We start from the raw sequence: 72,089 nt of genomic DNA, 5'->3' as shown, positions 1-72,089 counted from the left end.
AGGGGGTGACAAAAACAATATTGGCAGCTATAGACCAGTTTCTGTTTTTCCTATATTGTCGAAGGGCCTCCAAAAATTATCACCGTCTGTATTGATAATTTTCCGCAGAAACATAACTTGCTAACAGAGTGTCAGCACAGTTTTCAAAGAAAACGGTCTACGGAAAGCGCCTTATATATAGAAAAGGATCTGATTATTCCGAACATTGAAAAAAAGCTTCTAACGTTAGGGTTATACTCTGACATTAGCAAAGCATTTGATTGAGTCAATCACCTACTGATGCGTACCAAACTAGAAAAATGCGGCTTCCGAGGAATAACACTTGAACTTATCCAATCTTATTGTCACGTGGTTTATTCACGTACAAACGTGAAGGAACGACGAGGAACGTCGAGGGTCCAAAATCCAAGCAAGCGCAAGCTCGGGTCGCGTGGTTACCACTAACAATGTGGCTTGCTTTCTTGGCTGCTTCGTCGTCTGTATTGTTCACTACATTATTTAAAAAGACGACACTAGTTTCTGAAATACCTTGGCCCGATATTTTTATTACATTAATCACATTGTAGAAATTAGTGATATGTCTACGTTTGTCGCATATGCAGATGACTGCTCTATTTCTTTACAGGAAAAGACTTAAAAGATATAACGCCCGTATCTAGCACTGCCTCTAACAAAATTCAACACTGGTCAAAGACAAACTGCTTGATTTTCAATGAAGCCAAAACAAAATGTGTCGATTTTCGTGCCCAAGGAAGTTCTATTACATTTCCAGATAACGTTGTTCTAGGTCCATATACGATTACCATTACATCCTCTATGAAAACACAGCGCAGTTGTCCTGGAATGATCATTTTTGGCAATGTTTGTGCGAAAGTACGAAAAGTCGTTGGTTTTTTAATTCGCTATCGAAATACATTACCCTTCAAAATTAGGCGCCTCAATTATCATGATCTCTTCCATTCACACCTCACTTATTGCTCACTCATATGTGATAACACCACCGCACAAGATATTCAGATGCTGGAAATACTAGAAAGAAAGCAGTTCGAGTCATTTCAAACGTTTCTTTCTCCAAACATATGGAAGAGCTTTTCCGGCAAATTAAAATAATGAAAGCTGGTGAGATTTGCAAACTGAAAACTTTACAATGCTACAAGAGTGCTATGCTAGCAAAACTAGTTCATTTCTAAATCTCGCTGATCTACAAGAAAATAAAAGTACATATTCATATCGCCGTCAGGCCCCATGGCAAATCGCTTTTTCGAGTACAAATTATGGAAAACAGCGCCTTTGTAATACACTGCCTTCCCTACTTAACCATTTCAACAAACAAGTGTTGAAGTGTTACCGCTAAACAAAACTAAAATATTGGACAGGTTCCTGTAGCGGTTCATTAACAACATGAGATAAAAAACTCACAGCTCTTTAGATAGCAAGCTGCTGTTATTGTACTTTTCTTTCTATGTTATAAAAAAGTGTTTTTGGTTTGTACTTTGCAGTTGCTGTATAGCTGTTTTTAATTTATACACTTCCGTTCCTTTCATCCCAATGTTTCTTTTATATTCGGCTGAAATGTTAATATTTCTCTAATGCTTTATGCTTTGTAACATGGTTTCTACTATTGTTTCGAAGCCAACTTCAGCACTCTCTGCCAGGGGGAACGGAGCTTTGTTAAGCCGGAGAACTTTCGGCTTTTTCTTCAGTTCTCCCTTTTACGCCTCAATGTATGAAATGGTGAAAATAAAAGATTTTTATTGATTGATTGATTGATTGATTGATTGATTGATTGATTGATTGATTGATTGATTGATTGATTGATTGATTGATTGATTGATTGATTGATTGATTGATTGATTGATTGATTGATTGATTGATTGATTGATTGATTGACATCTGCACATGCCATCTCTGCCAGGTGAACAAAGTGAAGTTCAAGCAATCGACAGATTGATTTATTTATTTACTGGATACCTGCGTTGCCTCCAAGGCGTTATCGCAGGGGAAACATCTGTAGGATCTTATGTTATATAGTTTACAGTGAAAAGCAACAAAAATATATGAAACAAGGTTAACATCAAGATAAACAAGGTGAAAGGACAATAGGTTAGCATGTTCAAAGGTAACAGATAGTTGAAACAAAAACTAGCACAAATATACATTATTGTAAACACAATCGAGAATAAAAATTATGATTATCAGGTACAGAAACGTAGCCTTCCGGTAATAAGTTCCAATCTCGTACAGTTTGTGGAAAAAAAGACCTGTAAAAGTGATTTGTGTTGCAACTGTATGCGTGTACTTTTTGGAGTGGTCGTGCCCAGTCGAAACATAGATGGTTCCGACAGGTAGGTGCGGCTGTTAATGCCTGTTTGTTTATAAAAAATGCGGTGCAAAAACGTTGAGCCATAAGCTTTTTCTTCTAGCTGTTAAAGTTTCCCAGCCCAGCAATGCTTTTGATTAACAGACACTTTGAAAAGGGTTGTAGTTACTGGAGACGAATCGTGCAGCCTGATTTTGAAGCTTTTCTATTGCTTTTATCAAGTAGTCCTGGTAAGGGTCCCAGATCATAGAGGCGTAATCTAGGATAGATGTAACATGCAAGAAGTGTAGTGTTTCTTTGACATCTTTGGATGCTGATTTGAAATTTCTGCGAATAAAAAACAACATTTTACTTGCTTTAGATATTGTGTGTTGGATATGTTCGTTCCATCTAGGTTTCGGCGTAAAGTACACCCCTAGGTGTTTGCACTGTGGAACTGTGTTTATCGCTGTGCCTTCAATCGGCGTATTTTGTTTGATGTTACAATTTCTTATTTGAAAAGCGGGTATGATTACATTTACTAATATTCAAGCTCATCTGCCACCGCTGACACCAATTTACTATTTTGTCAAGGTCGGTATGCAGGATTATTGTATCTGATATAGAATTGATTTCTCTGTAGACGACGCAGTCGTCTGCAAAAAGTTTAATGGGGGACTGTATGTCATCTACAATATCATTCATGTATTGATGAACAACAGCCCTAGAACGCTGCCCTGGGGCACTCCCTGATGATACTGTTATGTATGATGAGCTACAATCTATTAAGGACTGCACACCTGTTTACGACCGTTCAGATAGTTACAAATCGAGTTTTCGGTTTTATTCTGTATGTTTAAGCCCCTTAATTTAGTATTTAGCAGGCGATGACATACTGTGTCGAACGCCTTCCTGAAATCAAGGAATAGTGCGTCGACGTGTTTATTATTGTCAAGAGATTTACCTATATAGTGTTGAAATTCAACTAAGTGAGTATTGCATGAGTTGCCGTTACGAGATCCGTGCGGTGACGCAGTGAAAAAGCTGATTGATTTGAGGTATTAAAATAACTGCCTGTATATAATGTGCTCAAAAATCTTGCAAGATACTGACGTTAAGGAAATGGTTCTGTAGTTTTCCACCAGTTTTCTGTCTCCTCATTTAAAGATAGGATTAACAGCCACAATTTTCCAGTCCTGTGGAACCAACCCAGTCTTATAAGACATTTTAAATACAATACATAGATACTGTACGATAATACCATGACATTTCTTTAGCATATGTGATAGAATTCTATCAGATGTTATGACAAACCCGGAATGCTCAAGAATTCCCTTCGAAGTTGTTCACTTAGACTTTGCAGAGCTCAAATAGAATGGGGAAGTCGTCAGGCAAAGGCAAGCGTTTCTGCTCAAAATCGACGAATGCACAAGGATGATTACGGCTAAAGCTGAAAGAGAAGATGAAAACAGCGTCATCAATCTACTCAAAGATTAGTGTTTCAAGCACACAAAGACGCTAGTCTGCGACAACGGCCATGCTTTCCGTAGTGCCAAGGTAGTAAGGTGGACTAACGAACGAGGAACGATCAATTAATATTATTCTCCCTCTCAACCTGCAGTCAACAGATTGGCAGAACTGGCCATAAGGGGCATCAAGCAGTTGCTGAACATGTATCCGGACTTTGCAGGCCGCTGGAAGCGATGCCTTGAAGCCGCTGTGAAGCATCTTAATCGGTCGCACATGACGAGTTTAGGCAGTAGTCCTCATTTAGTCCTCATTTTTTTTCAATTTAGGGACAGCGCCCATGCTTCCTGCGGATCGGCAACTCCACCTCCAAGAAAATCTTGGACTTACGGAAGTCATCAAAAGTGTCGATAAACAAGGTCTACAAACGCCGGATGAAGCGAAACTTCGATAAAAGGTACAACAGCCAGATACCACACACACAACCTGGAGATTACGTCATTTTACGAAGAGGAGTTCCACCTACGAATGCCAAATATTATGGACCCTTCCAAGTGGCTGAGACAGTCTCTCAACACGGACTATTGAAGAACGTGCGGTGCACTGGAGCCCCGGGTCAGACATGTATGCTGCCACTGGGAACGTATTCAAGTATTACACCTACAGGTGTAATCAAAGAAGTCCGGAGGAGTGAAGCGGTCTGCGTTCAGAGCATGAAAGAAGAGGAAGGGGGGAAATTGGGAAGGAAGAAGTGAAGAAGAAGTAAGAATAAAATGGCGGATGACACCCGTCTATTTGAGCTTACGTCTTTTAATGTGTTAGTTCCCAGTAGAACGTTACATTTACAGAAATAAATGCTTAAAGAGAAAGAAAGAGAGAAAGACAGAGAGTGAGACAAAGATAGGAAAGAAAGAGAAAGAAAGAAAATGACACAAATAGGCAGCGAGAGAAAAAGGAATAAGCAAATAGAAATAAACATTCATGACGGCGAAGCGCTAGAAGAACAGGATACTTTAGAAGAACACGTGACAAAGCGCTCTAGCGCTTCACTATCATGAACGTACACCAACATGCCCAACTGGCAGTTATTCTAGAAATAAACAGCGACCAATAAATACAGAAAAAAACAGACAGAAGACAGAAAAAGAAAGAGAGGGAGGAAGAAAGAGAAAACTAAGAGAAACAAAGAAGGCCGCTCAGCTGTATAAAGAAATATACAGAAATAGAGAAAATAGGTTGCTCAGCGAGCGGCTGACAGGCCCGTGCTTGGCTATTGCCAAGCCTTTTGCAACTTAGTGCTAACTTTCCGCATTTTTTCTTTGTTGTTTTATGGTATTTATTACAAACGTCCTTAATTTGTGCAAAAAGCGGTCAAAATAGCCAACGCCGCATCTAGAAGCGCGCAACAATCGTTCCATGTAAAAGTTTTTAAACACTGTTCTTTAGAAAGATGTCCAAGCAGTACATCTCATGGGGAGTGGATACCAATCCGGCTGCAGCTGTGGTTGGTCATCAAAGTCATTTAGCTGTGAAGCTGTTTGTTTTTCACCGCAATGTTCGAAACATCTACGCAAGACCCTATACAGGTGTCATGCCACGACATGCTTTTCATGTCGCCTAATGCCACGAATGACATAGAGGCATCACTAAATGCGCTTGACCTCGTGTAGAAATTAACGTGTATACGAGAACACGTGTCGCTGCAGAGGTTCCTGTTTGTAATGCTGTATGTCAATATTTCTATTCTGTTCAGCTGTCAGCTCGATAACGAGCTCTCCGCGACACACACTCACGCAAGTACACACGGAGAAACGTCATGCTGATATCGCGACACTGCACGTAGAGCCGGTCAACGAACCTTCGCGTTGGGCAGATATCATCGGAAACCGACATTCCCTAAGACTTCCTGACGGTGCCAGCCTATGTGTGTCCTTCCCTAGTGTCGGCGCAGCACTCGACCTCTCTCAAATGTCCTCTCCATTTCAAAGGTAAGTTTACGCATTTATTTTACTCAATTATAGTTTCAGTATAATATGAAGATGACCAGCCGTGAGGGCTTAATAGTTGTGTAGAGTTGCGCCGATGAGCACGTGGTCGAGGTATCAAGTTGCGTATTTCTATGGAGAGAAAACGCGGAAATGTCCGTGTATACTGCCTTCCATGAATTTAAGAGAAGCCCAAATTTTAGAAAAGCTGTAGGCTAGATGTTTGTATACCATCAATTTAGTGACTGCGGCAAAAAGAGGATGCAAAACAAACGCGAACTCGTGGTCCTTATGTTCAACTTAAGAAGGGGAATGGATCGGTAGGTTAAGTTGACTTGGCGTGTTTTGTTCGCGTCATCTGTAGTGCCCTGTTTTTAGGGCTGTTATTGCACGTGTCAAGTTTACTGCGGCGTATGTCACTGCGATATGCATCATAGCCAAGTACTGCTTTTTGGCGCGTGACACCTCATAACAAGATAACTTAATCGGGAAGAATGAATGTTGCTTCAGCATCCGCGTACGTGGTGACACTCAAGTTGAGAAAGTTCGTCCGAGTTTTAGAATCGGTAGGGAGGCTACCAGGATGTTGTTATTGCACGCTGCGATAATTTTTTTACAGCGAGGTTGTTTACCGCTAACTCACGCGCTCCTAGGGGCGGGGACTGGATCACGTTCTACGAGCGCGAAACAATCCATTGAACGTGCAAATATTGACCAAAATAATGGAGATGGCGCAGCTGGCGAAACGCGCTCGCACGGGAACGTTCGCCTCGTTGTAATGTGGTGGTGGTTGTGCGTTCTGACTCTCAAAGTCCATCTTTAATGTGGAAAGAAAGTGAACCTGACAACCACCCCTTTGTAGCACGAAGCCACAAGGAAATCCATACGGATTTCTCAGAAAGAAAGCTTCTTTTGAGAAATTTCGTCCTGGTCCGGGGATCGAACTCGGGACCAATGCCTTTCTCTGTTAATGTCGTTGACCACTGCGAGAAACCGAAGACGGTGGGACACCGAGTAGGTCCCGTGCGTTGACACTTAGCAGGGCAGCGCGAAAACACACGGACGAAGTAAGGTAGTAAACAGGACAGGCGCCCTACTTGCGTACTACCTTTATTTGTTCGTGTATTTTCGCGCTGACCTGCTAAGAGCTCCAGAATGCAGCAAATGGCCCAAATAAAATCTTTATCGCGTTGATGCCGGAGAAAACAAACTAACAAACCGGAGAGGCGTCGACAGCAGCAACGCAGATAGCGCCACCGAAAGCGACACCGTGGAAAAACGGAGAATGCGTCGAATGAACATGACCAAGGGGAAGATTGTCACCGCCTGCTGTCACTCACGCTGGAGAAAGAGCGGACAGCTAAGGGAGCAACGACTGTCGTTGTTTCCTGTAGCAAGTGAAATGTTGCGCTGTTAAGCACGCGGATGAAGGTCCGGTTCCCGTCTAGAGCAGAAATGCGAATGCAACTTCGTTTTTAATTAGTCGCCATGTGATAATGTTGGGGCCCCGCGAAATTTTTCAAGCGAAGTTTGTTACGAGTTGCGAATGTACTGAAATGCAGCCCCCAAGATGCGCCGGTCACATGCGTGTTTCCAGCTGCCGTTTTCCAATGATTGATGTTTTGTGAATCGTGGGTATGTCGGTGATTAGCCGTTTCTAATATGTCAATCCGATCTTTGATCTACGTGACTTGTCGTTTCACGTTGCCGCATATCATTTTGCCTTAATTAGAACACACGACTCTCGTTCTTTGCTATAGCAACTGAAGGGCTGCGCTGCTAAGCACGTGCATGAAGGTCCGATTCCCGGCACGAAGGAAGGAAAACGTTAGGAGGAAGCATCTGTTGAATAATTACAAAACACCACAGCAGCAGAGGAAATAGGTCGGAGGATAATTTGGTGCGATGAAACAGTGTGAGAGGTCGTTGACCTGGTGTATCAGGCAAAAGCGTATGAATTACGCCTACCAGACATACTGACGATGAATTCCTGTTTTGGTAAGTTCCTAACCGCGCGACTCATTACGCAACAATCCGCCTGTGGTTCAGGGGGACGCATGATCAGGGGGACGCATGATGGGAGCCCGGAAATTCGTAGAGTGCCAGAAGAGCCCAAGTCGCAGATTTAAATCTTTATGAGTATTCTGATCCCTGAACATATAAAACTCAAAATCTAGGTGTTTTCATTTTCATCATGGCACAATTCATCAGCCATTATGGAAGTATTAACAGCTCGACACCTTTAAGAAAAAACACCACTGAATCAAGAGCTATTCAGGCGAAAGACTCATATTCATCGTCAAACGCGAAAAGTGACCGTCAGCGTCAACACGAATGAGCCAAAATTCATCATCATCCGATGGCGTGAACCTTTGACGTCACAGGTCGCCAAAATTCGTGACGTCATCGGGACGTCGTTGTGACGTCTTCACATCACATCGCTGCTTGCCAACAGGTGGGACGATCCCGGAGGCACTGCAAAACTACGTGAGGTGCAGGGCACAAAGCTTCCAATGGCATCGATCGCGCAGTCCGTGCATTTCCACGTCTGGAGCAGAAAGCATTGGGGAGGGGCGGGGGTGGGGGTGGTGGGAAGGTAATTGTAATCCAGTGAGAACAAGAAGATAATGGCTTTCACCGTCGAGTCGTCTTAAGCAAATGCCTAAGCACTGTGCGACTTTCTTTTGCCAATAGCACACAGTGATGATGCCGGCTCTATTGCAGCCATAATTGGGCGTCTCGCTAGTGGATATTTAGTAAGCGGGCAGTGCACTACAATAAAACCGACTGGTGCGCTAGTTGGTACTGCATATCTTTTGTTTTAGCGCACGGAAACGCAAGGTCAAGAAGAAGGCCCTAGGACACAGCACATCAGCCTTTCGCTCGGCTAAAATTTTCACAAAAGCACCCGCAGCTTTTGGAATGCTGCAATATGTTACAGCAAAATCTGTTTATATCTGTCTCAGTAACCGGTACATAAACAAATATATCATCATCCGCCAGGCCACTAGGCAGTACTGATATAGCCGCATCATATTAGTGATTGAAGTTTCCTTTGTCTACGTCACGGAATGCGCCTGATCCCGTATACGAACACGAGCACTTGTCGCTGCGGGGGTTTCTGTTTGCGATACTTTATTTCAAAACCTCTATTTTGCGCAGCCGTCAGCTCGATAACGAGCTCTCTCTGATGGACACCCACGCAAGTGCACACAGAGAAACGCAATACTGATATCTCGACAAAGCGCGTGGAGTTGGTCTACGAACCTTCTCGGTGGGCAGATATCTTCGGAAACCGACATTCCGTAAGACTTCCTGACGGTGCCAGCCTATGTGTGTCATTGCCTAGCGTCGACGCAGCACTCGACCTCTCTCAAATGTCCTCTCTGTTTCAAAGGTTAGTTTACGCATTTTCTTTTACTCAATCATGGCTTCAGTATAGTATGAAGACGACCGGTCGTGAGGGCTTGATAGTTGTGTAGAGTTGTGCTATAAGCACGCGGTCGAGGTAGCAAATCGCGTATTTCGATTGGGACAAAATGCGCAAGCCCCATGTATACCGCGCGTTGGACGGTATTAAGGGATCCCCAAATGGTCGATATCAAATGGCCGGTTATAGGCTAGGTGCTTATTTATGATCAATGTAGTAAGAACGCCAGAAAGAGAGTACACAACTAACACGAACTCGTGGCCTTTAGGTTCGGCTAAATGAGGTGAATGGATAGATAAGTAAAGTTCAGTAGTCGTATTTTGTTCCTGTCATCTGCAGTGCCCTGTTTTTAGGGCTGTTATTGCTCTGAACGTCAAGTTTACTGCGGTGTACTTCGCCACGACGTGCGTCGTAGCTATAGGTTGTCGTTTTGAGGCATAAAACCTCATAATATGATCATTCAGTTCACACGAACGAATTGTTGCTGCAGCATCCGTGTGCGTGGTGACTGATACTCCAGTTGAGACAGTTTGCCCCACTTTTACGATCAGTAAAGGGGCACCAAGGCGTTTTTCTTGCGCGCTGCGATAATTATGTTACAGTGAAGTTGTTTACCTCTAGCCTATGTGTTTCTCCAAGCGGGGGTAAAGGGGGGGGAGGTGCTACATTGTGTTCTACGTAGATAAAATCAACGTGCAAATATAGACAATGATGGTACGCGTTGAGCCCGTGACGCGTTTATTAGAGAAATAGCAGAGGTAAAGCGATCAGCGGTGAAAGCGGAGCGAGCGCGAGCACCAACAACCACCGTCCTCGTGTTCGCCTTCCCTATTCATGCTACAAATCACTCCCCCGCGAAAAAGGAGCCACCATGGCCACCTAAGGAGTAGATACGAGTGGCAGGTCATAGTGCGTCTTCAGTCGGTCGACGTAAACCGTCTCACGGCCGCGACGGCGGCGGTCCGTAGATAATTGAACAGGCTCACTAATATAGTTTACAGGGAAAGCTTGACGTGGGCCGTGGTAGGGGCCTTCGTACTTAGACAGTAGCGTTCTGGAAAGGCCTGAAGCAGAGGAGGGAACACGAAGCCCCGCCAACATTCCAGGCGAATATGACTGAGGTGCCAGGGTTTCGTCATGGGGGTCCTTTTGGCGCACTTGATCTTGTGCGGTAAAGGAACGTGCGAGTTGCCTGCAATCCTCGCTATAAGTGGCCACTTCAGACAGAGTGATGGATTCTGAAGCGTCCAGGCGATACAGAATAGTATCCATAAACGGCCAAGGTTGGGGGCCGTAATGGAGAAAGAAGGGAGAGAATCCTGTCGTATACTGAGTGGCGCTACTGTAAGCGTACGTAGCGAACAGTAGTATGCGGTCCCAGTTGGTGTGGTCAGCGGACACGGATATCGTAATCTTGGAGACGTAATGCCCAACGAGCTAGACGACCAGATGGGTCTTTTAGTGATGATAACCAGCAGAGAGCGTGGTGATCCCTCACGACAATGTGGGAGTGCTAGGGGAAAGACGCGTTTTTCGAGGGCTCCGGAACGACAGCGACAGAGTAGTGTTTCTGCATGCTTTGAGCTTGCCTCTATCCGTAGCTTTATGAGTACGTAAGCCGTTAGCGTAAAGCTTCATCGGGATTTTACACTGTTCTTGGCGTCAGTTGTTTGGGTTTTTTTTCCTTGCCACCACGTGGCTAAGGTGTGTGTCACATGTACCACGTGTACGCAAATGTGCTTTGAAGTGCAGCGTTTACATACGTTCTTGTGGCACCTTTTGGCTTATGGCACTCTATCTAGCACGCCGTGTCTTGTGGTTATCTGATGTCACAATTTCCTTACACGTGGTCACCGGCGATCTGATCTAGCATTGTCAAAATGACCGTAGAGTGTTCACGGTGCGGGATAGGTTGGAAAATGGTAGTTTGTGCTGATGAGAAAGCAGAAGTTGACGCCAAGTGTAGGCAATGCGAGCTCGAGACGAAAATGGAAAAAGTGGTGGCTGTCCAAAGTGGGCTCGTGACGAGAATCGCTCAGCTGGAGAATGCTTTGGCGACAGAGCGAGAGGAAACGCAGGCTCTGGCAGAAAGGCTTAGGTCAGCCGAGGACGTGCTATCGAAGGTCGTCAAAATGAACAAGGAAGACGCAGGTGACGACGGAAACATTAGGGTGTCGACCCCCATGGGGGAGAGGCGAAGGGAACATCAGGCATGACAAAGGCAGGTACAATGATCACAGGGCCCAGCTTCCGGGAAGTAGTCTTGAGGGAGGGAGGGAACTAAGCGGCAGCCGTGACTCACGCTAGTCACCTAGTCAGCAGCCAGGTGCAGGTCGCTTCAACAGGAATATCTGAGCAGATCATTGTCGCCGGTGACTTGAATTTAGTTCGATGCGCAGAGGCAATCAAGCAGAGGGTGAAAGGTGATAAAAGAGTTTCCATAGCGACGTTCCCAAGGCGTAAGCTGAGGTCAGTCATGAGGCAAGCGAGTGGAAATGTCGCAGGTGAAGCTGGTAATCTCAGGAAGGCTAAATGACGTCTTGAACGAAGAATCATCAGGAATGGCGACGACCTTGGCGAAATGGGTCTATGACATGCGCGCTGTGTCCCCGCAGGCGCAGATTGTAGTATGCACGGTACCGGAGGTACCGTGTTTACTACAACCTGCAAAGAGCGGCTGTCGACGCAAACAGAGGTATGGCGAATGAGTCGAGAGAAAGGTTTCGAAGTAGTGAAAATAAACAGGGAGGTGCACAGGTGGAGTGGTTCCCAAAGATACAGAATTCACTTCTATAAGAGGCTTATTCATGGGGTGGGCTGGCGACTGCCAGGACGCGCCATGGCTTTTTGGGGGGCACGCGGGCCCTTCGGAGTCCGAGGTAGCAAGTAACAAAGAAAACAACCAGGGGGACACTTTGAGAGGTAGTATTGCGTAAAACCAGAAAAAAAGTAAACGAAGAAAGCAGAAGCGCGTGTTGCAATTAGTTACATTAGCATGCAGGGTGGCAGAAAAAAGACAATGGGGTTAGAGATTGAAGAGAAGCTAAACAAAGAACAGATAGGCGTTTATGCGGTTACAGAAACACACCTTAGAGACTTCGAAGAGCCACCACATAATGACGATTATGTTTGGGAATGGTGCAACAGGATCATTTAAGAAAGGAAAGGTAGGGGTGTAGAAATGCTAATTCACCGCGGAGCCAAGTGGGATAGAGTGAAACACAGGTGTTCAGAACAACTCTGTGTTTTGGGCACTGTAGGTGGAAAGGAAGCGTGGCTAGGAGTAACCTATTTGTGGACGGGGAATAACTGCAGAGAAAAGAATCAGGAGGTAGTGTATTGCATAAGTACGGATATTAGGAATTTGGTAATGGCGCCGAAATCATCCTTCTAGAAGACATGAATGCCCATATACATGACTTTCACGGATATTCAGACACCAATGGGCAGTTGTTGCTAGATCTCTGCGAGCGACATAGTCTGGAGATATTTAACACGGGGCCTAAATGTGATGCGCAGATCTCGTGGGACGTCGGAAACAAGCAATCGGGTATTGATAATTGTCTCATGACTGAAGGAATTTTTCACAAACTGAAAGAAATGAGAATAGACGAGGAAGGAATTACATGCTTGGGTAGTGATCATAAACGCATAATATTACAAATGGGATATAAAACTGGAAATGAGAGCATAGAATCAATCTCTGGCAGCTCGTATTTAAATGACAAACAAATAACAAATATAGACGCAAGAGTCGAGGAAGAAGTAGGCAAGATGCGAAGCAAGGACTATAATGCGCTGTTACATCTAATGAAAAAGGAGATAGAGAAAGAGAAGAAAATTATTTGCTAGAAAGAAAAGAGTTTAGAAGGACTGAACGCTGGGCGAGTTGACACTCCATTACTGTGTGTGTCTTCCCTGTCCCTGTTTATTTTGCGCAGTTTTTTGTAGTAAAAGAAAGCGGAAGCCAAAAAGTTGTGCAACAAGGCAATCCCGGAAGCGATCGAGAAGCGACGTGAAGCATCACGGGAGCATAGACAGGCGAAAAGGAGAAGCGGCCGCAGGACGAAGCCAACAAAATATGGGAAATATATCTGGACAAAGAATCCATTGTACAGAAATTGGTCGAGGCAAAAATTAGAGGTGACAGTGAGCGCGGTGTGACAAAAGGCCGCGCCTAGGGTGTTTTGGAGTCACATAAAAGCGCTAGGTAGAAAGTCTGTCACAATGCAACAACATATTGTACATGAAGGAGGAAACAACTGAAGCGCTAGGCTCAATCCAAAATGTAACAGCCGATTCGTTTGAAAAAATATCCAGGAGATTTCCCCGATGAGTACAAGCATGACGGGGCGCCCAACTGGAACGCTGCAAATTTCAACTGAAAAGAGGCCGAAGGAAAACATTCAAACCGCAATGCCCCGGGTTTAGATGGAATTCCCGTTAGTCTAATTAACGAACTAGGACATAACACTAAAGAGGCACTGTTTAAAGCCGTAGAAAAATGCTTACAGGACAGGCAAATATCGCACAGTTGACGAAAAAGTAGAACGAACCTAATTCACAAAGGCAAGGGAGAAAAACATAACATTCGCTTGTATAGACCACTAACCATTACATCGGTACTACACAGGTTGGCCATGCAGGCAGTAAAATTAAAAATTTAAACGTGGGCAGAACATAACGATATTTTGGGAGACCTTCAGAATGGATCTCGAGTCTACAGGCGGTTAGACTATAACTTATTTGTTCTTATTCAGTGAATAGAAATATCTAAAATAGAAAACAGGCCCTTCTACGTGGCTTTTCTAGATATCACTGGGGCATATGGCGACGTTAATCAGGATATATTGTGGGGTATATTAAAAGGAATGAGCATAGGCGACGACTGTATACAGCGTTTGAGGGAGATATACCGAGAAAATAAGTTTGCATAGAATGGGAAAGAATAAGTAGCAGTGGATAGCGTGCCCGGCATCTGTTGTTGCTGACCGAGCAAAGATAACGTTCAGAGTAGCAAGGGGCTGAGACAACGATATCCTTTGTCCCCGCTGCTATTCAAGCTGTACATGGTGAGGATGGAAAGAGAGCTAGAAGTTAGCCACAAACGTTTTAATCTGTCACACAAACACGGCGGCGTGATTGAGCAGAAGCTTACAGGATTATTTTATGCTGACGATATTGTCTTACTTGCGGACAGTCGAGATGATATACAGCAGCTAGCGGATATATGTGGAAGGGAAGGTGAAGCTGTAGGACTGAGATTTTGTGTGACAAAATGTGGATTGATGTATTCAATGATCCCAATGATCGGGCGGTGTCAATACAAGGTCAAGAAATACCGAGGATAAGCGAATACATGTACCTCAGAGTATGGGTAAATGAGAGTGATGGATACATGGAGGTACAAGAAAAAGCCTCGGCAGCAAAAGGAAAGAGGAATGCTGCAATAATGAAGCACAGAACGTTATGGGGATACAATAGATAAAAGGTGTTTCGAGGTCTGTAGAAGGTGTCATGGTTCCAGGGCTTACGTTTGGGAATTCCGTCGTGTGCATGAGGTCAGAGGTGCAATCAAGAATGGATGTGACTCAAAGGACTGCGAGACGCCTCTCGTCGGGTGTTCACGGGAAGACTACAAATGAGGCTGAAAGGGCGATATGGGATGGGCAAGTTTTAAGGTGAGGAAAGCTCAGAGCAAAATGACGTTCGCAGAGACGCTAAGGAATATGAAAGGGAGTAGATGGGCAGAGAAGGTGTTCCGGTATTTGTATAGGAAGAGTGTTGGCACACACTAGAGAAAAAGAACTAGGAGGCTCACCGGTAAATATACGGCTGGCAGTGTTAGCGATGTGGCAACAAAGAGCGCTAAACGAAAAGTCAGAGAGGCCGAGAGGACTTACTGGATGGCAGCGATGAAAAAAAACGGCTCCGGGTAACTACCGAAAGGGCAAATAGGAAATAAGGAGGGAGGCATTTTACGATAATTCGAGGGGAAGCGCTTTACTGTTTCAAGCGAGGTCGGGTTATCTTAGAACGCGTAGTTATAAAGCGAGATTCAGTAAAGAAGAAGAACAATGCACATGGAAACCACGGATTATTTTCTGATTAAATATGGAGATATCCACCCAGGTGTATGTTTGGGCACGAGCCCACATGAAGCACATGGTTTTGGTGACAACAATGGACAGCTGAACACGTCTGTGATTGAAATAAGTAAGAGAGGGTTACAGTATTGGTGGCAGATAATAGAGAGAAAGGACAGAAATAAATAGTGGGAAAAGTAAGGAAATTCTGCCGTAAAGGGCAGAGAACAGGGATGTGAATTTGTTTTTTGTTTTTCTCTGTAGCAAGATTGATTTAATCGTAGTAGACAAGGCGTTACGCCAACTTCAAGAAAAGGGAAAAAAACTTTTTTTTTTCGAGCCTCGTGGCCCACATGTCACCGACCCGCTATTAAATGGACGCTTATAGCATCCATCATCGAACCATCCGCATCAAATGAGCGGCCATATACGTATGGTCTATATTTTGTGATTGCCCAAACGATGGCTAGACAATCTTTTTCTGGGACCGAATAATTCTTTTCAGCTCTGGTAAGACTGCGACTTGCGTAAGAAACGACGTACTCGTGGAAGCCAGTCTTTAGTTGAGCAAGAATAGCGCCAAGGCCGACTCCACTAGCATCCGTGTGGATTTCGGTAGGGGCGTGTCATGAGTAAAGGGCACGGGGCGCGTGCCGGACGGCGGAATGCGTCGATGATGTTCGGTGAATGGAAAAGTACCCGATGGTGTGCACTCCCGCCACGTCCACGCGCGCCATTGGCCGGAGAAAGGCGCGTGCCACGCGACCCGATCTGATGTGAGAGACCCCAGAAGAAGAGATTGTCATGGTTCGGTGGAGTTGGCCAAGAGGAAGGTGGTGTAAGCCAGCGTCGCGCCCGCGACTGGAACAGTAGGGCCCTGTTCTGGAGGCAGCGTTGCGTGAGTCCCGGGAGGGTGGCCGTCGACCTTGGTGTCTACCGAGCGAGGCTTCCCGGGCTTGCGGCAGCCTCATCACGCAGTTCTCGTGGCACCTGCGGCTCTAGCGCAGCTCGACGAGACGGCAACCCACCGACAATCACCGGAGAGCCACGTCAACAGTTCGAGCCAGTGGAACTGAGAATAGGCAGAGGGTTAGGCCTAACCGGACGAGACCAACGTTCTCGACGAAAGACCGGAGGGTCAGCGACGAGGACGGCCAGCGAGGCGGTGGATCGACAACGACGGCTCTAAGACGTCGACAGGAGCTGCGACAACGGCACAGGGCATCGACTTGGAACGTGTCAGCGGACACCACGAACCGTAAGAGCATTCGATTGGGATCGCGACTGACTGAGAGGCCATAGTTGCCAGACTTTCGAGTCCGGAAGAGCTAAGCGTAGCTTGTATGTTAGTTAGTGAGTGCGCACTAACTTTGCATTTCTGCACTTGTTGATTTTGATTGTAAATTTTGAGTGTGTTAAGTTTAGTTTGCCGTGGTGTGTGATATAAAGGGTGTTTGCCGTGCCACCACGGTCTCCCGCCTCTCTCCCTCTCCCAACTCCACTCCGCATTGCAAGCGCTCCCGAGATACGTGACAGGGCGTGTGGGTCAAAGCGGCGGAGAATCGGTGGGGATGTCAGTAGATGACGTAATTTCGCGAATGCGTCGTCGCTAGCGGAAGACCACGCCTCAAAGGGGATATGACGGATGCCAAATTATGGTCAAATCGACGAAAGTATGAGCATAGGCCTATAAGGTTCCAGAGTACTTTCAGTGTCGACGGTTCGGGAAACTCGGCAACGCGCTGAGCTTTACAGGGTCGGGTAGAACACCATCCTTGCTGCCAACACGCCAAAGGATGGTGAGCTTCTGAGTGGCAAAATGACACTTCTTCAAATTCAGCTGTAGCCCACCATGCGTGAGGTATTCCAGGACACTTGCAAGGCGCAGGAGATCGGTATCGAAGTCATTTGACAAAAATACGACATCGAAGGCATGTGTGCCACTTGAGACCTCGAAGTATGTTGTCCATAAGACGCTCGAAGGTGACGGGTGCGTTGCGAAGGGCAAACGGCATCACGTTGAACTCATACAAGTCCAACGTTGCCAATGGTGGCTACTGGCGAATTTGGCGAATTTGAGAGGCCCGTGGCGACCTAAAATTGTGAATGGCGACAGGGCGAATTTTTGGCGATTTTCGGCTTAGGTCTCCACTGAGTTATGCATCCTAAGCTCAGTGTTTTCCTAGCGAATGAGCGGCAACATTCTCTGTATTTTCCTTGGTTTTAGACCCATGCGTAGAATGTGAACATTACGCGTCATTCGGTATGTCCGTGCTGTAACTCTTGTGTATCTCCTCAATTCATCTAGATGCAGGAGGTACTGGAACGTCCCCCAACGACATTCTAGCAAAATGTAAGTCTGCGGGCTGCCTTGCAAACCGCGACGGGTTAGTGCTTGACTATAAGTTTATGGCTTTAGGTGCTTTAGGCTTCTCTAAAGTTTCGCTTCTTAAGGGGCCAGACGACGGGTTGGCCGCGTGTTGCGACCATTTGTTCTGCCAAAGCTCCAACTGTTCTGAATAGCTTGGCGACTTATTCACTGTTGCAGTACCCCCAATTCAGCTCGCAAAGACTGTTTTGGAATACCGAAGAGAGGCGGATGCGCGGCTATTTGTGCAATAAAAAATATTTATTGAGACATTTTCCACTGTTCTCGGTCAGCGTGTGCAATGAAAACAATTGCTATATAACATTTTACATTCTGTACCTGTTCCATAATAACGCATCGCATTGACACGTGTAGCTATAAGTGACTATAAGAAATGGTTGGTGACGTCCTTTATCACATTAGTTCACATTTAAAAGGTGTACGACTCACTAATGATCGGTTCCTGCAAGAATTCTGTCGTGTTACCTTCAATAAACCTTCTAATACTTTTCATTCATATAAGGGTATGTAAAGCTATTCACAAAAAACGATTTCACGGTTTTCGCCGAAGGGTTACCACACTTTTACCTTTGGAATGAGCGGACAGGGATGGAAGCCTATCATGAGCGTTTCATTCATTCACCCTTCTGCCACCACGCACATCTTGCGGCTAGTCGGAGAAGCAGCACCATGCAATCTCATGATGAAGCGGGCGATACGACTGGCATTGAGAAACATCAATATAATCTAAGGGTCTTGGATGGTACTGTGTTCTACGGGGCTATACGTGAGTAGAAAGTTTTATTACTAGGTATGCCGCAATATCTAGAATGGCGACTTTTTTGGCGAAATTTGTAAAAAATAGCGACTTTTGGCGACTTTTTGCTGGTCGTTTGGCGACATTTACTTGAAAGTCAGTGGCAGCCCTGTACAAGTCGTCAGGAGTTACGAACGCAGTTTTGGGGTGGTCAGATTCATCCACAGGTACCTGCCAGTAGCCCGATTGAAGATCCAGCGAAGAAAAGAACGCCGCTCCTTGTAAACAGTCGAGCGCCTCGACGATTCTGGGGAGTGAATAAACATCTTTGCCTGTGATCTTGTTAAGGCGCCTATAGCCAGCACAGAATAAACTTCTACCGTCCTTCTTTGTCACAAGTGCCACCGGGGAGGCCCAAGGACTGTGGGACGGCTGTATGACGCCCCGATTAAGCATATCAGTCACCTGGCCGTCAGTAACTCGGCGTTCAGCGTGAAAGGCTCGATAGGGTCGCTGGCGAAGGGGTCCATGGGTGGCGGTGTCAATATGATGAATGACTGCAGATGTTCAGCCCAAACTTTTTTGCTTGTAGTCGAAAGACGTCTGAAAGCAGTCGAGAAGCTTCAAGAGTTGCGTTCGTTGAACACGTCCACTATTTGATGGTAGGCGCTTAGCGTTGAGCCCGCGACACGTTTATGAGAGAATTAGCAGAGGTAAAGCGATCAGCGGTGAGAGCTGAGCAATTGCGACCGTCAACAACAAGCGTTCCCGTCTTCGTCTTTCGCTGGCGCTCCTGTGTCTGCGCCCTATTCCTGCTACAACAAAAATAGTGGACTCGATGCAGCTGGCGAAACGCGCTCACGCAGTGGCGCTTGCCTAGTCGTAATGTGGCGTTGTGGCGGTTGTGTGTTCTGATGTTTAAAGTCCCTCCGTAATGTAGTTGACACCTGCGAGAACCGCAAACGGTGCGACACCGAGAAGGTGCCGCGCGTTCACGCTTAGCAGGGCGGCGCGAAAAGACGTGTACGAAGTAAGGCAGTAAACAGGACGGGCGCCATACTTGTGTACTATACTTTTCTTTGTTGGTGTCTTTTCGCGCTGCCCTGCTGAGTGTTCTAGAATGCACCAACTGGCCCAAACAAAAGCGTTATCGCGTTCACGCCGGAGAAAACAAGCTAACAAAGCCGAGAGGCGTGGACAGCAGCAACGTTGACAGAGACAGCGAAACCGAGGCCGTCGAAAAGCGGAGAATGCGTCGAGAGAGTGTGAGCCAGAGGAAGATCGTCACTGTCCGCTCGTAACAGCTCGTGACAGCCAGGCTGTTAATACAACCTGGCTCTTAATCCGTCCCCATGTGATAATCTTGCGGCCCAACGACATTTTTCAAGGAAAGCTTGTTATGAGTTATGAAAATCGCGGGTGAAAGCAGTGACGGAGTGGCAAAAGCGCGGCACCGGAGAGGGTACAGATATGCGGCCCTCGAAGGTGCGCCGGTCACATGCATTTTGCATGCGCCGTTTTCCAATAACCGATGCTCCCTCGATCGTGGGATTGTCGGTAATCAGCGGTTTCTGGTATAACAATCTCATCTTTTATCGAGGTCACTTATTATGCGTTGCCACATTTGATTATTGCCTGGATATGAACTGATATCTGTTGTTGTTGCCTTTAGCAAATGAAGTGGTGCGCTTCCAAGCACGTAGACAAGGGTCCGATTCCTGGCATGGAGGAAGGACTAAGATAGGTGGCAGCATTGCGCAATGCGATAGAAAGAAAGAAAGAAAGAAAGAAAGAAAGAAAGAAAGAAAGAAAGAAAGAAAGAAAGAAAGAAAGAAAGAAAGAAAGAAAGAAAGAAAGAAAGAAAGAAAGAAAGAAAGAAAGAAAGAAAGTGTGGCATCGGAGATTACCATCATCATCACTAGCAAGCATCACGGCTCGCCGGCTGCGTGTTCGGCTCGTGACGCTCGCGCTACGAGTGAACTCGGGTGTGATTTGTTCCATGCGGATGTGGAATAAAGTGCCACAGATGCTTCGTTAATTGAGTGGCGTGCTTCATAACAGTGGCGACGAAGACAACGAGGACTTCAACGAGTCCTGGACCCGCAGAGCCATGAGCGTGGGCCGTAAGAACCATGAGCGGGCCGTAAGAACGTTGAAGGAAGGCTTGAAGAAAAACTATGAAATTCCGCTGCAAACTCGAATATCTAGACTTCTGTTCCGTTATCGCCGTACGCCAGTGAAGGAGGGCAAGTCACCAGCGGAGCTCTTGCTGGGACATCAAATAAGAACAAAACTCGACTGCATTATGCCGACCACCGAGGCCGTGAAAGCAAAGCCGTGCAATGAACGTGAACAGCGATGGCAGGCTGGACAGCGTGTTTGGACTCGAACTTTTCAGCCACGCAAAAAGTGGATACCAGGTATCGTGCGTGACCAGCAGGGAAAGCGCATGGTCACAGTGGACACGACTCAGGGAACGGAACGGCGGCATTTTGACCAAGTGCGACGGCGGGACGTTTCGGTCGACGAATCGTGCGACACCGACACGCTATCGCCCCGTCAAGAGCTTTCGGGCGAAAGCGCAAGCGATTCGCTGACTCCGGCAACTCAACCTTTGCGGCGCTCAACGCGACAGCGCCGTCCTCCAGATCGTTTGAACTATTAAGAAGGGAAGAAGCTGTGGCATCGGAGACTACCATCATCATCACTAGCAAGCATCACGGCTCGCCGGCTGCGTGTTCGGCTCGTGACGCTCGCGCTACGAGTGAACTCGGGTGTGCTTTGTTCCATGCGGATGTGGAATAAAGTGCCACAGATGTTTCGTTAATTGAGTGGCGTGCTTCATAACAGAAAGAAAGAAAGAAAGAAAGAAAGAAAGAAAGAAAGAAAGAAAGAAAGAAAGAAAGAAAGAAAGAAAGAAAGAAAGAAAGAAAGAAAGAAAGAAAGAAAGAAAGAAAGAAAGAAAGAAAGAAAGAAAGAAAGAAAGAAAGAAAGAAAGAAAGAAAACGAAAGAATAAAGAACTAAAATGTCGTAGCTCAAGCAGGCACACGCCAAGCTTCGTTTGCCCATATTTTCCGAGTGGAGAGACGGCTCCTGAATTCTTTTCTTGCACCTTGCAATGTACATTGTTTTAGAGTTCTTTCTGATTCCGAAGAGCATTTCTGGGCTACGAATCCGGCAAACCCAGTTGCTTCACAAAATTCTGTGATCGACTCGGAGAACTTCATTGAGTGTCTGGCAGAAGTTGGAGGTATTGGCAACATCCCACCTAGGTGATGGACACGTGTTCTTGAAACATGGCGGCTTCCTGGCCCGCTGGAGAGTTCAGAGTTGATCTTCGAGTGATGCTCGCGTAAGTCGCCAAAGTAACGGTTATCACCTATAAAGAAAGGATCGCCTAGATCACGAACTCCCTCTAATTACGGGGAAAATGCGATCTTGTTTCTCTTTTTGTTCGTTTGTTTGGTTTGCTTGTTTGTTTGGAAGTAATGCGCCAATTTCTATAAGAATTTCTGTGTTTAAGACAAAGTGATAATCAGTGACTGAAATAAGTATCCCTCATAATTGTGCAATATATTTATATACTTAATTAAACCTAATAATCAAGAATGCAACTTTTGCACTGAAGTAAACATGACAACGAGGAGATGCTAACAAACAATGGGATATAAGTTGAACGAGACTCGGACAGGCCGGCACACGTTTCCATAGTTGGAAGTACCGCGCACAAAAGGGGCTTTGTCATATCAGGCTGTTTCATCATTCGATTGTGCTGCCAGCGGTAAACACTGCAGCTCAGTGTCTCAGCGCCACCTTTTCCCACCACTGGAAAAAGCGCCGCCGTCGGAGTGGCGTGCTTTGAGGATCATATGGTCGCAGCGGCTGCGCCGTCTGCTTCGGGAACACCGATGCGAGCGGAAAACGTAATTTTGCAATGCTGCGGTTCTAGTTAAGTAGGGAGGTTTTCCCGCTGCGGGTGTGCGCTTGGCAACAGTTGAAAGCAGTGCAATATGCAGTCGCTGTCTTTCAAGTCGTCTTATATGTTAGGTTAGTGCTAAGTGCCGCAGTTAGGGATCTACACAGAGGCGTGTGCAATCAGCACGTCTGCGAGGTAGATTTCTGTTTGGGTGTAGGGCTACGATGTCCAGCAGAAAGCGCTCACTGTGACGCCCGTCCGTGCATGCTTCCCGCCTAACGACACTTTTCTCTCTCAAGCTTGTTCACATTTTGCCTACTCTCTATCACCCCCAAAATTGCGTTGATTCACTCCAAAATTCAAATTGGCCCATCTCGACCACATTCGTTTTCTACAGAACCGCATGAATTATCGGAAAGGTAAAACGCCTTTTACGTTATAGACATGATTTTATTTATTTATATGCGCTGTCAATCCCACAGGGATTATAACTGGTCACTAAAATTGATTAAAAATTTATCATCATTTGGTTATCGTCAATGTTGATCACCAAAATCGATTACAAATGGCAAAAAAATTGCTGGACCACACGCCAAAATGTGCTGCCCGTTAAAAATTTTCATTCGTGCTGTCGCTAAAGCTTGTTTTAGCCCGTTTTGCAGCTACAAGCTATAGCTGTGGCTGATGACAATGAATATGGCTTAGCCTTTTGTAACGCGAAAGAAGGTTTTGACCATATCCTCGTTACTCAATTCGCATTCTGCGACGCATGGTGGTATTTTACTCGTCTACCACGCTAATTAATCTGTAAAAGTGAGTCCTTGTCCGAAATGACGCTTATACAGGTTCTTCTCGCGAGCGAGTTTGAAGCACCGGCGTGGCTCCGCTGTCACGGCGGGTGCCTGGGTTCAATTATACCTCGAACCCTGGTTTTCGTTTTTCGCATTGTGCGTGATAGCTGTTACCGACACCAGAGGCCGCGGCGGTGGACAACTACGTCACCAAAATCAACTGTTGTTGCGATATCCTAACAGCTTTCGTTGTAAAAAAAAGCAAATCAGCAGATATAGGTAATCACAATAGCAAGAAGAAACAATCTACAGTTCCGTGGTCCGTAAACAAACGTTCACGGACCACGGAAGCGCGTGCCAAGCAGAAGTCCTTGAAAAACGTAAAGTAGCGCCAACTGTGTCCCTTCACCTGTGCCTCCTCTCGTGGCCGTTGATGCCACGCCTCTAGGGTTGACACTTGCGACGCGCTGCTCGAACAAAGAGACAGACGCACAAAAAGAACACACGTATGTATATACACAAGACGAGCATGAACGAACAACTGTTTATTTGGTGAAAAATTACAAATATGTAGACGGTGAGAGAAAGAAAGACACAAGTAGCATGCGCAATGCACACAGCTCGTCTTGTGTACTTACGTGTGCTATTTTTGCGCACATACCTTTGTGATCGAGCAGCGCGTCGCAAGTACCAACGATACACAAACTAGCCCCTACACTGGCTCTTCTAGCCCCTAGGGTGTCCACCAGGAAACTACGGATTTTTTTCCGCTGTAGTTCAAACAGCTCTTCAAGCTGTTCTATCTGTTTTGCTACCACTGGGATAGCAGGTCGGCACACCGAAGCATGCAGAACCACTCTACAAACACACTCAAGCGCTGTTGACCACACCCTGCGCACCTATGAAGTAAACAAACCAGAAGCGTACAAACAAGATGGCGCTTGCACGACTTTCTAAATTTCTTCATTTCTAGCGATGCTGAGTTTGCATTGGCGCTGCCATCAAGAGCGAGCCCTTTCGTGTACACACTGATTACGTACAATACATTTTTACACTGTCGGACAGAGCGTAAATACCCCACTTTTTTCTGTATAGTATGTTACATTGTCGTATTTATCACTATTTTTTAACATTCTTTATTTCGCGGACCTTTCCCACTGCGCCGCTTAGAGCCGCAGCGCCCTGGGGCGCTCTAGCGGAAGAATTGGACAAGCCCCACTTTCCGGACCAGAGCCATGTTTGGCGAGCTTCTCACTTAAGTAACTTCATTTGCAATATACAAAGTGCATTAGAGAGGAAGTAGGTGCACACTGACACGAATACCGCTACTTTGGTTATTTTTCAGGGGCCTTATGGATGGGTGGATGTATGGATGGATGCTACGAGTGACGCCATTATAAAGGGGCTGTGACATGTGTACCACCAGACTCGCACCAAAAAAAAAACCGTTTTTATGTTAGCCTCATGCCTCGTCTACTCCGAATAAATCGCTCTTACTATAGAAAAAAAATATAAATTCGCAGCTCATTTCGTCCCCCTTGCAGCAGAAGGTCCTCATTTTTTCCCGCTCTTATTTTTTTTTAACATTTCTATCTAGTTTTTTTTTTCCACCAATTCTCTAACCATATCCTACTTATTTCTATCGCAGGCGTGTTCAGCTGTCCATTGTCTCTAAAACGTAAGGCTTCATGTAGGCTCACGTGCAGACGTACACCTGGGTGGATATCTCCACATTCAGTCAGAACATGATCCGTGGTTTCCTTAGCTTCCCCACAGCATGTGCATCGCTCTTCTTCTTTACTGAATCTCGCTTTATAACTACGTGTTCTAAGGCAACCCCACCTCGCTTCATATACCAAGCTGCCCACCGCGCCATCTAGCGATGCGCCATCTACCGTCAACCGCAGCGTTAGGCCAAGAAATTGGTCTTCTTGTTTCTTCACTAGCATATAACTTTTCTACTCTTGAGCAGCGCATTGTTAGTTCATGGTCTTTCTCAGGCATAGCGCTCACTTGCTGTCAGGACGTCCCATATCTATTTTGATAGCAGAATGACGACGTGCCTAGGGTGGTGTGCCACTAGTTCGATAACGCTTCGTGTAAAAGGTCACAACTGATATACTGATCTTGAGACAGAAGCACTTAGCCATGGCTGCCGAAGGTCACGTCGTGCTATGTGGAGAAAGATAGGAAATATTTGTGCCCCGTGGGAAAACAGATAGGTTATCCCATAAGACAAAAATTCCTCTTAGTCGTATCGCAGATGCCGATCCCTGCTGACGTAGCGAAAGTGTCGCGAAGAGCCACGCGCTCGCATGGCCCGTAAATTATGGCCTTTGACTACACTTTCGAAATGAAGTGCATTGAAATATTGAGCAAGAATAGAGGCAAAAACAAAAGAATGTATAATCAACACTGTTACTGCACTTCGACATATTTGTTAAAAACTTGTTTTTTGCAGGGAGACTGAGAAGGGGAAGGCAGGGAGGTTAACCAGATGGTAGTATCCGGTATGCTAACCTGCACTGGGATGGGGAAATATGGGATTGAAAACAGAGGTTGAGAGAGATAAAAAAAAAAACATGGTTGATCACTCCGTCATAGGAATCGGTATGACACGAAAGTGAACCGTGTCCTCCCAGACGCAGTTGAAAGTGTATTATAAATTGATATACGAGAGCTTGCACAATCTCTATTGGTGTTTGGCAGCTATTGCACCCCTTTATATAGACTCACCCACTTTGGCGCCTGGTGGCACATCTCCATCCGGACGACTAATGCCCATGAACATGATTAACCCATTGTGGTAGCTGTAGTAGGTAACATATACCTGGAAACAGCATGTGGTGAATCCCGGGCAAAGATGGCTTCAACGTGCACATAATGAACACTGTATCGACATGCACTTTCTCAAAGCGTCGTCATTTGAGGAGAGAAGCGGCAAAGGCGTGCGCTCCCTAGTAGTCTGTTCCAGTGCACTCGAAGCAGTAGGCGGCTGAGAAACACCGTTAGTCCATTTGGAAGCGGCCCTACGCTGACGAGGAGGCGTCACACGCTGAAGCGAAACGCGAATCGCGTAACTGCGTCGTGACCGAATGGAATCACTGTGGACGCCGTATTTCACCGCAAGTATAGTTTTCTGCAATATTGCAGCGAAAGCCTCCACCGCGCTGAGACTACCGAAACGCTCGCATTTGGTGCCCCTTAGTTTCATGATATCATTACTCGTGGCCTGCGAGACTGGCTCGGGTCACGCGCCGTTGCTTGTGTTGGACAGATTACGGTGACTTTAAACAGCTTTCCTTTTGATAAGAAGAAAAAACACAAGTACACAATTTTCTTGTCCCGGTGGTGGTTCACTGCTTATGGGGCTCGCCTGCTGACCCGAATGTCGTGCGTTCACTCCAGGTCGCGGCGGTCCCATTTCGATGGAAGCAAAATGCTCGGGGCCCGTGTATGAGATTTAAGTGCAAATTAAAGAATCTCAGTTGGTCGAAATTTCCGGAGACCTCCACTACGGCGAACCTCATGTCGTAGTTTTGGCACGTAACATTCCACATATTAAGATTTCTGATTAAGGCCTAAAATGTTAGCAGATTTTTTAGGAGACTGGTTATTTGGTATTCAATATGCTGATGACCATTGATGCTTCCGTGTAAGCAGGAAGTGCTGAACAGATAGACGATCTATACATGAAACTTATTCCGTAGGAATGAGGGCACGAGAAGAAAACATGGAGATGAAGAACAGCACGAGTGTCAACGAGCAAGTTTTAGTCGACTATATGAAATTTACTTTATTATCTTCAAAATACAAAGAAGCTTGAGATAATAGATATGGGTATCTTAGATGACAGATTTAGTCAGCTTCCATTATGGAATGCTTCCGGAATACCGGACGTGTGCTGCTAACTTGCGGGCGACCAAAATATTCCTCAAATATTCGTTGTACCATGTTTAGCTATGTCGGTAATGTGGTATTATTCTGAGCAGTCGCTGTATCCCAGATCAAATCACAGTAACTGAGCTGCGAATAGAATACAGTGTAATATAAAACTTTCTTAAGCCGAAGTGGTAATCAGGATCATCATTTTTACATACACCTAGCACTTTTACTGAACTCTATTGCCAATGTTCTTGTGTCTTCAATTCAGCGCAGATCCTCATGTCACCACACACTCAGAAATTTCTCAAACCGAACTTGCTCCACCATCTGACCCTCAAAGGAAACATTTCCGCTTATATTCCGTGGCTTATTGTTAGGTGCTCCCAAAGGTGCTCCAGAAATGGCCCTAAAAAATGAGAAATTCAGATATTGCAAGTATATGCTAAAGTGCTACTTCAGCGCATCAGATAATGCGTAGCGGAACTCCACCATGCCGCGCCCTCTACATTTTACCCATTAAAGCTGAAGCGATGAATTGTAACAGATGTAGGAAGGTGTTCTCATTTCACGAAGAGATAGTCAAATCCGTAGCATACTTTAAAATAGATGAACACATATTGAGCATATACTGCGGGATTGCGAAAAGTTCGGAAGAAAATTTCAGCGCCCCCGGATGAAAACATCAGTTTCGAGTGCGCTTCTGAAATTCCGTTATACACTCTTTTTAAAAGTCAGTCATCGCGGCGTTAATGCTATCATAATCGCCTTTATTATAACAACTTTTTTGCTCATGGGTAGCTTACAAGTCAGTTCAGCGTGCAATACGGATTGTTACATAATCCTGGCAAATGTGCTACGGTGTGAGATGTTAAAAAAGGTCAAGTATGCTGGAACATTGCCCATTTGTTCGCGTTGGGTTCGATGTACTTTCAGGGTTATTCTTACGTCAGGGTGGACTGAGACTATGATATATCAGGGAAGGTAAAGTTCCCGAAGATGAGTAATGGCGCACGACAAAGTGATGTAATAGATTGCAATGCTCCGTGAAAATGAAGGGGGAAAGAAGTATCTGCATCGAGGGGTCCGATGACGTACACTAATGAGGGCTTGAGCGCATAGGTTGTAATAATAAGCGTACTGATATAATAAGTGTAGTGGTAATAATAAGTTGTAGTGTGAATGAAGCCGACCGCCCCAAGACTGCGTTTGTAACTCCTGGCGGATTGTAAGAGTTCAACGTGATGCTGTTCGGCCACGGTAATGCGCCTGCCACCTTCGAACATCTGATGGACAGCATCCTTAGACGCCTAAAATGGAACACGTGCCTGTGCTATCTGGATGACGTCGTCGTTTTCTCGAAGGATTTCGACTCCCACCTCAGTCGCCTCGCAAGGGTCCCCACTTGCCTTGCGGGCGTGGGACTGCAGCTGAAATTGAAGAAGTGCCATTTTGCCGCACGCCTGCTTACCAACTTAGGACACGTTGTCAGCAAGGATGGTGTTCGTCCCGCTACTGCACAGCTTCGCGCTGTCGCCGACTTCTCCGGGCCGTCTACACTAAAAGAACTTCGTAGCTTCATAGGCCTCTGTTCATGTTTTCGCAGATTTGTGCGTAAGTTCAATACCCCAACCGCACTCTCACTAAAGCCGAAAAGAACTACTCAGCCACTGAAAAAGACTGTCTTGCCATGGATTTGGGCAATCACGAAATCTCGGCCTTACGTATATGGCCACCCATTCGACGTCGTGACTGACCACCACGCTTTGTGTTGGTTGTCGTCATTAAAAGACCAATCCGGTCGCCTAGCTCGTCGGGCGCTACGTCTTCAAGATTGTGGCATCCGTGTCGTCTATCGGTCAGACCGTAGGCATTCGGATGCCGGTGCTCTTTCTCGTTCGCCACTTCCCCATGAGTATGGTGCTGCGTCTGTTTCCAGCTGCGATTGTTCATCTCTTGAACATGCCGACATGTCATCTGAGCAACGCCAGCGTCCATGGATAGCCTCTCTCCTAGAGTACCTGTCTCAGGCGCCTCCACGTACAATCAACCGCTCGCTTCGACGCAGTTCAACCGCTCGCTTCGACGCACTGCACCCTGGAGTAGCATGTCGGGCGAATAGCCAGGCAAACATCTCCAGCTTTTCATTAAAACATTTCTCTCTCTCTCTCTTGGACGCATTGCTCACCGCTTTGAAATCCGTGACGGCTTTCTGTACCACCGAAACTACCTATCTGATGGCCGCAAATGGCTGCTGGTAATCCCTCTTCCTCTATGTTCCAAGGTCTGTGCCTCTTTTCACGCAGATCTACAAGGCACCCATGCTGGCGTGGTGATGACATATACACGCCTCCGGATTTGATACTACTGGCGCGGAATGTACCGCTTTTGTTCGGCAGTACGTCCGTTCATGCTGCAAGTGCCAACGCCGGAAGAACTCTCTTCACATGACCACAGCGCCACTCCAGCCACTGCCTTGTCTCTCTCGGCCGTGCGACCACATCGGGATCGATTTGTACAGTCCCCTACCGTACACACCAGATGGCAACCGCGGGGTGATCGTCGCTGTGGACCACCTCACGCGCTACGCTGAAACTTCGGCGCTTCCAGAGGCCACAGCGCGTGAGGTCGGCTTGTTCATCCTTCGGAAGCCCATTTTTCGGCATGGTGCTCCTCGCGAGCTACTCACTTACCACGGACGTTCCTTGTTATCAGAAGCCGTAGAAGCCCTCCTCCGCGAATGCAACGTTGTCCATCGAACTACTACCCCATATCACCCGCAAACCAACGGCATGACCGAGCGCTTCAATCGCAGGCTCGGCGACATGCTCTCCATGTATGTTTCCAATGACCACACAAATTGGGACCGCATACTGCCGTTTGTTACGTATGCTTACAGCAGCGACATTCACTCTACTACGGAATTCTCTCCGTTCTTCCTTCTTTGTGGTCGGGAACCTTCCTCGTTCTTGGACACTACTCTTCTGTATCGTACGGACCCTTCATAATCTACGACTCTAGCCGAAGCCGCCACTTATGCCGAAGAATGTCAGCAGCTCACACGCTCGCTTACCACGCACGACCAGGCTCGCCAGAAACACTCTCATGACCGAAGCTTATCTTATTCTTCATATTCACCTGGAAAAATCGTGTGGCTCCGCGTGCCCTCATCTGGCCCCGGCCTTCCCGCAAAAGCTCGTGCCTAAGTACGACGCTCCTTAGTGGGTCCTACGACAGACTTCGGCGGTCAACTACGTTATTGAGCCTATTCAGCCATCCACGGATCAACGGCGGCGCGGGCGCGAGGCTGTTCGCGTCGACCAATTGAAACCTCACTGAGACCCACCAGTATTAGCTGCGCCATAGGTCGCCAGGATGGCTCCTTTTCCACCGGGGAGTGATTGTAGTGATAAATACGGTTACGCTTAGAGAAGTGACGAAGAGGATTGTTGTTTTGGTTAGTGCTCGTGCCGACTCCGTTTTGGGAACTGACTGCTGTCCCGTCTATAGACCAGAACACAGCGAATTCCATGCGCATCGCCGATTTGCATCGCGTGTCGCGCCATCTATCGCACACGCGACGAACCAACATGCGCGGGCTGCCACGCCAGCAGACGCTACACAGAGCAAACGTGAAACTCCCGAAACTCAGCCCGTCGGAGGGCGGGTTTCGTGTCTTTTCTAGCCTGGACATTTTCGCTGATTTTATTGGAACATCAAGAACATCTTGCTCATGCAAGTCCACAATGTATACAGTACGTGCTGAGTGGGCTGCGGAAGCCAACCTCGTCAGATGCGTACGCTGTTACATTTGTAAAAAAACGTTCTCGCAGTAGTACGCGCGAATCGTAATTGCAGTGCAGCTCGCGAAAGAGTGAAACGATGTTTTGTTGACCCATTTTACAAGTCTTGCACAAAGTTTTGTGAAAGCTCATCATTTCAGCATGCATCGCGTAATAATTAGAGTACGCTTTACGGGTAGTTTCGCGGAACGTAATTTTGGTTTCACGAGCGCTCTTACAATAATGCGTCTTGCTCACAAAAGCGTGCTATCAGAGAGTATAACCTGCAGTATCGTTCAGCCATCCCTTGTGGAAGCTACCTGCGCGTACTTATTCTTCTAACGATGGTGCTTTACAAGCGAAACTGTGCTACTCTTAGTTAAGCCGGTTAGCTACGTCTGCGACGTAAAGGACACTGGCGCGAGTACTGTTTACTTACGTGCCAATATATGTATTATGTGCAGCTAGGTGCCTCGTGTCCAAATAAATTTGGGGACATCAAACCCTGAAATGAAAGCACGAAATTCTGGCCAGCTGTTGAGGAGCACCGTGCCATTTATTACCTTTTGAAGACGAAATCTCGAAGGCGTGGATGCCACCAAAAGCACTAAAGCTTAATGCTACATTGAAAGCGGCAAAGCATGCTGATTGCTTGTGCTTGAAAGCACTACCTTGCTCTAGATTTTCGTCAAAGGAAACGCTCAAAGGTATGAAGTGCACCCCCACACAAAGCTCCCGCCTGCCTTCAACCCAGCTGCGCGTCACGCAAATTACGTCCGCAAAATCAAATAGGTGGGCATCACACTGCAGAATACACGCAGTTAGTGTACTTACTCGCGCATTTTCCCTCAGCTCCTAGTTTTTCTGCTTGAATCACAGTTATCCACTCGCGGCGAAGCTGAAAACACCGCACCGGCACTATTTCCGTGGCGCGTCATAATCGTCGCAGCCAACGCTAATATCCTCTGGTTGCGCTGCTTGTTTTGACATCCAAAGACGACGCAGTAGTGCCCAGACGAGCTATTATACGCTGAAGCGGCGTGAACTGGTACTTTTTCGCACTTTAAAGCCTCAGAACTGCAGCTTGCCCTGTTTACTTGGTGCAGCCCGCGCGCGCCTTGGCAGCCCCGGTCAGCCCAGCGTCTGAGTGCGAGAGAATCCGCTCGGCTCGCCAGCAGCCTGGGTGCGAGACAGGCGTGCTCTGCTGTATAAAACGCTCACCGTACCTATACCATTAGACGTACACTATCATAAGTAACATCTGGGTTGTTACAAGCCGAAAACACGATATCATTATGAGGCACATCGTAGTGGAGGGCACCGGAAATTTCGACCATTTGGTGTTCTTTAACGTGTACTGACATCGCACAATACACGGGCCTCTAGCCTCCATTGAAAATCCGACCGCCGCGGCCAGAATCGCACCCGTTACCTTCTGGTCAGCAGCCGAACACAGTAACCACTGTAGCACCGCGGCCGATGGCTATAGGTTGCTCTATAGAATAACAAAGAAAAACATGGCTGATCCCTCTGTCATAGGAATCGGTATAACACGAAAGTGAAACGTGTCTTCACAGACGCAGTTGAACGTTTGCTGTGCATTCTTTCGCCCCAAGCCCGAAGAAATGAATGCTACTGCAACAAATTGTAATGTCACGCGAAGAACGGCAAGCAGCTTGAAACTTGCAACGCGCTGCTCAAGCAAAGGACACACGGAACGAACATACACAGGATGAGCTCGAACTGTCACAGTTGTAACTATCTTCCTTGTAAGCAGCGCGCTCCTTTCGAAAAAGCGGCCGCTGCAGTAGCGAAGTGACCATGTTCTGAACGCGAACTTGCGATGAGAGCACAAGACGTACAAACCGCCGCCATCACGAGCGACCACACCCTGTAGAGGCGCGCGCTCATCCGCGTGGGGCGACGACCTTTAAAGCGCGCTCTTCGAGCCCTTCGCGCCATCTCGCTAGTGATAACGAAAACACGTTGATGAACCACAGATCCCTGAGTACCGCCACCGGCAGATGGTGTATATAAATAGCTCGCCGTTAGCATGGCGAAGAACCTGCCTTCTGTGGCTGAATCGTTTCGCACTGCGCGCTGCGGAGTGAGGGGCCGTAAGTTTAATTCCCGGTGATGGAACTTTTTCTTCTAGTTTTTTTCTTTGCCATCTGTTAGTCTTTATATTTTACAATGTCATATCCGTGACGGAAATACATCAGTAGAGCCGTGGTGGACCCCGGCATAAAACACTATCGTGTTAAAAATTTCGAGGGTGTAGCAATATTAAAGATTTTGCAGCACAGGCTTACATGGGAGGCTATCATAACGCCGCTACTGCGTTTACCTCCACAATCACACCCACCTACGTTGAAATCAGGAAAGATAGAAGCAAGCTCTGCGTCTTCGACGGTTGAATTGAAACATATTTTTGTTAGTAGAACAAGTTTACAGTCGTTATAGGTTTCAAAACAGGAGAAAGTGCCTCAGAAAAGGCTCGCCGACGTTTCGATAGGTGGACCTATCTTTGTCAAAGGCGCCTTGTCATCCCTGGCGTGTTAGTTTTAAAGGTTAGTGTTGACGTCATATCCAGCGGTGGCGCTGTTGGTAATTTTTGCCTGTAAAGAAAAAACTCGAAAACGGCAGAGTGTAGCTCTTGCCACATCATTTCAAAAATGTTTGCAACGGCGATCGGGGCTCTCATCTCAGAGGTAAGAGGAGCTGGGAAAAAAAAGGGGGGGAGCTGGGGGGTTGTTGGCGGTCTAACGAAGCTGGAGCCACCAAAGGCAATACGAAGAAAAGAGGGGGGAGCTTGAAGAAAACTGCAGAGGCGCAGCGGCAGCAGCGCGGCGAGTCTAGCCATCACAAAGGGCCGCAGAAGATGATGGGGAGGACAACTACAGTCAGGGAAAGCGAGCAGCGTGCGTTCAAATGACCACATGTCGACTTTAAGTGATATCCCGTCTTCTTGAAGTTTACAGTCGGTGCTAGCGAGGAGTCTATGAAGTTCGTTGCGCTTCGACAACACGCTTTTAATGTTAGTGTAAAGGAATGACAAAGAGCCTATGTTATGTTTTGCAGATGCGCTATAAGGTAGCCATGAAGTTGATATAACACCGCGTGCATCATTATCGTACTTGTAAGTCTCATTGTCTAAAATGAGGTAGTCGTGGAGTGGTTAATCGATTATTGCTGGGATTTTCCGAACGCGATTAACTGTTTACCCGTCAGTCACGTGTTGACCGAGTAACCTTCTGATACGCTCAAATTTGAGCCCTTGAGTTGCTTAGTGTTTGAAATACTCTGTTCTTTCATTTTGAAGTGAGATACTTTAACGATAATTGGTCTATTTCTAGATGCCATCTACCTGCCAATTCTATGAACCCGCTTAATATTCCTCGAACCTATACAGATGCTTAGCTTGAAGTGCAAACTTCAATGAACTTTTCTTCTGACTGCTGCCATGTTTCACGCTCGCAGTCAGCTAGGCCAAAAAACACAGTGTTTGAACGACGAGCCCTGTTTTCTGCATCATCGAGTCTGGATGAAATGTCAGCTATGGCTTTTGTATTCTCGTCTACAACAGCACCTGCACCACTGATTTTGACTTTTAGGGCAGTCACAGAGGAAACGTCGTCTTCAATTCTGTCCAGGCGCCTCCTTATGTCGTCCAACGCCTTATCATAAGAAAGCTTGGTTTGAATCGACTTCATTTCATTTATAGAGACACGTGACCTGAATTTATTTCTTCTAGTACTGCCATTACATCGCAGGAAGTGTGCGGCGAATCAGAGCGCGTGTTGGGACCGGGATTAGGCTCCATGTCACCAGAAAGCGAACGTAGCTGCAGAATGATACCGGTACAATCAAGAGCAATATCAAGAGAGCAACCTGGACCTGGAAGCATCAAAAATGTGGCATAATCACTACGACGCGCGTGTAGAAACCGCAACATTGCAACCACTGCAATTCGTAATTACGCCGTTGCAGTGGTTACCATTGTAACTACTACAATTGCGTAATGATTCGATATGTGTAAGGCGAATAGGAGTCGTGCGTCAATGAACCGCATTGCCGCGGTTCCGCCGAGCCCCTTGAAGAAAACGCGACAAAAGCGTGAAAGATAATGATGATACCGATGCGCTGCCTGATACGTCATATCTTGACAGCGATGGCCCAGCTAGCTTTCCGAATGGCGCCAGTGCACTGCGGTAGTCACTGCCGCTCACTTCAGTCCTGGACTTTGGGCGTTTGCATCGCCAGTGCAACGAATGTAGCGCAAGCCTTCACCTCGTGTACCAGCACGAAGCCGGCCGCAGAAGTTAGGCGGCAGAGATCCTTGGCCAGGAGCTTCACTTCCAGGTAAACGATGCAGCAGTCCTGGACAGGGAGTAGCTTTCGGCACACCAACACGCTTAACGGCGGGTACACCTTTCATCAGCCGCATGCGCTAAATGCGTGTGTTATTCAAAAACACTGCCTACAATGCTGCTAAATAACCGGAAACAATTCTGGAAATATCAACCCGAAGCCGCATATACCATTCAACCGCATACATATATACCGCATACCTTCAAGACGATAATAAACATATTCCCGACCATAACGGAACCCATGTACTTAACACTATTTTTTCCATTGTGTCCATTTCTCAGCCTTGTACTGACCTTCCAGAATGCCCTTACCTCGACTGCCCACGCATGTCCGGTATAACGTTCGAAGTAAATGGTATAACTAAAGTAAGTGAGACCGTTAAGTTGGCCTCTTCAGCTGGCATTGACGGGATCACCTCTAATCGTCTAAAGACTACTAAAAAATTACTAGTAGCTTTCTATCTCACATTTTTCAGACATTTCTGTCAACTGGAGTGGTGCCTCAAGATTGCAACGTAGGTAAGATAATTGCGGTACCGAAAAAAAAGGTCATCATCTTTATGCAATAATGATCGTGCAATTTCCTTCACCAGTGTTTCCTCCAAAACATCTAAACATAAGATCTATTCTATGTGGTAAGCTTTCTTAGATCCCGTAATTGCTTTAACTCTAACCAGCATGCTTTTCAATAGGGTATCTCCTGTTAAACTCAAATCGTTCTCTTCGCCAACGGCATATCCTATCACCTCGATCTAAGCTACCCTTTAACACCCCCTTCCTAGACTTTCAAAAAGCACTTGACAAAAAGGTTCCTCATAAACGGCTGTTTCCGAAACTAACGATTAAATTTCAATCGTCCCATTTACGAACGGCTTTGCAACTTTCTGTCCAACCGTCAGCAATCCATTTACGCTAACCAATACACCTTCTTTATTACATATTTTCTCCGACGTGACACAGGGCATTCCTCGGGGACCACTGCTTTCTTTTTTAATATGCATTAATGACTTACCAAACAGGTGCACTTCTGCAATGCAACTGTTTGCTGATGACTGTGTTATTACCATCCCATATTTAACACCGCCGACATCTTCAACCTGCCGTCTGACTTGCTCTCATAGAATTTTGGTGTAACAAGTGGCTAATGCCTCTAATTGTGAACAATGTATCACTTCTTACTTTCATCATCGTAAATCGTTCGTTTCCGCTAAATACATGATAGCTGGCTGGGAAATGTGTGCTGTTACAGCGTACAAATATCTCGGTGTTAATTTACGCAATAACCTTAACTGGTCTGTTCATATTTCCAACGCAGCTCAACGTTTGCTTGGCTATCTGCGTCGAAACCTACGCCTTCTTCCTCCTCCGGTAAACTACTCGCATACTTATCACTCGTTCGACCAAAACTCGAATACGCACGCTCAGTTTGGCACCCGCATCACACTAACCTGTCAACAGCTCTGGAAGCCATTCAAAATCGACCAGCTACGTTTATTCATTCAGGCTACTCTCATCACACCAGTGTCTCCGAGCTTAAGTTATCACTTCATCTTCAAATTCTCGAGCAGGGGCGCAAAACTGCAATATTGTGCCTCTTTCATAGGATAAATTATCTTCTACATCATATGGCTGACAACGGAGCCTTGCATCGTACGTCATCTCATCATAGCCACCAGCAGACAGCTTTTCATCCCACAACCCGCACTACCGCCCACATAAAATCATTCTTCTTTGAGACTGCAAAGCACTGCAATCGTCTTCCTGGCGACGTCGTGCACTACTTCAGCCATACATCGTCCAAGGCATCCATCGAAATCATCGTCGACTAGTTATTACACGTAGTAGTAGGCGGTTTCGCTTTCGAGTCGTCTTAGGCGAATGCATAAGGGACCCTGTGAGTATTTTTATTTTTTTTATTTGGCTTTTAAGTTATCTTTTCCATGTCTCCCACACGCGCATGGCGGGATCTATCTGTAACAACTACAGAATGGGCAGAATTATGCAGAGCCTGACACGTTACGTAAAAGGAAGGTCAGCTCAATCACGAATTCCAAGCTGCCTGAAACGTGCTTCTACCTCCATTCAACACCGTAATCGAGACATGCAGAATAGAATGGAAGCATGTTTAGTAAGCCGTTGTCATGAGGGGTATTTTCAACAGCGACGAAGTTTGATCAGGAATGATCACGATCCAAAGCGGTCCGTGACAATGCACAGCGTACTCATTACGTAAAGTTGTCAGGCCGGCTGCGCCGTGCGAACTGCTTTGTGAAGATCACGAGCATACAACACATGCGTCTACACTGTATGTTCAAAACAAAAGCTTCATCGACTTTATGCAACAATGTTGTATCGAATGACGCAACTTTTGCAGGCGATGAGTCAGTTGTTTCCAGCGACGCGAACTCACTCGTCAATGTCGATCTTATTGATAAACAATGCAAGTGCGTCACTGTAACAAAAAGAATAATAAGTTGGCACCGCAACATACACTACGTGGCGGCATATTTTCATCGCAGTAGCATTGGTGTTCCGAGTGTTGCTGTGAACAGTGAACATCGAACGCGGAGGCTCCGAATACAGGTAAGAATTTACCAGAGATTTTCAATTGAGCCTGCATTTAACGCTTTGCTATCCACTTCTGCCGCACATCGCCGGCGCTGAGGTGCGGAAAGGCGATGACAGCGTACACTGGACATCGACTGGAAACATATTCCTTGTAACTGCACGCGTTCAACTAACGTTCCAGCATCGCATGGGTTCCGATTTTGTATACAAGTATAAATTAAGCTGTACTTTGTTTAATGAAGTAAGCAAAAGAAATCTGTCAATTTCGGTGAGTCCAATTGTACTGCCTCATTGCCGTAGTCCATGCGATCTTTCTACCACTAATTTCGATCAACTGACAAAGCAGTTAGTCCCGAATCATAGGCAGCATCTTGGCATTACGCAAGAATGCCCGAGTCACAAGCGCTTCACTGCCGCGGAAAACACCGCAAGATGGGTAGCCGCGGCCAGCGCACCATCCAACAACAACAGACACAAAATCAGACGACAAAAGACACCTTCTGGTGCAAGTGTTGCCAAAGCAAAGCAAAAGCTGACAAAGTGGTCTTTAGAGAACGAAGATTGACTACCTTGATAATGCACAATACGGATCTCTCGTTTCTGGACTCCGCCGAAGAGAGGCCACCCTGCTTTATCGCTTATGGCTAGGGGTGGCATTTACGAAATCCTGATCATTTCGGGTTGGAATGGCCGACAACGCTCTTTGCGATGGCTGTCGTTGCGAGGAGACGCTACACTACGGCCTTTGCGACTGTCCAGTATAGAATGCTCAGAGACAGTCACTGGCGTCCGTTCCAGCGTGCCTTGACAGTAGACCAATGTCTGTTGAAACAATTCTTGCATGTCGTCAGCAGAAGATATCACAGCTGAAGGCGACGACGGCACTGCTGAGGTTTTTAAGAGAGACGAACTTGGACAAGCGGCTGTGACAGAAATGTCGCGTACCACGCAAGAGTGACCGACTGATTCAGTGTGTGCTGTGTCATAAGCTATCTTTCTATCTTTCTCTCTTTCCTCTCCATCTTTAAATCTCCCCCACCCTGTCCCCATGTGTAGGGTAGCAAACCGGTTCTCCTATACTGGTTAACCTCCCTGCCTTTCCTTCCCTACTATTTCTTCTCCCTCTCTCGTTTCAGGAACGTAAGCTGCAACCACGCATGCTTGAAACATGGTCATGCTCCACTGCTTGCAGGCCTATCGCTGATGAACTGAATGCCGCGATGTTACTTGACTTCCACACGCGGTAGCACTCTGGCAACAGCTACGCTCGGATCTAAGCCATTTCCCACGTGCATCTCTGATGCCAGGTCGAAGGCTACCTAGCATTCTAAGCAACCGAGTTGGGACCTACGTCAGCCTCATCTTTCATTCTCTGATCAGCTGGCCACTTATTAAAAAATAAAAAACGCCAGGCCTGCGCTGAAACCGCAGCACAGTCACAGCGAAAGCTGGAAGAGCGGCGTTTCTAGAGCCCGTTGTAAGCTCTCATGGGGCTACAATACAAGTACACTAGAAAGGTACCCACTACGCCATAAATCACAATTTTCGTGAAGTTGGGAAGCACCTACTGAGCCATTATTCGTCATTCTGCGGCGAAGCGACGCACCAACTACACGTCTGTAAGCCATTATGTGCACTTTGTTGACGCGACGACTGATGACGATGAAGAATTATGGCTCATCCCTTTGTAATGGCTTGGAAGCTTTAAACCGCCCACCATTTATGGAATTTGCATTGGGTGACGCCCGGTCGCTATTTCCCTCTCCCGTCATACTGTATAACATAGGTGGACGTGGGAGAAAGACGGGTGGGTGGGGGGGAGGCGAAGAACTTTACTGAGACCCTGAGGAAATGGATCATGCGCTTATGGGCTCCCTTGGCAACCAATACAAGTGCACTTGCGAGGAACCAACTACGCTCTAAATCATTGTAATTTTTGAGAAGTAGGGCAGCAGGCACTGCGCCATTTTTCGTCATTCCATGGAGAGCCGTGGTACCTGCTAAACGCATGTAAGGCATTATGCGCACTTTGTTGATGTTGTGCCTGACGATGATGAACAATTATGGCAGAGACCTTTGTAAGGGGTTGGAAGCATTCGACAACCTACTCGTTGCGCACTTAGCATTGTGTGACGCCTGGTTACAGAATACGCGTCGTGCGATGCGTTGTGTGACGCTTGGTGCTTACTTTACTCTTCTACCACGCTATATTGCATATGCTAATGTGGTTCCTTCCCGATATGAAGCTTGTATAGGACCTTTTTGCATACAACTTTCAAGCACCGGCATGGCTCAGAGGTTGAATACTGGGCTCCCACGCAGAGGACCCAGGTTCGAACCTCGTTCCATCCTGGATTTTTTTTTCTTATTTAGTTTTTTTTTTCGTATTTCGAGCGATACTGGTTACGGACACCGGCGGCGGCGGCGGCGGCAGCGGCGGACAACTACGGCGCCAAAAACGGCCGGTGAAATGATCTTATAACAGCTTTCGCTGTAAAAACTCACCGGCGATTACGCTACTGCCTATTGCGAATTCTGAGCGCAGCTGTTTAAGTGTTTTGATTTTGCGATAAGTCGAAGAGCGACTGCCTCGCTAACCGTGAGCCCGCGGAAGGCAGCCCGTGGGCGCGTTCCACAATAGCTGCCGCAGACAGGCATCCGTTCATGCAGCGCTTTGTTTCCATATATAGCATTGGTGGACGCCCTCGCCGCATACCTCAGTGGTGACTAGAGGCCGGATTTTTAGGCATCCAAAAAGCGCGTTTTAGGCGAAGATAGGCAGGCAAAGCAATGTCATAGGCGCCGAAAATAGGCAGGAAAAATACGTTTTAGGCCTCTAACGTCGTAAATATAAGCACAATAAATGTTTACATAAATGTAAATAATTTCAAAACAAAGATGTGCGGGACCTGTATCTGCGACAGGAAAGCAAGGAGGAGGAGGAATAAACTTTTATTGAGACCAGCAATTTGTTTGGCTGGGCCTAGGCCTCCCACGTGGGGACGTCGAGGTCTTGCCTCTCCGCCGCCTCGCGGGCCTGCTGGGTCGCCCAAACAGGAAAGCAAAAATGTTATTTTTTATGATGGCACAAAGGCGCCAACAGTCGTTCGTCCCGCACGGTTCGCAGCATACGGTCTCTCTTTTTGTCCTCTAGCGTGGTGATTCAAGCGTCCACTGTTGAATCAGCACATTCCTGGGTCTCTTTCTTTTCGACATGGCTGAAAAGGTCAGCACAGCGGCAGTTAGCCAGACCGCTAAAAGACCAGAGCGGAAGGATGCCTCGTGTTGGCCGGGTATAATCGCGTAGGGTCAATTTCTCCCCTGTCGGTGACCACCCTAAAGGGGCCCTCCGACACTTTGTATTTGTGCATTGCGTGGACTAATGGCTGGGGATAATTTTAGTGTAGGTCAGAGCATCGATGTCAATATATTTATTATCCTAATCACGCAATGGAATCATTTCATCGCCGCCGACAGCACCAAAGCATAGTGGCGTTCGCCATAACTATTGCGGGCTGAAGTGACGGAGAAGAGCGCAGACCTTGATTGAATGAATGTAACGTTAGAAGAAATCTTGGAAACGCATAAAAAAGATGTTATTATAGGGTTTTCTTTTGTGGGATTTTCAATTGAGCACAAAATCGACACCGTTGCAACAACAACAACCAAAAAAGACGACTGCCAAACACGATAGCGGCGCTGGCTGCTAGTTTGCCGCTGGCTTTTTGCTTGCGCGGGTCGGACGTCCGTGCTAAAGGCTTACCTCGCTCATGCTTTTGTATGCCTCCGCGAGCTTCCTCGTTTCGCATATGCGGTAGGGTATCCCCCTTAGGTAAGTACCGTAGGTAAGTACCGGTAAGATGCAGCTGTTATATACCCTCTCAAGAGGAAGGTATATAACAGCTGCATCTTACCGGTACTTACCTACGGAGCAGAAACCTGGAGACTTACAAAGAGGGTTCAACTTAAATTGAGGACGACGCAGCGAGCGATGGAAAGGAAAATGATAGGTGTAACCTTAAGAGACAGGAAGAGAGCAGATTGGGTCAGGGAACAAACGGGGGTTAAGGATATCATAGTTGAAATTAAGAAGAAGAAATGGATATGGGCCGGCCACGTAGCACGTCGGCAGGATAACCGGTGGTCATTAAGGGTAACTGACTGGATTCCAAGAGAGGGCAAAACGCGTGAGGGGAAGACAGAAAATTAGGTGGGTAGATGAGATTAAGAAGTTTGTAGGTATAACGTGGCAACAGAAAGCACAGGACCGGGTTGATTGGCGGAACATGGGAGAGGCCTTTGCCCTGCAGTGGGCGTAGACAGGCTGATGATGATGATGATGATCCCCCTTCGAGTTCTGGGAAAGTTTGTTTGCTGTACTTTTCATACCAACACAAACAAATAGTGTCATAAAAAAAAGAAAACAACTTGAAAACACGGTGGCCTCCTCATCTTTATCTCCCTTTCCCCCTTTCCCCTACAGGCGCTGAGCCGTGCTTCCACTTAGGGTTGCAGAAGTTGCGCCTTTTCCTTTCCTCAACCTCTCCTCCTCGTCCTCCTCCTCCAAGCATAGAAAAAACACGCACACGAGGTCTGTCGTTGCCCGAAACTTTTTATTCTTGCCTGTATACTCTGCTGGGCAACCTGTTGTCGTGCACTCGTGAGACATTCAAAGGGTGAAAGCCTTTCACCTCTACGCATTGTTGTTAGTCTCATCCTTTTTCTCGGAGTGAGGGTGCGGTGCCACGTTGTCGGTTACTGAGGTAACGGCGTGATCGTCGCTCTGGATGCAACAGGTAACAATGGTGTGCAAGCTTCCCCTAGGTAGTACCTTCCAGTTCATTTCATTGGCGGTGCTTTGCACCGTCAGTGGAGAGTGAAATATGGTCACGTGACCCCGCGAAAATCAAGTCGAAAGTCGGCATTTTTTTATATTTTGAATTTTCTGGGCTGAATAGCTTCGGACAGTGTGCCCCTATCGCTGCCATTGTTGCGTCATTATTCTTTTCACCCTTCAGTATACGCAAACCGCGATTAAAAAGTGGGGGCCTATATAGAGGGTTTCACTGTTTACTAACACAGGCCCTGGACCGCTTCCTGTTTCCTGCGCTGGCGTAGGCTAGCAGGATTGGCGGGGAACCAAAGCATTGGCGAGTAGCCCGTAGGGTTTCAATACTTCTCTCCCTGTGTCTAGCAAATTATTTGTATTAAATATTCTTCTAAGCTACACACAACACTAAAAGAGTTAGTCTTTAACTATAAGCGCCTTTCTTTTATGTGAATCTGGAAAAAGAGTATTCCCTTACTCTGGCAAATCTTTAAAAAACGCTTTACGCTTCGGTGTTGCAGAACAATAAATGAGGTGACCGGAAGTTTCTTGGGGTACACCACGTGCTCCTGCTATCGCAATCTTGAAACCGTCTATAGTGTTGGAGGGCCCCTTTACAAAGTGAATACAAACAAAACAAAAGCCGCGTGCGCATCACATTTCTCTTTAATTTGATCTTCACTCTCCATTTCCCTGACTGCTCTCTACGGTTTCGCATTCGCCGACCGCTCGGCTCGCACCATGTCAGTGCGGCGGCATATGCTGGCCTGCGCGTCCCTCTTCGCTGCCGTTAGCGGTTGTTTTCCGGCAGTTGGTTGAACTAGAGGTCTATGTTGAACCCCGTAGAGTTTCGAACAGTCAGTTTTGTCTAATAACATGAATAATGGTCTCAAAGTGCGCCCGAAAACGAAAGTTGAGGTTAAATGGTGTTCATATAGGCGCCGATTTCGTAGATAGGCATTTAGGCACACATGCCAAAAATAGTCATTTTTGGGCACCACAAAAACACTGTAAAAGCCCTTCTTAACCCCTTACTCATGGTCTTACATCGAAGTGGTGCGATAGGAACGCAAGGAACAAAACAGGTATTTGCGTAAAAATCGGGTCTCTAATTATGACGTCATCAGTGACCGCACGACGGCGCGAACAAGTCTGGCGCCGCGGGTGGCCACCGCGGAACCTGGCGTCTCGCCACTGTCGCTTCCTCCTCCTCGTGCTGTCCTCGCTGTCGCCGTCTCTCACCATCCGCTGCGCTCCGCGTTCGCTCTCTTCCGTCCTCGTTCGCTCTGCCGCCTACGACGACGTCGCTCAACGCAAGAACGGGCGCCTAAGAGCTGCGCTCTAAAACTTGTTTATTGTAGGAGAACTTGTGCCCGGAAAACTAGATGCAAAATCTAAGTCCGCTAAAGCGTTCCACACACAGTGTCCCTTCGACCAACGCACGTCTTCTCCCAAGCCTCGCAGCTCGACCCACTTTGTCGTGCACGAGCGCAATAGGCATGGGTTGCGCTGTCACAATGAGCGTGAGCAGGAACGAGGCATTGCAGACGCTAACACAGCGGCTCACTGGTCTCCGCGTTCGCTCTCTTTCGTCCTCGTTCGCTCTATCGGTTACGTCGACGGCGACGCCGCTCAATGCCGCAACAGGCGCCTAAGGCCGCGTTCGCACAGGGAAATCCGCCGTCTAGAGATAGCGAAATGAAATTTCCCTGCCACCGAAATTCCGCTTTCACATTACTTACCAACTACACTGCCGAAACTAGGGCGGCTGGATGTTCCTTCGTGCGAAGGAACGCTAACATTTTAGGCACCGTGCGTTGCGTTTGCGTTCCGCTAGGAAACAGAAGACAGGAGCAACGTCGTTCAACTGCTGGGCCTGCTGGAAAGCAACTTTCTGGCGATGTCTGACGACTATAAAGATGCGTTCGCCGAAGAAGAAACGACGCAAGCAGTGGTGGTTGGTTCGTCCTGATTTGCAAAACACGAGAATCTTGCTCTCGCCTACATAATGCTACCCGTTCTGCGAGATCGTGGCATGGTGCATTGCGAAGAGTAATAATGAAGAAAATTTGTAAAGAGGGAATGGGTGCTCGAGCCGACGTTTCGACAAGTGGTCTTGTCTTCTTCAAGGCTGAATGTTCTATCTAGAAGACAAGTCCACTTGTCGAAACGTCGGCTCGAGCACCCACCCCTGTTTACGGATATTTTAGGGGCCAAGCTCCTTAAAGCGGCACCCTGTTCGTCCCTCGTAGTCGTAGTGCGTAACCAGTCGTAACGCTAGTACCAGATCTTGACCTCCAAGGTGGTGCCGGTGGGAGATTTTTCCTGTGCGTTGTTGAACAATAAAAAATTCGCAGCGTGCGCGTTAACTAAAAGCCGAATTCTTCTGTCTCTCATTCCTCATTAGCAGCCATTGGCATGTTCCAGTAGGAAACGTTAGTGGAAGTAGAAGTGTAAGTGTTAGCTAAAAGCCGATTTCTTCTGTCTCTCATTCCCATTAGCAGCCATTGTTTACCTCCAAGGTAGTACCCGGTGAGATTTCTCCTGTGCGTGATTAAACAATAAAAATTTTGTTCAAAACGCCGTTGATTGATGAAATAAACCAACGAAAGACGCCAGATGTTTTCTAAAAGCAAATCGAAAGAACGCCAGTTGTTTCTAAAGCAAAACGAAAAGACGCCAGCTGCTTAACGAAAGACGCCAGATGTTTTCTAAAGCAATGGTTTTCTAAACAATGAAAATTCACAGCGTACATGTAAAATTAAAGTGAGCTGCAAGTCGTCATAACTCTCATCGAACCTTTAGTATAAACGCGCCCGATCTCACGTCGGTGATGATGTACTGGGCAGAATTCACGGAAGATTCACGGTTTATTGATGAACCTCCGCAGCTTCGCCCACTCATCATCATTCACTCCGTGGATATGCTGTGATTTTTTTCATCGCACGCTCCCATCTTCCCCTTCCTTCCCTTTTTTAGATAAAGATTAGTGATGGTACTCGTGACAACAGTAATTGTGTTTTACTTGGCACTTGCCGAGAGAGAGAGAGAGAGAGAGAAAAGACATTTATTTGGTCCGGAGGGAAGAGTATGAGATGTCTACACATCCAACTCATGGCTAGTCCCATGTCGGGACGGGGAGACCGGGCCTCTCCACCCTCTCACGGGCCTTCCGGACAGCCAGGAGCTGGACGTCGTAGCTGGGGCCGTTGATAGCAGCTGTCCACCAGGCTTCTTCACTGTAGTCCTGCGACGCAGGGCATGGCCAGCGCATGTGTTTCAAGGAGCTAACGTCACCGCAGTCTGGGCATCTTGGATATATCTCCGCATGTATCCTACTCATGCCGCCGAATGTCTCAGTGTGAACGCGCCATAAGACCTGCGCTCTAAAGCTATTATGCTCACTCTGTCAACCAGGTTTCGACCACAAGTTCCTGTGGCATGGGCAGCACGGCTTTTTCCGTCCCTGAGTGCCTGGTGTCAGAGGCCCACTAATGCAAGTAAGCTATTAGTATTGTCTCTTCTAAATATGTGTATTGCGCTAGTGCGCTAGTGAACCTATTCCGAGTAATGCGCTAGTGAACAGAATTCCTGTATTTAGTTAGTGTACGCCTACACAGAAAGAGATTGTGTGCTGCGCAAAAGGAGACGCGAAGGAGGTATCTTCGCTAAACTGTGGATGTGCTGTCCGTTGGGGTGCGAATAGTTATTGTTGATGACAGTGCAGTCAACGAAAGTGATACAGCATGTGTGAAAAATTTGGTGCTTGAAAGCACTGCTTAGTTGTAAACTGCGTTTACTTACATTCAGACGTGCGTGTTTGTATCGGCTCTTTTTTCTTGTGTGCTACGTAAAGGCAGTGTCTCTGTTTTCAATGCTCGTTTGCTGACCTTTGTGTAAGTGTCGCGATCTGCAATTCTAGTCAGCAGCTTGGTGTGCGCACATTGTGCGCTATATTTGTGTGCGTTCCACAGTGGAATGTATTCTCGCTGTACATCAAAGGAACGTTCGCGGCTGTCGGTTAGTGTTTACGACAGTACATCACCCATTCATCAAGTGATTATGAAGTTTCGTCGCAGCTCATAGCTGAATCGTGCCGACTCGCTGGCATTGCGGCGTGAAGTACTGCGCCTCAGCAAGAGCAAGCACTGGTGGGCAGGCCCGAGCATTGTCGTGGGCATCTGTCAAACAATCTACTTACACGTGAGCTCGGTTTCCAACTCGTTGATTCTCAAAGGGCCCCAGCTGAACTGTCGTAGTGCCGGTGTGAATCGTTTCAAGCGGTCGACGCTAAGAAGCAGCTTCTTCGCATATAAAAATAATCTCGATGCATTGGCTGTGCGACGACACCAGGAGCAAAAGCAGCGGTATGGTCCAATGACGTCCCGGACTGAGGATATCACCTAGTCTGTAGGGCCCCTACAGAGGCTCATTCACTCTCTTTTATGTCAGAAAGTTTTTCACCGCCGCCACCCATGGCACAGGCTTGGCGCGTCCCAGACGCTAAAAACGGTGTCTGACTAGCGGCGTCCCACTCTTTGACGCCACAGAAATCTTTCAGGGGTGCTTTGATTACGACTGCTACATCCGACGCCACCAGAATAAAGTGCACGAAAGGCTTCTCTGTCTCATCAAATAGAGGATTTCTTTGTTATCTGCGCAATAAAAAAGTCTGGTCATAACTTAAGAATATTCATGGTATAATCATTACGCAGCCTTTGTTACCAAGCAATTTTTCTTTGTTCCCATGTACCACGCTTGCGCGTTGTACAGTGCCGTCGATGAGACCAGCCGCTGGAAATACTTGTGGTTACAGTGGATGCACTGAAACAAAGCTAACACAGGAACAAATATGGCCAGGAAGCAGTAGCAGCGATCTTTCGCCTTTGTATTTCTAACATCGCGCCTTGTCACTTCGTTCACATTATTTAAAAACACCGCCATGTTACCTAGCTGACTGAATGCACAACCGCAGCATTTCATAGCGGTATATTGCCAAAAGCAAAATATTACACGTGTGCGTGTACCGCTATGGAAGTACGCGGTCTTTGCAGGACGCTTGTTCATGCTTTGTAGTATCAGCAGGATTTCGAAATTGCCAACACTTCATGAGATGGTGCCACTAAAATTCTACATGCACACCTTGACACTTAGACCTTCTTTCGTTTAGGACGACGCGAAATGCACTATGTGATCTGCTTCAACGACAAAGTGGCGAACACATTGAAATGATTTTGGCGAATGAACGGTAGGATGGTTACACCAAGCTCCATACCGACACTGCATGCATTCACTTATTAGAGTGCATATTTATTTATTTATTTGATACACCTCAAAGGCCCCCCAACAGAGGGCTTTACATGAGGGTGTGGGCAAACAATGTAGGGTTAATAAAACAATGATTCTATGGCATTTCGAAAGTTATCCGTGTTGCAATGATGGATGACACTTGGGGGAAGATCGTTCCAGTCCCTGGCTGCTTGGGCGAAAAAGGAGTGATGGTGGGCTGTGGTGCAAGCAGGGGGTGGGTAGACGGCCTTGTGGTGACTTGTGCGGGCTGAAGTGCGATGGGCTGATTGAGTGGGAGAGTTATAATGAAACGTATGATACATTTTGTGATACAATGATAGTCTAGAAATCTTACGGCGTAGTTCAAGGTTAGGTAGACCAGCTTTTCATTTAAGGTTAGTAACACTGGTATGATATGAGTAATCTGAGTAGATGAATCTAACTGCGCGGTTTTGAATTACTTCTATGGACTTACATAGGTTAATTTGAGGTGGGTCCCAAATGGCGGATGCGTACTCTAATTTTGGGCGAATGAGTGTTTTGTAGGCTAGTAATTTGACTGATTGAGGTGCAAGATGTAAGTTACGACGAAGGTAACCGAGAGCTCTGTTAGCATTGTTAACTATTTTACTTACGTGAGAAGACCAGTTTAGATTCTGTGAGATGTTAACACCAAGATATCTAATGGAACTTAGGGAAGAAACTATGGAGCCATTAATATTATAGTTAGCGGCAGGTAATTTATGACGTCTGTAAAATGAAACAAGTGCAGTTTTATTAGTTTTAGGACCATGAGCCATTTCGGACACCACTCGTCGAGTTTTAGTAGGTCATGCTGGAGAGTAATTGTATCTGAAACGTTAGTAATAGGTCGGTAGATTACACAGTCGTCAGCAAAGAGGCGGATGTTAGACGAAATATTATCGGGTAAGTCATTGATGTAAATTAAAAAGAGGAGGGGGCCTAGAACTGTACCTTGAGGCACACCAGAGATTACGTTAGAAAGGGATGAGGACGTGTCGTTAGCTTCTACAAATTGCTGACGGTTAGTGAGGAAGTCCTGAATCCAATTGTAGACAAGTTGGTTGGGGTTTAATTGAGAGAGCTTTAGTAGTAGGCGGTTGTGGGGAACTTTGTCAAAGGTTTTCTCAAAGTCAATAAAAAGGGCGTCAACTGGTATGTTAAGGTCTACGCTAGCGCTTAGGTCATGGATGAATAGTGCAAGCTGAGTATCGCATGAAAGTCCCTTTTGTAATCCATGTTGGTTAGGATGAAAAAATTTAACTGTGGTAAGGAACTTAGCAATTTGCGAGTGAATTATATGTTCCATTATTTTTGAACAGATGCTGGTTAGGGATATGGGCCTGTAACTAGATGAACCTGGCTTTGGAACCGGAACGATCTTACCCACTTTCCAGTCGTGAGGAACGATGCCGGATGAGAGTGATTGCTGAAAAATATGAGAAAGAATAACACTGGTAATTTCTTTGGTGTTTTTCAGCACCTTAGCATTAATACCATCGATGCCACAGGATGATGTAAGTTTCAACGATTCGATGATTTTCTGGATGCCCTGAGGTGAAAAAATGACGTCTGGCATGGTGGGGTAGTTGTGGGGGGAGACATCAGGGAGATTTTCAATGGGTTCTCTGGTAAAAACGGAAGAAAAGGTAAGGTTTAGTGATTCTGCTACTGCGTTGTTCGGGATAGGTTGTCGGTATGTTCCATTATTGATATGCATCTGTTTTCGTTCTGCGGGTTAATCACTCTCCAGAATTGTTTTGGGTTAGTGCGGAGTAAGTTGGGCAAGGTGGTATTATTAAACAGCCGCTTCGCTTTATGGACGGCAGAGCAGAATAGTTTCGTGGTGGCCTGGTATTTTTGCCACGCCACAGGATTGTTAGTGTTTTTTGCGGAGCGAAATTGCCGTTTCTTTTTGCTTTTGAGCCTCTTGCGTTCAGGGCTAAACCAGCGGGAAGTGCTACGCTCACTAATTGTAATTGTTGGAATGTAAATACTGATTAGCTTATTCATTTTAGATTTAAACATTAACCTTTTTTTGTGGCAGATCGCTTGTTAAAATCTTTAACTAGAAACTGCCAAAATTTTGTTTAGTTCTTTATTGAAGTTATTGTAATGGCCCTTATCGTATAGGGCAAGTTTTTTGCGTGTTTTTTCTGCGCGGTTCAGCCTACATTGGAAGGTGCCATGAATGACCTTATGGTCGCTGATTTCGTCGAGGTATGAAAGGCGGGGTAATTCTATCGGGTTGGGTTGTTAATACTAGATCAAGTATATTGGCGGAATGTTTAGACTGCCTCGTTGTTGCATTAACAATTGAGTTAAAGTAAATGTTAAACACGTATCGACGAAGTTGCTTTCAATGTTTTGTTTCGATGTAAGGAGGACGAGGTCAGACCAATCTATGTTCGGAAAATTGAAGTCACCGAATAAGACAACTGGGGCATTAGGATAGCATGCTCCTAAGACTATGTGGGATTGAACGGCTTTACAGCACACAAACACCATTTCGAGTGAGGTACGGCTGCATTTCAATACGGCTGCAGCTAAGGTCACGGTGAGTAGCAATGAGCACGCCACCACCACGCCGGCCATCTCGGTCGGCACGAAAGATACTGAAATCTGGGTAAGAAGGAAATATTTCACCGTTATTGATAGACGAGTTTAGCCACGTTTCGGTTAGCACTGTAACGTTAGAATCCTAAGAGTCGATTAAAGTGGATAGGATATCTCGCTTTGGTAGTACGCTCCTGATGTTAGTAAAAAGAAACGAGAAATAGTCCTTGGGGGGACCGTAAGGGCAACCACTATTTAACTGCTACGGGTCGCGAAGAACGACCTGTTGACCAACCGGGTCATACACGTAGGTGTTCTTCCCTGCTACGAGTTTGTTGTGACGAAGGCTGCTGGAAAAATGTTGCGTTTTTTTTAACTCGACCAGTTTTACGGGCTAGGCGTGTAGCTGGTGAGAAATCTTGCGCAACATTAACCTTGGGGTTACAATATGCCTCGGGAGGCCAAATGCTTGTGTATATAGTGTAGGCATACGTACAAGCATTTGATACTGTGCTAACACAACGGAACTACGCTGCCCTCATAGGGCATGCACGACGTTCGCACACATGCGAACACTGGTATCGCTAGCAGATTATTCAAGGAGCCATCGACACTGCGGGGTTTTGTCCGCTCGCCGCTAGGCGCTGACTCTCATCGATATCGACGCCAACAGCTTTCCCTCGCGGTTCAAGGGAAACGTGTAGAACTGCAAGTATTTCTAAACCACATACCTTGTACATTTCGCACGCTCTAATAGGTGATAAGCTATCTTAAAGTGAGTTATAAAAATGCTCCAGAAAAAAAGATTCGCGGTAGCACAAGGCTCTTTATTTGCCCATGTAATGAACTCGGTCCAACGATAGGTTAATAAAAGAAGGCTGGGGACACCCCCTTTTGGACAAACTAATAGTACGAAAAGTTCAAAACCAGCCCTTAGCGTTCGCCAGCGTTCTATTGGTTACGGTGGAACGCGGCGTCCCGTGAAGGGCGGTCGACAAAGTTGGGACGGTGTCCTCAAACCAGCAACTTCTTTCATTTGTTTGTCGTTCCACTGAGTGCAGAAGTGCACCCCTGCAAGGAAAGTGTCGAAAATTTTCGCTAACGATATTTTTTAGAGGTACGGGGCTGTGCAAATTAGTTTCAAGCATTTAATGGTAGCACTAAATATTACTTAAATAATTAGCAACGTGGTCTCGCCGATTAGCTCCGGCCGCGCGCCGTTGAAAGCTCGCCCGGCCGCAGCGAATCTCAGAATCTCGGAGGCGCGAAAAACAAGTACACGAGAAGTACTACGCACCCACAGCACCTCTCACAACTAAGTTTCTTACAACACACACTATTTAAACCATGACCAAGTACCACGTGCTCTTACATTATTGATAGCCAAAACTATGTGCTCCTGCAAAGATTACCAAAGATTAAAACGGTTATGACATGTACACTCTTGTACACGTAATCAAACTATTCAGGCAAGAAATTTCATTGCAATGTAGTGCTACTAAGGGCATGGTTACACATAGATTGCCTTTTTTTGTTGATGTCGTAAGACTCAACAATTTCTTTAGTAGCCTGATTTTTATGCTTCAAAGCATAGACGGTGTCATGAAAGTTAGGGGTGCATCCTTGTTGTGGACAGTGTCGAGCAGCGGGCGAGTACGTGTTGCTTTCCAATGAGCGTTTGTGTTCCGACAACCTTACATTCAGGCAAAGACCAGTTTGCCCAATGTAGACATGACCGCAGCAAATAGAAAGGTGGTATACAACTCCCACTTTGCAAGGAACGAACGGCGACGTGTGTTGTACAGTGCAGCCTTTTTTGTCACACCTGAAGTTTTCTGCACCAGCTTCCTTTCGACTATACCACAAATGCTATACATTTTTTGCGATACCAATTATACGTACACTCTCAGCTGGTTTTCGCCGTCGCCGTCACAGTCATGTCCCGGATATGTATATGCATGTACATACATATAAGAGCCACAAAGACAAATAAATCTGAAGAAAAATTTCAAAGCGCGTCACCTGTGTGGGGTGGTTCGTGGCTTGGGTCGCAGGAGTTTTGGGTTCTGGGCTACGATCCAGCTTTCCTGGTCCTCCATAACTGTTTGTTGGGGTAGTGCATCACGCGTAACAAAAGCACGCGGGCTTATCTAGTTTCCTGTCGTGGAGGGGCTGTTTGCCGGCATTTCGCTTTGCAGCGCTGGCCGGGATGGTCCTTGGATGGTATGGTCGGCTGGCTGGCTGTAAGCATCATCCAGTTGGTCGAGGGATTGGATCTTGACTAGGCGATCAAACCAGATAATAATTGTCAACCAGTCATGCGTGCGAATTGAGAATATGCTCTTTTGTGTTACCAATTCTTGGCTCTGATTCGGTCTTTGGACGACAACCGGCTGTCGGTGGCGCGCTGAAGGGACCAACTCTTAAGTTGTCCTTGCTTGCGCGATGCGTTTCTGGGGCCGATACGTCAGTCCTTGGAATCTGCCCGGCGATTGCCTTCGATTAACGGGTCTGTGACAAAGACCCAATAGAAGCGTCATGTATGGCTATGAAACGCGTTAGGAGATGTAATATTTCGTGGCAGAAGAGACACATAGCTCCATTGTTAGGCAGCGCGCAAACGGACAAGAGACGAAGCAAGAAGACGGGACAAGCGCTAGTTTAACAACTGAAAGAATTTCTTTGAAGTATTCAAACATATGCAGAAACCGTAAACCACACACAATCCTATGATTGATGACTGAAAAGAATCTCTTGTTCATTCGACGGCTGACTTACGCAACCGCTAGCACACTTTGCCATGTGGTATGCCTCTGCCAACTCACGTGTACATTGATCATGATGGCGCGTGATGATCGAGGTTTGTACAAACGAAGGCGCGCAACCGCATTGCCAGATGTGCTAACATCAGGCTATGTGAGCATAATGGTTTCAAGGGTGGGGTATCTTCTAATCTCGCCAGCCATTGTCGTTGACCATGGTGGCGCGTGATGATCGAGGTTTGTACAAACGAAGGCGCGCAACCGCATTGCCAGATGTGTTAACATGAGGCTGTGTGAGCGTAACGGTTTGAAGCGTGGGGTATCTTCTCATCTCGCCAGCCATTGTCGTTCATCATGATGGCGCGTGATGATCGAGGTTTGTACAAACGAAGGCGCGCAACCGCATTGCCAGATATGCTAACGTCAGGCTGCGTGAGCATGATAATTCTTTGAAGGGTGGGGTATCTTTTCATCTCGCCAGCCACTGTCGTTCATCATGATGGCGCGTGATGATCGAGGTTTGTACAAACGAAGGCGCGCAACCGCATTGCCAGATGCGCTAACATCAGGCTATGTGAGCATAATGGTTTCAAGGGTGGGGTATCTTCTAATCTCGCCAGCCATTGTCGTTGACCATGGTGGCGCGTGATGATCGAGGTTTGTACAAACGAAGGCGCGCAACCGCATTGCCAGATGTGCTAACGTCAGGCTGCGTGAGCATGATAATTCTTTGAAGGGTGGGGTATCTTTTCATCTCGCCAGCCACTGTCGTTCATCATGATGGCGCGTGATGATCGAGGTTTGTACAAACGAAGGCGCGCAACCGCATTGCCAGATGCGCTAACATCAGGCTATGTGAGCATAATGGTTTCAAGGGTGGGGTATCTTCTAATCTCGCCAGCCATTGTCGTTGACCATGGTGGCGCGTGATGATCGAGGTTTGTACAAACGAAGGCGCGCAACCGCATTGCCAGATGTGCTAACGTCAGGCTGCGTGAGCATGATAATTCTTTGAAGGGTGGGGTATCTTTTCATCTCGCCAGCCACTGTCGTTCATCATGATGGCGCGTGATGATCGAGGTTTGTACAAACGAAGGCGCGCAACCGCATTGCCAGATGTGCTAACGTCAGGCTGCGTGAGCATGATAATTCTTTGAAGGGTGGGGTATCTTTTCATCTCGCCAGCCACTGTCGTTCATCATGATGGCGCGTGATGATCGACGTTTGTACAAACGAAGGCGAGCAACCGCATTCCCAGATGTGCTAACATCAGGCTATGTGAGCATAATGGTTTGAAGGGTGGGGTATCTTCTAAAGGGGACCATGAGGCGATGCGAAGCAGCGTTTCGGCATGTCGAGCCCGAACTTCAGAGGGGGAGTGGTGAGGTGGAGAGGAGAGGTGGAGCGTGGAGGGTAGGGGAGAAGAAGAGTGGAGAAGGGGTGTGTGGAGAGGTTCGCGCATACGCACTAAGGGTGGTCACGCTGCACACCACCACCACCACCCGATGGAACTTCGCCATAAGATGCTTCGCATCTCATAAAATCTTTCATTTGTTATACCAGCGATTGTCCCATCTTCCTTCGTGTCTTGTTCGTTCCTACAAGGGCAAAAGGGTAAAATCGCACAAGACGTCGCACCATGTGCATTGCGTAACATGTGGGTCGTTTAACGCTTCCCACACACCCATATATGTCCAAACTCAGAAAAAGTGACAAAACAAATATTTCTTTTAGAAAAAGCATACTTTTAGCCTCAAAAGAAAGCACAAGTTCTTTATTTACTTCCAGGTAAACGCACCACTGTTTTTCCAGCCGTCCTATATATATAGGTCACTGGGCGTTAGGGGTGGCGTGTGCGGATATGGTAACTTTTGAGAGATTACACGTGCACACCAACATTGCACTTCTTCCTCTCCATGACGTATTTCGCCCGGAAACAGCGGCCGGCATTTCTTGTGCACTTCTTCCTCTCCATGACGTCTTTCACACAAAGCACGCGTTTGCCCGGTGAAAGCGGTCGGCACGTGGCAGCATGAAAAGCTAGCAATGTGTAGGCTTGCACACGTTGACAATAAGGCCTGCTTGATGTGTTGTAGGAGGCGCTAGTCATCTGCTAAAGAAATAGCGATGTTAGAGTGGATGAAAGAAGCGTCCTATATGTAGGACACTGGGCATATATGGGTTAAGAAGGCTCAGCCATAATTCATCATACTCATCATCATCGATGATGTACGAAACCGCGACTAACACGGCACACAGGAATAGAAAGACACAGTACGACGCACTACTAGCAACTGACGTCTTTTATTCGGGAAAACATGTATTTATAACGCACCTAATCTGAATAAATCAAACGAGTCGTCAAAAAAGCGTTGTCGTTATTTTGCCAAATAAGAACAACGCTCAGCACAATTATTTCAGTCAACACCGCTCATATTCATGTGCGGTGTTGACTAACACCGTTAGTTCTCATTAATGTTGTGTCTAACAAAAAGCACGAGCCCTTAAAATTCCCCCTCTTTGAAACGTTCTGGCAGACTTGATGCCTTCAAGTAGTATGCGAGGGATTATCGGCCAGCTTCGAGCTCGTGAAATGATCGCATGCTGCGTGACGTCAGCACGCAGAAAAAGTGTTCCACTACTCACCGTCGCGGCTACGTGGGGCGCTGGCGAACACTCCCAGTTTCAAATGCGCAGATATATCCAATAAATTGGGAGGGAGGATGACCGCCGCCGTAGCTCAATTTGTAGAACATCGGACGCGTAATTCGGAGGTTGCAGATTCGGCCGCTGCCGGCGGCGTTTCCCTTTCGTTCACTTTACTTTCCTCACACTTATATCATAAGTATTACAAGTAACAACCCCTCTAAATTCCTTTGCTTGCTTGTCTGTTAGTTCTCAATAATGTTGTGCCTAGCAAGGAAAAACTAGTCCTTAAAATTCCCCTTATTTCGTTGCCTTTAAAGCATTTTCAACATGAGCCACTGCTACAGCGCTCTCACTGAAGTTCTTTTGTATTACGCCTTCTTTCCAGAAAGCAGGCCAGACTGTGGGCATTCGGTCGCACATTTGTTTCTGACATTGCGATGGATAGCCGATTGCCATTGCAGCAGGGATCAACGAACCTACCTCCATTATCCGCCAGCGAGTACGCCGAAAACAACGGCCTGCAAAGAAAGCACAGCAACCTCGTTCTTGCATTTAGCCAGCCGGCGTTTCTCATCGAGCCACACGACAAGATGCGGGTGCTGGACGTTGGCTGCGGAACTGGCGACTTCACGCGTGACTTCCTGTTGCCTCGCTGTCTACCGTGCGAAAAGATTGTCGGCGTGGACATCAACCCCGAAATGATTCAGTACGCGCGCCGAAAATTCTGCCCACGAGAAGATCGAGTATCTCGATTTTGGACATAGACGGCGACGTTACCGAATTCCTCAGCCGTTACGGCCAGTTTGACAGGGTCTACTCTTTTTACTGCCTGCAGTGGCTAGAAGACCCGGGTGCAGCGTTGAAGAACATAGCGTCGCTACTGTCGCCCGGAGGGCAATGTCTCCTTGTGTTTCCCGCTACCCACCAACCTGCTACCATCTGGAGCCGCCTCGCCAAGATGTACCGCTGGGAAAAGTATTCGGAGGTATATGCGGGCCGCGCTTTTTGCCACGTATTTGTACGCTCACTACTGGAGAAACGTCAATTGCAAGCAGCTAAAGCTTGCTTTATTCACGTGCTCAGGCAATTTATTAGCAAGTATTAATCGTGTCCGCAGCCGAAAACCGTACAGGGGTTACTTCATGTGAACAAATTAAGAAATACAAATAAGAAAACACTATGGAATCCGCTAGCGAAGCACAATAACAGCAACAACAACTTTACTGAAAGGTCCTGCTAGTTATTCGGGGATTTGGGTGGACATCCCCGCCTAGGCGTCGGCCACGAGCTCTTACGCTCTGAGATTTTCCTAGGCCCGCTGGACGGCTCACAACTGGTCTTCTAGAGCGGAGCTGAGCAGCGTAGTCTCCCAGCGCGATAGCGAAGGACAGGAAAGTTATAGTAAACTGGTAGATATCTCCATTCTGCTGTAGGCATAAAATGTAATGGTGATAATGATGCTTATCATTGATGTGAGCTTCAAGCATCATGGCATGTGTTTGCAGGTGGATATCACTACGTCACTTCAATAAATCCGTAAAATTTAACCTTGGTTTCCCTCTGTTACAGACACACTGCATTGATGAGAGTTTAATATATCACAGCGGATCTGTATAAAACAGGCATATTCTTCGGTAAGAGTAGAAACGTGTGTGCCTCAGAAGTTAGGCAAAGCCCACTACTCACAACTGGTCCACTAAGAATGACGACCGGCGGCAAGCAGGTATCAGCCACACAAAAGACAAGGCGACGCATGTCGCAACAAAAACACGCACGCCGCTACACAAATGGAAAAACTTCAAAGGAGCATGTACTAAATTCGAAAGCTCTCTCTGGGCAGACATTTCGGCTTTAGTTTCAGGCTGCGTGATCGACCATGGTTCGAAATTCTGCGTCACCCCGGTGTCGTACGTTAAACAGCTTTGCTGGTAAACCACCTTCACAGTGTGAAGCGCATCTTTGTATTGAACTAAACGTCGCGCTAAAAGTTTCTAGTCTTAGTGAGAAATTTGCTCGACTGGGTCTTTATAATGATTACTTTTGTGATGTGTAGTATTACAATGTTTAGATTTTGAAAGCGTGCGTCCAAACGCTGAATGCATGTAATACAAAGCACATTCAATCAGGCGAAGTGCAAGGTGCGAGTATATGCATTGTCGGCGAACACTCTTTATGAATTATCTGCTAAAATTTAGCTGCTAAAATATTTAGACTGTGGTGCTCTTTCTTCCTTACTATTTGACAAAAAACATATAAATACGCATGCCCTGATTACAAGCAGATGCCATTATTCTTGCACATTCATTTTCTAAGCTGAGCTAGAGCGCAACCAAAGAGGGAAAAAAAACATCAACAAAATCGCACTAGTGATCGGGGGGGGGGGGGGGGGGTATAGCACAAGCAACACTTATTATGCATTACACACTGAAACACTTATAAAAGTCAGTATAAGCATCAGTCGATTTGTGTTAGCAGTGCCCTTCCAAGTAATACATTTCGTTAACCAGCGAATGAAATTTCTTGAAGACCAAGAAGCGGTTCAGTGTTTATTGGGCATAGGAAACGCCAGTATCAAGATCTGTAGCATTTACCTTCCAAAATTGAAATGGCAACGTTTCAAATGAAAGATCCCAGGTTTTGCTTGTCTGGTAAACTTCTAGTCTGGCTAGGGCTTCTGACGATTCGTCATTACCACATTCTTGCCTAAGCTTGTATTTTCCGCACAACTTATAGGCACACAATGCATTAGATCGGAAAATGCTCTCATAGATAATGATCAATTTTATGAGAAGTTGTGGCGCTTTACATACTTGCACTAGTCACGCGCGTTTGCAAAAGCGTGGGGTTAATAATTTTATTTGTGGTTGGTCCCTAATCAAGCTTTTCGAAATTTAAACCTGGCCGTAGAGACGCAGTGGGCGAAGTACACGCGCAGCTTCCACGCTCGCTTTACTTACTTATTTTTTTTTTGTGGGGGGGGGGGGGGGCAGGTTTTCCGTACGACTACCTTGAAACATACTGTCACGTTAGCTTTTACCTTAAAACCTCACGGCTGAAAGGCAGGTGTAATTTTACCAAAATTCAGTTTTTCTTGGGTTAGAGCGACTTAATGTCACTATAAGAAAGTCGCATGCAATTATTGCTTCTAGCGTACTAACATTACCGAACTCATGATGTGAGATGGCAAGACTGTGAAGCAATAAGTAAAATCTTGTCACTGTGAAGAAGTGCACTTGGCCTTGAATGTAAGATTGGTTATGGACAGATGAGAGGCAACTTTCATGCGTGTCAGCCAATGCAGCAATCCCGTATGTGATACGATAGGTGTGAATGAAAAATGAAAGCGCTCTGAGACTGAGCTAGGGGGAAACACCATACCATGATTAGATGTTATAAATATACACATACACACACACACATATATATATATATATATATATATATATATATATATATATATATGTGTGTGTGTGTGTGTGTGTGTGTGTGTGTGTGTGTGTGTGTGTGTGTGTGTGTGTGTGGTGTGTGTGTGTGTCAAGTAGATCCTCCGTGAGAAGTCACAACGTTGTTTATTTCGACGTGTCAGCCAGAGTCTGGCTGAAACGTCGAAATAAATAACGTTGTGAATTCTCATGGAGGATCTACTTGACTACTTGCAACACTATATATATATATATATATATATATATATATATATATATATATATATATATATATATATATATATATATATATATATATATATATATATATATATATATATATATATATATATATATATATATATATTCATCCACTGTAATCTATTACAAAACTTTTAGCTGCAATATGTTTCCCGAGGTATTGCCACACACAACGGCTACAGTTGTCAATGGTGTACACGGCTTTTCCGAACCACCGGGATAATTTTACCGTTACTCGTTAAAGGCACTCGTAATGCTATGGCTAACTGGCGTACGCGATTCTCTCATCAAATTATCTTATTCTACCCACACTGAACTACGCTGCTATACACGTTATTCATTAACTGCCACTATTACTGCACAAGTTTCAACGATACGCCTTCTTGAGCTGACTCACCACAGCTTCGAAACTAGGTATGAGCTTTCTTGTAACACATAGAAGTGTCGCTGAATAATAAAATATAAAATAGCAACAAGTTCTGATGAATTTGTTTATAATTTTACGCCTAGATATTGAAGAGGTACATCCCGAAGAGTCATTACATGAAGGACAAGAAAGAACAGTTGGCATACATGTCGGCACTGCTACGTGAAGCCCAGCTGTCAACCTCCATTTTTCGTCTTGCCTAGGCTGGTCACATTTGACGGATGGTCTGAGCAGGATATAATCGGTAAGTATGAGGGCAACAGCAAAACCTCCCTGGAGGTGTGTGCCGTGAGATCAGAAAAGCACATATTAGTGTACATCATGTGTGCATTTCGCTATATGTCGACTGTAGAGTCCGCCATCCTTACATGAGGAGATTGCGGTGTGAGATACTCTCCTACGTATATTCTACCGTGCACTGACAGAGTTAGAAGCGCAAGGGTGCTCAGGATTTTCAATTTGGAGAGTCATGTTTCATCGCAACCCCCTCCCCCTCCTGGTCGACTCCAAAAGAAAACGAACTGCGCAATGAACGAACAAATGAAAATCGAGCGATGACGTGCTTCGCACAACGGCCTGCCTTTGGTTCCCGACTTTCCGGGGGTAATGGTAAGAAGTAGAGTTCTTGGAATGCAAGTTCAGAAATCCTCGATTGCCAATATACGTCATCGAAACCCTGTGTTCTGAATAATGACGGGGCGGGTCCGACTTTGTAAAGGTGTGGGGCAACTTGGCGCCCTGCTTATGGAACTAGGGAAGCGTAAAAAAAAATCCGGCAGCTCCTCTGCGTTGTGGGAATTGATTTAATGCAAAACACTTACCGAGCAGCTGCATACACTGCATTTTTTGGCTCTGAGACAAATCAAGACATTCATGTCTTGGTATTTCGTTCACCATCGCATGTTTGCCATGCATACATGTACAGGATCGTCCACATCTAAGGTGAACACCCCCATTAGTGTTCATGACCTCATATAAGCTCATGTGTAATGCATAATTCGGAAAATTATTATTGTGCTCATGGATATCAGGATTAGACGTCATATAACGGATATTTCCCTCGTCAAGTAGAATAAGCGTTCGAGTTCTACTGGCTTGAACACGAATGAGGTGTTCACCTTTGACGTGGTCGACCGTGTACATTCTGGTACAGGTCATGCGTTCTGGTGTATACCATGCATGACCTGCCATTTATACTTGCCATACTCATGCCATTCTAATTTCGGTATATATGTGAAGCAAACGAAAAACGGCTGCTAGAGCACTAAGGTCATGTCATGTAAATCATGACGTAAGTGCCATGCATGACATGGTTTTAACTGCGGAGATGCTTAGGCCGAGCATTGGTCTGTGATGAGTGAGCAGAAATGATCATCATCATGAACCAGCACGCGCTCTCTTCGTCCTCTTCCTCTTTTCCTCGTTTGCTTCGCTCCCAGATCAAGTGCGCCAATTTGTCCGGCCTAGGATGCAATAACCCTGATGGGCGAGCGAACGAGTACAGACAGAAAGAAAGAGAGAGAGAAAGAGCGAAAGAAAGAACTTCCAGGCAGAACGTAACAGGACCTAGGGCTTTTAGCACCCGAAATGGACTAGCAAACCGTTGGAGAAACTTCTGGCAACGCTGTGGAACACGCTGAGTTCGTCGAACCTAGCACTAGGTCTCCTAATTGGAAAGAGCAATGGTGCTCTTGGGGAGGTGAGCGGCAGTCTCGCCTGGTGATGCTGCTATGGCTAGGCGTGCTCTAAAGCAAGCCTTTCGAAGGAGCTCCGAAGTACCGGTGCCATCAGGATGGTAGTGCTCCGTTGTGTCCAAACCCAAGAAATTCTCTTGCGGAAGCCTTGGCGTCCTTCCATAGACAAGCTTGAAAGGCGATTCACGTGTGATTTCACGCTGCGCCGTACTGAGGGCGAAGACAGCTGCGGCAACGAATTCGCCCCAGTTGCTATGACTAGGACTCACGTATGACGACAGTATGTCCTTTATGGTGTGGTTTGTACGCTCCACTAGACCGTTTGTTGGGTGCTGAGTAGTGGCCCCTGCATGTCGAATTCTATGGTCATTAAGTAGGTTTCTGAATGCGCGCGACGTCAGAGCCGTGCCGCGGTCGGTGGTGAGCAAGCCCGGTGCGCCGTGTCTAAATATGACGCACTCGTTTGTGAACGTGAGGACGTGCTGCGTCGAAGAGTCTGGGACGGCCCTGACATCGGTCCACTTCGCGAGGTAATCTGTGGCAATATGAGGAACTTCTTGCCGGGTGATGTACGTGGAAACAGTCCCGTTGGTGAAGTGCCACTATTTCAAAAGGCGTTTCCTGAGGAGGGATAGGTCGCATGGGGACCGGTGGTGGATTTGTGATGGCCTTCCGTGCTTGACAGACAGTGCACGGCAAAACGTAGCGGGAAATGTTAGTGTGCCTGCACCGCCACCGAAACATCTCTTTGATGCGTGCAAGCGTCTACTGAAGCCCGAGGTGACCGGCAGACGGAGCGTCGTGGCACATAAATACCATTGATTGTCGCATGCCTACCGGCACGACAGGAACGCAGGACCCATCCCGATTATTTCGGGGGCAAAGGATACCATCTTGTACGGCATACGACGCCGCAAGGCTTTCACGACGCTTGAGCGTGCGTAGTTCCCCGGATAAGCGCCGCGTTTTATCGACAACTTCTGCGTCTTGTACCTGTGCGGTGCGCAAGTCGAGCGCTGCAAGGACTTGTGAGGTGTTGAGAGTAGTCGGGTGACGCGAAAGGTAGTCGGCGTATTGATGGCGAGCACCGCTGCGATAGACAACGGAAAAGGTGTCATCTTGCAGCTTGAGAGCCCACCTGGCAAACTTAGCGTTGAGGTCTTGTTTTGTTTGAAGCCAGCAAAGGCCGACGTTGTCAGTAACGACCGTGAAGGCTTTACCATAAATGAACGGGCGAAATTTTTTGACTGCCCAAACCACCGCCAAACACTCAAGTTCGGAGGCGTGGTATCAGCTCTCTAGTTCACTGAGCCGGCGGCTAGCATCAGGACCGGCCTCTGTTGCCCGTCCTCGTTGAGTTGCAAGAGATCAGCTCCGATGCCAAGACCACTAGCGTCTGTGTGAAGAATAGTCGGTGTGTTCCCGTCGTAGTGCGTGACTGTCGGTAGTGTTTGAACACCACCGACACCGGGATGTATATAACAAAAAATAAAAATATTTGCCCAGCTTGCACTAAGTCGCGTAAGGCTGGGCCACAGAAGAGCTGGTGGGCACCTAGTTGGTCTTGGCTTGGCTAGGACCAGCTCTCACCTCTCTTTCTCACCCCTTGCTAAACTATACTATACCTGGCTATGCTTCGTCTTTTTTTTATTTCTTCTTTTACATTTCTTAGCGAACCCAACGCACTTTAACCATTCCTACCTACGCTTCTATCTATCTATCTATGCCCGTGTACTTAGATTTAGGTGCACGTTAAAGAACCCCAGGTGGTCAAAATTTCCGGAGCCCTCCACTACGGCGTCTCTCGTAATCATATCGTGGTTTTGGGACGTTAAACCCCAGATATTATTATTATTATTATATCTATCTATCTATCTATCTATCTATCTATCTATCTATCTATCTATCTATCTATCTATCTATCTATCTATCTATCTATCTATCTATCTATCTATCTATCTATCCGCCTACGTCCGGGTGCTCTCCTGATCGCCTCCTTAACTTGGTGCGGACCAAAACTGGCACGAGTGTGTGAGAGGGTTTCACGAATATGACTGTGTGATCATGAATGAAAAACATGAAAATCCTGTTGCGTACGTCGTCAAACACTTTCTTCCAGACACGTGTGGCACACAACCGTTTTTCACGGGCCGCAGTATACGGGTATGTGCCACAGGTGATTGGCAGTTTATGTCTACCCAGGGACGGCGAGAACATACATTGGTAATTTATATGAGAAAACGAGAAGTGGCAGTTCGGTATTCTACCTGCGTGGCAGTTTGGTATTCTACGACAGAGCCACGCCAGGTCTAAAAACAGCTTTGGAAAAACAGCCTATGCAGGCCTAATGGTGGTGCAACGTCAGTTGTGGTTGTAGTGCTGGCCATCTAATTTTATAATAAAGCAATAAACACTACATATGTACAACTACGATACAGACGTCATGTCAGGTTAACGTCAGTTGTGGTTCCAGTGTTAGCTCCACATTTATAGCTGTCAGAAACATTGCATTTGTATTCCTATATTCGTGTATCGCTTGACCCCAGAAGAATGCACTAACGAAAGTTACGTGTGATAGTCACAGCACTGCAACCGTATGTTGCACTTCGTTTTGATAATAGGCCTGCCTGGCTGCCCAGGCGGCGCTCCGAAAGCGGTGCTAAAAAGCACCCCCTACGATAAGTTCGTTGGTTTCGAGTAGTCAGACTGGCGGCCGCATGCAACACTAAGCTCAAGTGCGCAATGGATCCGCCGCTGTCGGTTGCGCTGTGCTTTGGATTTCGGCCAGTTTCTGGCGTGGCTGAGTTCTTCAGGCCAAGCAATCTGCGTAAAGGCAAGAAGCTCGTCAACGCCAAGTATGTTTACGACGTGCACGAGATTGAAGGAACCGTTTCGGCGCGCTGCAACTCTTAAGTGCAGCGAATCTCATACGACGTTGAACTCGAGGTAAGTTTTGCGAGGCATGCTCGCGCGATTAGCGACAGTGCATAAACGAAAAGATTGCTGTTAAGAAAGCCGGAATGAGTTGTATCACATGACGAAACAGAATCAAGAAAGGTCCAGTGACGAAGGCTAGCCATCGGCGGCCCGAATGAGCGCGCATTCGCGCCGTGTGCCGTTTTCTACCGCATTCAATCGCAAACACACTTTTGCACCATGCACGGTCGTAATTTTCAACATTTGCTTCTAGGGAATTCGTCAAATTCTGTCAGCGTGTGGTGGCGATCGAGGAGCGACGGCGCACAATGTTTGTTGTGTGGCGAAGCTTCGCTTAGAAAGGTGGGAGGGGGGGGGGGTGATATTGTCCGGAAATTAAAAGTGGCGCTCTTTTCTGCGCCCACAGTGAGCACGGCTCACAGTACAAGAATAAAACGAGGAGCTAACGGCTTAGGAGGCGCACTACAAATATCGACCTTCCTTCCACATTTTCACCGCACCTGGACGAGGCCACACTGCTTTCTCCTGTGGTCAGTCCATCAAATCATGGTGGATAAGTTCCTGCGTACGTTTTAAGCACTTTTTGAGTCTGAAAACTACGCGCAAAATTAAATAAAACGTATTAAAGCAAGTGAGAACTGTGTAACTCTACGGTCGGCGTCTATTTTTGAATACCCAACCAACTTCGGCGCACGCCACCAGGCTCCGCCACAGTACTCAAAACTCCAGCGCGTCAGCCCTATATGTATGTGCTCTAACGTATGTATGTATATGTATGTATATGTATGTATATATATGTATATGTATGTATATGTATGTATATGTATATGTATGTGCTCTAACGTATGTGCTCTAAAGTGAGTGCTGACGTTACGTTAGACCATAAATTACTCTTTAAACCTCACTGCTGTCGACGTGCCTGGTAAGCCCACGATGTTCACACAACTAATACACTTACAAAAGCACGTCGATCCATTACGTAACGCTTGGCTCAAAGCCAAAAAATGCAGCATAAAACTACTCGCTGACTGCCTCGCATGAAACCGATTCCCACAAGGCGTGGGATCTGCAGACTTTTTTGTCTCTTTCTTTCCATCTGTTTCTCTCTCTCTTTTTCTCCCTTTCTTGCCTTTCCATCTCTCTATTGTTCTATTTATCTCTCTCTCTGTACTCATTCACTCGCCTTGTTCCTTTTTCTCTTTTAAATGCGAAGCATTTCTTAGCGAGCTTCTGCCACTTTGAAAAGATCTATCTATCTATCTATCTATCTATCTATCTATCTATCTATCTATCTATCTATCTATCTATCTATCTATCTATCTATCTATCTATCTATCCGCCTACGACATTGTGCTCTCGTAGCCGTTTAGTTAATGGGATGTATACTAAAATTGGTAAGGTATTCCATGACGGTATGACAAACATAAATGACAGGTCGTAACATGAAAATCATGACATGCATGCCATCAACGGCATGATTTACATGCCACGGTCTTGGTACTCTCGCGGCCCATTTGTTAATTTGATATATAAAAAAATTGGTATGGCGTGACAAGACTGCATGACGAACGAAACTGACAGGACATAACGTGGAAATCATGATATGAATGTCATGTACGGCAGCATTTCAGTGACACGGTCTTAAAGTGCTCGCGGCCGTTTCATTATATGATTATGTACCAAAATTGGTACGCTGTGACATTTCCATATGAAAAACGTAAATGACAGGTGCTAACATGTAAATCATGATATTCATGCCATGTACGGCGTGATTACTTGCAACGCTCATGGTGCCCTTGAGGACGTTTCGCTAGCTTGGTATATACCAAAATTTGTATTGCGCGACGTGACTGCATGACGAACATAACTGACAGGTCGTAACATAAAAACTATTACTTGCATGTCATGTACGGCATAATTTCTGTCACGCTCCTGGGGCGCTCGAGGCTGTTTCGCTAGCTTGGTATGTACCAAAATTGGTATTGTGCGTCGTGACTGTATGACAAACATAAATGACAATTTGTAACATAAAAATCATGACATGCATGTCATGTACGTCATTACTTATATGCCATGCTCATGGTGCGCTTGAGGCCGTTTCGCTAGCTTGATATATACCAAAATTGGCATGGCGCGACGTGTCGTAACATGTCGTATGACGGGACGCAAAGTGAAAATCAAGAAATGCATTTTATGTACGTCATGATTTACATGGCAAGCGCTTGTAGCCGTTTCATTCACTGGATATATACTAAAATTACTGTGGCCTGGCATGCCAGTATGAGAAACATAAATGGCAGCTTAGAATAACAGAGAGCTGAGCTAGTTGGTAAGTATTCATTCTAAAAGGACAGGGCGTGCAAACACGGACACAAGAAAGAAGTCGGGACACCACAAACGCCGACTAACAACTGAAGAGACGCACAACGGCTGAAAAGAAAGAAGGCACGAAAACTTATCTGCGCATGCCCATGCAACATGCGAACCTATCAATCCGGCACGCGTGGCGGTCTACGTGAAAGATAACTGTTAAGGCATTTGATTTCATCTTTATGCAAGTTAATCGATGGTTGGCTTACGCATGCGCTACCACTATTCTCGATATGCCATGCTTCAATCATCAGGCGCGTTTCTTCATTTCTATGCCGGTACAACGCTGTGCATTCATCAAATTTTGGCGTGCACTTACAATCTCGACAATGTAAAGTTAGATTAGAAGGTGAGCCTCCTGTTAGCGATCTCTTATGTTCCAGCAATCTCTCGTTGATGCATCGGCCCGTCTGTCCTACGTAGAAGCGGCCGCAGCTGAAAGGGATCTTATACACCACACTCGTACGGCAATCAGTGAATTTGTTGGTGTGTTTTACTAAACAAATATCGGTCCGCTTCTTGCCTTTTACTCCCTCATTCTTCCTTTGCACAGCGGCACAAATCTTACCTAGCTTATTCGCAGCCGTGAAAACAACATTAACGCCGTATCTAGTTCCTACTTTCTTTAGCCTGTGAGATACGCGATGAATGTACGGTATACCTGCGACACGTTTCTTCCTATCGCTTTCTGCAACCATGCTCGGGATTAACACAATAGATTTCTTCAAACGTTCAGCGACCGTGGCCACTGCATCACGAGGATACCCTACATCTAAAAGACGTGTAACCTGTGCGTTAAAGCTATCACTCATTTTGTGCTCACACGACTTGGTGAGGGCTGACTTAAGGCAAGACATGGCGATGCCGTTTTTTACAACCTTCGAGTGCTTCGACGAAAAATTTAACAGCGGTTTCGAAGATCTAGGAGAATACTGCCAGCACACGTGGGTCTTCTGGAACGTTAAGGAAATGTCTAGAAATTCTATTCCATTATTCTGAGGCACCTCTTTAGTGAAGCTCAGCCCTCCTCCATTTAATTCAAATTTTTCGCTCACGGAAGTTACCACCTTTTCAAAGTCCTCATCACTACAAAAAATCAAGTAGTCGTCCACATAACGAAAAACCTTAATAACCGAATTACCTAAGGTGCCTTCCAAAAGATTGTCAATCTTGCTAAGGTATAAATCACTAAGAACCGGAGCAACTTTAGAACCAATACATATCCCTGATTTCTGCACATAAACGCCTTCCTTCCAACCTACCAGCGTCGACTTTAAATACATGGATAGGATTTCTAGAAATGCCCCGGTAGAAACACCACATTTTTCGGTGAAAACCGTCTGGTGCTCTTGTTCGTTAATACAATCATTAACGCATTTTAACAAGTCATCATGCGGCAAAGAATAATACAGGTCTTCAATATCCATACTAAAGGCCTTACAACAGCCGGGGTTCTCCTCTGAGAGGAACTGAACTAGCGCCTGAGAATTACGCATACGAAAAGGGTCTGAAAAACTCAAAGAGGTTAAGCAGTTCTGCAAATAACTAGATACAGCGACTTGCCAGGTGCCTTGCTCTGAAACGATAGCTCGAAACGGAATCTCGTTCTTATGTGTTTTGGCTGAAAAAAAAAACAATTCTAAAGTAAGCGATTTAGCCTTCTTGACATTACAAGCTATTCTCTCAAGATTATGTCTTAACAAAACGTCGACAGCACGTTGCCTGACTACCGATGGCTTAAGTTTTACCGTCCTAAAATTCTTTTCTATGGCTGTTAATGCTTTTTCTGAGAACAAACTGTCCGGCATAATTACAAAATACCCTTCCTTATCTGAAATTACTGGCCTGTCCGGCCTTTGGTTAATTACTGTGTCGAAAAGAAACTCAGGCCAGTAATTTCAGATAAGGAAGGGTATTTTGTAATTATGCCGGACAGTTTGTTCTCAGAAAAAGCATTAACAGCCATAGAAAAGAATTTTAGGACGGTAAAACTTAAGCCATCGGTAGTCAGGCAACGTGCTGTCGACCTTTTGTTAAGACATAATCTTGAGAAAATAGCTTGTAATGTCAAGAAGGCTAAATCGCTTACTTTAGAATTGTTTTTTTCAGCCAAAACACATAAGAACGAGATTCCGTTTCGAGCAATCGTTTCAGAGCAAGGCACCTGGCAAGTCGCTGTATCTAGTTATTTGCAGAACTGCTTAACCTCTTTGAGTTTTTCAGACCCTTTTCGTATGTGTAATTCTCAGGCGCTAGTTCAGTTCCTCTCAGAGGAGAACCCCGGCTGTTGTAAGGCCTTTAGTATGGATATTGAAGACCTGTATTATTCTTTGCCGCATGATGACTTGTTAAAATGCGTTAATGATTATATTAACGAACAAGAGCACCAGACGGTTTTCACCGAAAAATGTGGTGTTTCTACCGGGGCATTTCTAGAAATCCTATCCATGTATTTAAAGTCGACGCTGGTAGGTTGGAAGGAAGGCGTTTATGTGCAGAAATCAGGGATATGTATTGGTTCTAAAGTTGCTCCGGTTCTTAGTGATTTATACCTTAGCAAGATTGACAATCTTTTGGAAGGCACCTTAGGTAATTCGGTTATTAAGGTTTTTCGTTATGTGGACGACTACTTGATTTTTTGTAGTGATGAGGACTTTGAAAAGGTGGTAACTTCCGTGAGCGAAAAATTTGAATTAAATGGAGGAGGGCTGAGCTTCACTAAAGAGGTGCCTCAGAATAACGGAATACAATTTCTAGACATTTCCTTAACGTTCCAGAAGACCCACGTGTGCTGGCAATATTCTCCTAGATCTTCGAAACCGCTGTTAAATTTTTCGTCGAAGCACTCGAAGGTTGTAAAAAACGGCATCGCCATGTCTTGCCTTAAGTCAGCCCTCACCAAGTCGTGTGAGCACAAAATGAGTGATAGCTTTAACGCACAGGTTACACGTCTTTTAGATGTAGGGTATCCTCGTGATGCAGTGGCCACGGTCGCTGAACGTTTGAAGAAGTCTATTGTGTTAATCCCGAGCATGGTTGCAGAAAGCGATAGGAAGAAACGTGTCGCAGGTATACCGTACATTCATCGCGTATCTCACAGGCTAAAGAAAGTAGGAACTAGATACGGCGTTAATGTTGTTTTCACGGCTGCGAATAAGCTAGGTAACATTTGTGCCGCTGTGCAGAGGAAGAATGAGGGAGTAAAAGGCAAGAAGCGGACCTATATTTGTTTAGTAAAACACACCAACAAATTAGCTGATTGCCGTACGAGTGTGGTGTATAAGATCCCTTTCAGCTGCGGCCGCTTCTACGTAGGACAGACGGGCCGATGCATCAACGAGAGATTGCTGGAACATAAGAGATCGCTAACAGGAGGCTCACCTTCTAATCTAACTTTACATTGTCGAGATTGTAAGTGCACGCCAAAATTTGATGAATGCACAGCGTTGTACCGGCATAGAAATGAAGAAACGCGCCTGATGATTGAAGCATGGCATATCGAGAATAGTGGTAGCGCATGCGTGAGCCAACCGTCGATACCGTCGATTAACTTGCATAAAGATGAAATCAAATGCCTTAACAGTTATCTTTCACGTAGACCGCCACGCGTGCCGGATTGATAGGTTCGCATGTTGCATGGGCATGCGCAGATAAGTTTTCGTGCCTTCTTTCTTTTCAGCCGTTGTGCGTCTCTTCAGTTGTTAGTAGGCGTTTGTGGTGTCCTGACTTCTTTCTTGTGTCCGTGTTTGCACGCCCTGTCCTTTTAGAATAAATGGCAGGCACCAACATCCAAATCATGCCACGCATTTCATATACGCCATGATTTACATGACACTGTCTTGGTGCGCTTCCGACCGTTTTGTTAACTGGATATATACCAAATTTGACATGGAATGACACGCGATAAAAACAGCGGGAAACAACCTCCGTTCATTTTCTGTTTTCATCGCAGTAACATGTGCTTCAATATACACAACATAGCGTATCAGTGAATACCGGGTCATTGTGGTATATACGGTAACGCCCGTGAGGATGAGGCCGCGCGATCTGCACATGACGGTGATCACTCCGCAGATATACCGTTCTCCAGAACCGACGCAGCTACGAGACTTCGTTCGCTGGCACGTGAACTCACACTTGCCCAGTGGAACTCGGCGGAATTCACCAACGCTCGTCTCCACAGCTTGGATCCCAATCTCCAGCTTCGTCTTCCGTCAGGAATATCGCGAGCTGAGGAGACGCTTCTGTGCCACCTGTGGCTTGGCGTGACCTTCACGAATGCCTACTCCTGTCTGATTAGAATGGCCAACGAATCTACATGCAATAACTGCAACTGCAAAGAAACGATCTCCCATCTTCTGTGTGAGTGTCCCCGTTTCAGTGCGCCAAGTGAAGAACTTTCGTATGCGCTAGATAAACTTGATAATCGCCCTATGTCGAAACAAAGGGCTTTGGGGCCTTGACCGAGTCCGTCGTCAGCGCAGAAGGCTTTGAAAGCATTACTGCGCTTTCAGCCGAGGCTGTCCGAGACTGTCCATATAATTCAGCCAGACTCTCCATATAATTGCTATCGCAATAAAAAGAGAATACGACACTGCTTAAAGTCTGTCTCTAAGACCAGTTGTCCGCAAGAAGCGCAGTAATGTCTTCAAAGCCTTCTGCGCTTCTTCAAAGCATTACTGCGCTTCTTGCGGACAACTGGTCTTAGAGACAGACTCTAAGCAGTGTCGTATTCTCCTTTTATTGCGATAGCAGTTATATGGACAGTCTCGGCTGATTTTAGCCCTCGCCGTCGCCGTCGTCATGCTGCGTATATCTATAAGTATATATATATATATATATATATATATATATATATATATATATATATATATATATATATATATATATATATATATATATATATATATATATATATATATATATATATATATATTGTGATGAACAGAGACGGACACAGCACCCGTTCCTGGGCCAGCTGTTCTATTGTCTGCCTCTTCCTCTTCCTCGATCAGCTCCCCGCGCGCCCGGACCCCAGTGTCGTTCTTTGTCATCACACTCGGCCATGACTGCGAGCGCGCGGAGCTGTTGACAGTGGCTCTGGTGGACGTTGTTGGCTGCATCGCGGTGGACGGTCCCAACCATGCTGGAACTCGGTTTGGGGATCG

At 46.3% G+C, this 72,089-nt stretch overlaps 1 pseudogene; it reads left to right on the top strand.

The window, feature by feature from the left end:
• The first annotated feature begins 56,247 nt into the window (after nucleotides 1–56,247).
• Nucleotides 56,248–60,155, top strand: LOC119385457 (juvenile hormone acid O-methyltransferase-like; annotated as a pseudogene).
• Nucleotides 60,156–72,089: the final 11,934 nt, after the last annotated feature.

Source organism: Rhipicephalus sanguineus, chromosome 3, assembly GCF_013339695.2.
Source record: "Rhipicephalus sanguineus isolate Rsan-2018 chromosome 3, BIME_Rsan_1.4, whole genome shotgun sequence".
NCBI lineage: Eukaryota > Metazoa > Arthropoda > Arachnida > Ixodida > Ixodidae > Rhipicephalus > Rhipicephalus sanguineus.
The sequence above is the reverse complement of the archived record's forward strand: the minus strand, read 5'-3'. Positions and strand labels throughout refer to the sequence as shown.